Here is a 60948-nt window from a genome sequence, read left to right on the forward strand (position 1 = left end):
ATCAAGTTATTGGATTTAGTTTGTTCTTATAATTTTGCTTTGGCAGTAAATTCTCTGCCACTGACTAGCTTGTTTTGAAAAGCAAAGACCTGTAAACACAATAAATAAAAAATGTTACCTAAATTTCATTTAGGCCTTTTACAGTTTTTGCTCGTTGCTTGAACACTATAAACCCATGCTTAGACTAAAGTAACACAACTTGAAGCTGTTGTTACCATACCCCAAACACATGTACCCATACCTTAAACAAAAGTGCTGCTTTGCACTCTGGTTGCAATTATGCAACACACTTACTCCTTTATGCAACACACATGGTCCTGCATACTACACTCTATTTCATACATAAGACACTTCGTTCAAAAATGAAATTTCAGGGTGTCATTTGGAAAACACATGTATCCAAAATACAAAACACATCGGGTAATTGCAACCACTCAAATATACACCTGAAGGCACTTACTTGCAAAACTGAACACCAATTAGCCAACCACAAAAAGCCCTCAGTTTAGCCATTTCAAGAACTTTGCAAGCATGGATGGAGGGAGAGCAAGAGGAAGAGGAGGAGGAGGTCAAAGAGGCCATGCACGGACCCATATTTCTGATGATATAAGAGCAACTTTGGTGGACCATGTCATCAACCACGGCCTGACTATGAGGGAAGCTGGGCAGAGAGTCCACCCACATCTAAGCCGCTTCACAGTGGCATCTGTAATAAGAAAATTCCGACTAGAAAACAGGTATGTCTTCATCTCACTGCCTTCTACTCTACTCAGATGGTTTTATAGTACTGTTCTACAGTTACCATATCAAGTGTACAGCGTACTGCAGGGTGCTAATGCTCCTTTTGCAGCCAAAGTGGTAGTTTCTGTGAAACATACCATGATTACTTATATTGAAGTACAGTGTTGTACAGTGGATGATACAGTACATACAGTGAAGTACTGTAAGAAAAATAAGCAAACCGATGACAATATGTGGTTGTATTTCTCTAGAATGACCTGAAGACCTTCTGGGGGAGGACGCCAACGCCTGTTCACACAACGGCAGGAACTTGCTGTTGTGGACCTAGTGAGGGCAGACAATGCCATCCGTCTCCACCAGCTACGACGGAAAATACTTGCAGACAGGCGAGTGTTCAGCAACATAGACCATGTGAGCATCACCACCATCAGACGCATCTTGGGTAAACTCAGCATCACCATGAAGCAGCTCTACAGAGTCCCATTCGAGAGGAACAGTGACAGGGTCAAAGGACTTCGAGCTGAATATGTACGGGTACGTGTAACTGTCCTTTACATTTACAATAGAGTATTGGTGAAATCCAGCAGCAGCTGAATATGTACCATATCAGTACCACATGGATCTATTCTGAGAGCTACACAGGTACCTGTGTGATGGGGTGAGGGTGCTGCATGTGTAGCACTGTAGTACAGTGATATGTTCCCCTTTTTTTCAGAGGATCATGGCCATGGATGGAGCTGCACAGCCTCATGAATACATTTTCATTGATGAAGCTGGATTCGACCTGAGCAAAACAAGACGACGGGGTCGTAATGTAATTGGCCAAAGGGCAGTTGTGCACGTCCCAGGGCAGCGCGGGGGAAACATCACATTATGTGCCGCCATAAGCCTTCGAGGGCTTCTGCACCATCATGCAATACTAGGTCCATACAATAGCCAACACATACTCACATTTCTAGATGCTCTCCATGATATAGTTGTACAGAACAGACCAGATCAGCCCAGGTTTGTGGTGATATGGGATCATGTCAGTTTCCATCGGCTGCTCTGCTCCAGGCCTGGTTCTCCAACCAAAGTCAACTTGAAGTGGTATGCTTGCCCCCTTACTCACCATTTTTAAACCCTATAGAGGAATTTTTTTCGGCTTGGAGATGGCGTGTATATGACCGCCAACCACATGCCCGCATGCCTCTTCTGCAGGCAATGGAACAGGCCTGCGGCGACATTCAGGTGACAGCAATCCATGGATGGTTTTGACATGGAAGAGGATATTTTCCCCGGTGCCCAGCGGGAGAAGACATTGCTTGCGATGTTGATGAGGTCCTGTGGCCAGACCCCAACAGACGGCGGGATCCATGAGCCCACGTATGCACAATTGTCATGATTTTTTGTTTACAGTATAGTGTTTTTTCTATTACTGTATTATGGGTTGTTTTTTTGTTTTGGTTTTTTTTGCTTTATCTGAATTCATGGTACTGCAATGTACAATATTGAGTAGGTCTATTTGCTTTTTTGGTTGTTTGCAAATGTGTCTCCTGAAAATATGCCTTCTGAATGAACAATGGAAATCAAAGACTGCAGTGCTTTATATAAAGTAGACTAGTGTGTTCCCCCTGATCTGTCAGTGTTTGCATATGATGCAAGTATGTGTCATTTTGTCAACAGAGTTACATTTTGACAAAGGAATGTTAGGTTTTGATAGCAGAGTTTAGGTTTTGAGAGTAGAGTTTCAATTTGGTGCAGATGTGAATGGTATATTTCCCAGTGTTGTGTCATGTTTACTTGTGTTTAGGGTTTTGGCACAATGAGCAAAGTTTTGCAAAATGTGTTCAAGCAACGGGCAAAAACTGTAAATACAAAAGAAAAAAAAACATAATTAAGCTCCATATCTGTAACTGTAATTCTGAGCTATTTTTCAATAGACGATAAGCTGTGACACAAGAGCAGGCCAAAGGTAACTGTATACATAAAGCATAAAATGAAATTAAGACAAGTAAGTGTGCTATATTTTTGGTTTTATTCATTTTATGAGCTCTAATAAAATGGACCAAATATGTAATTCATTTGTGATTTTAATTTAACCCTTTAACAGGTTTGTGATTGTAAAATATGTTTTGGTACTCAGATGTTTCGGTTAGTTTTGTTATGCGACAGATGAATCAGAACCACAGTGTCAGTCATTTCTTGGGTTTATGCTGATGATACATCATCACATCCGCCTGACTTCTATCACCTCTCTCAACAAACACAATTACAGACCTGGAACAAAAGTCTGTTTGTAAGAGTGATCATGTCCATTACAGTCTTCCTCGTGTGTGTGTGTGTGTGTGTGTGTGTGTGTGTGTGTGTTTATGTGTGTGTGTGTGTGTGTGTGTGTGTGTGTGTGTGTGTGTGTGTGTGTGTGTTTATGTGTGTGTGTGTGTGTATGTGTGTGTGTGTGTGTGTGTGTTTATGTGTGCGTGTGTGTGTGTGTGTGTGTGTGTGTGTGTGTGTGTGTTTATGTGTGTGCGTGTGTGCGTGTGTGTGTGCGTGTGTGTGTGGATGCATGTGTGTGTGTGTGTGTTTATGTGTGTGCATGTGTGTGTGTGTGTGTGTGTGTGTGTGTGTGTGTGTTTATGTGTGTGCATGTGTGTCTGTGTGTGTGCGCATGCGTGTGTGTGTGTGTGTGTGTGTGTGTGTGTGTCTGTGATAGTAATAGAACAGCAGAAGGGGCTTAGAGAACAATGGATCTGACACCGAGAGAAGAGATTAAAAGCAGAGGGAGGAAAACAAGAGTAATATACCATTAAAATGTCACTGTGCAGACCCACTACTAATATGGTTTGGCAGAAGTGTCCTGTGCCTGTGTTGAATTACCTATGTGAAGTGGTTTTGTTGTTCTTCAAGAGGAGATTGCCTTCCACTTTTTCTCCTTATGCATCAGCATAATCAGAGATGCCCAGGGTTTCCTCCCTACAGTCTCCTCATTCAAACCAAGAAGTGCTGCAGGGGGAGAGAAACATAATGAGTGGAATAAACTGGAACAAGGACTTTTTAGATGAAAGCATGGAAAATACCATACCAAATCTTTATTTATAAAACAACCACAGATGACACAAAGTCCTGTACACTGGAACTAATTAATAAAAATGCATAAAATATAAATAAAACCTATTAAAAATGTCAAATAACTAAAAGACAGGACAGATGGTTTGAAAGAGGAGTAAAAGAAGCCATTTATGTCCACTGTGAGCGACCATCTTTGAACAGAGGCGGGGTTTATGACACCAACTGTCTGCCATCTATAATCCAGTGTTGAGATCCTCCCCAGACGCCTTAACGCCCACTCACACCCTGGGCCATCTGACCTCAGGAAATCACATGATAGGGTGGGGCCAGGTTTCACAATGAGCTCACCCGAAACCCTGGCTGATTGTGACCTACACACGTTGGCTCATGTGATTAGGTAGAGGATCATCAGGGGTCCTTTTGTCCCTCTGTGGGGGGAAACTCCCACTAGGTTTATATCTGGGACTCTTCACCATTTGACCTTAGAACTGAAGAAGCTTCTCGGGTGAGAGGTGAAACGTCTTCAAGCAACTTAAAGAAGTCCAGATGCTTTTCTTTCCAAGCTCCTTAGACTACGATGACCTGGATGACTGAGAACCTTCACAGACATATTACCGTACATTTTGGGAGGAACACCCTTCAACTGGTGCGGGAGCATGAAAGAGAATCAAGGAAACTAGCGGATTATAGGAACCATCTCCGTTTCAACCTAAGATGAAGACAAAGCAGAGTTGTTCCTAAGAGTTCGCGCCTTGGATCCACTGTCAGGGGATACAGAGCAGACTTGATTCTACAGAGAGCACAAAATCAGCTGCTAAGTGAAAGGATAAGACAGGTCCACTTCACTATATATGCCCTCCAGAGCAAGATTAGCCAGACTCTGCAGGAACTGAAAACCGTTCTACCCTCTCCAATCTTAGAAGAGGTTTACAAGTTTGTGAACAAGGCTCAGCGTGCCCAACACTCTAAAGGAAAAGAAAAACAATGCAGGAAATTCCACACCTTGCTTTCAAAAGGCAAGGCAAGTTTATTTGTATAGCACAATTCAACAACAAGGTGATTCAAAGTGCTTTACAGAGACATTAGAAACAAAAACAAATAAAAAGCATGATTTAAAATTGATTAAAACAAGCAAACAAGCAAACTAACTAATTAACAAACAAACAAACAAAACAGTATATAAAATCAAAACAGATAAAATCAGAAATAGATAAGATCAGTAGTTAGCGTAAGTTTTGAAGTTTAAGCTTAAAAGTGTGGATTTGGTGCTTTATTCAAATGCAGCTGAGAACAGGTGAGTCTTCAACCTGGATTTAAATAAACTGAGTGTTTCAGCTGATCTGAGGCTTTCTGGGAGTTTGTTCCAGATATAAGGAGCATAAAAGCTGAATGCAGCTTCTCCGTGTCTGGTTCTGACTCTGGGAACTGATAAAAGACCGGATCCAGATGACCTGAGGGATCTGGAAGGTTCATACTGGGTCAGGAGGTCACTGATGTATTTTGGTCCTAAACCATTCAGAGCTTTATAGGCCAGCATCAGAACTTTAAAGTCTATCCTCTGACGGACAGGCAGCCAGTGTAAAGACCTCAGAGCTGGACTGATGTGGTCCACTTTTTTGGTCTTAGTGAGGACTCGAGCAGCAGAGTTCTGAATGAGCTGTAGTTGTCTGACTGATTTTTTAGGTAGACCTGTAAAGATGCTGTTACAGTAATCAAGCCTACTAAAGATGAATGCATGGACTAGTTTTTCCAGGTCCTGTTGAGACATCAGATCTTTTAACCTTGAAATATTCTTGAGGTGATAGTAAGCTGACTTTGTTATTGTCTTAATGTGTTTTTCTAAGTTTAGGTCTGCATCCATCACTACACCCACATTTCTCGCCTGGTTGGTGGTTTTTAGGTGTATAGATTGAAGTTCTCTGGTGACCTGTAATCGTTTTTCTTTGGAAAACACACTCCTCATTCTGAACCTACACAACTCAGAGAAGAACACACACCTGAGGACAGTCAGGAAAAATGGGTGAAGAACTTTTCAGACCGGAATCTCACTGAACCTCAAAAGAGAGTATTAGCCAAAGGACTCAATTTTGCCATTTCTCCGCAACAGTTGCCCATAGTGGACCTCATCACAGCCACAGAATCTGCCAGACGGATTAATAAATTATCACAGACAGAACCAGAGCAAATCAAGATGAAAGTCTCAGCCACCCTCTCCAGTGCCAAAGTCCCTCCATCTAACCTCACAATACAAGAAAAGAAGGCCGTTGCTTCCCCGATCAAAGACCACAAAATCATTATACTACCAGCGGATAAGGGAAGGTGCACCGTGGTCCTAAACACAATGGATTACCACACAAAGATCACTACTCTCCTCAGTGACAACAATACCTACGAAGCCTTAAAGCAAGACCCCACAAGCAGCTACAAAAAGAAAGTTATAGTTTGCCTTCAGGACCTTGAAAGGACAAAATCATTGACCGCCTCACATATCACCGCCTTTACCCAGGGGATGCCATACCCTGCATTTACAGATTTCCTAAGATCCATAAAGAAGGTGTCCCACTCAGACCTAGTGTCAGTAGCATCAACTCAGCCACTTACAACATTTCGAAACACCCTACTACCATCCTTGCACCTCTTGTGGGGAACACCCCACATCACATCAAGAGCTCCACCGACTACACCGACAAGGTCTAGAAACTTACCCATGTTTATTATATTTCATGTTTTTAGTAGTGATTTTAGAAGACCACAAGCAAGTTGTGCAGTAAACATAGTAGTCAGCTGGAGGTATGTTAATTTAATATATTTGACATTAAAAAAAGGATATTTATGCACTGCAATCTAATTTATATTGTATTGCCTCCTGCAGGACAGGCTGCACACATGGATTTGTCACTGTCTTTTACTCCTTCTCCTTTTCGTTGCGTTTTTCTCCCAAGTTAGTTTTAGAGTAGGGCCACCTTTTAAAACTGATTTTTTTTATTCAGGGTTTGTTTTTATCTTCACTGGGCTGGTGCAATATTAGCCGGGCAATGTGCAATCCCTGAGCTGGGCTCTTACCTTAGGGAGATTAGGTCTCGCAGAGGTGCTCCGTGTGGATTTGCTGTGATTGTAGTGCTACCAATTATTGCCTGAACTAAAACACTTAGTGCATGCAATAAGTGTTCTGTTGGGCTCGTATTTATTTGGGGTGGATTTGTTTCTTTTAAAGCAACGAGCATCTGGGCCCGCCGGGGGAGAGCAGGCCATCAGGTGATAGTTGCATTGCTGGCAGGTTGCACCAGTAAGAGTATATTGTGGTCATTAGTGACCTTTTTATTGTGATGTTTTAGGCGTATTGCAAACCCTTTTTCTTTAAAATAATAAACTTTAACGTATCCTGGCTGATATTGACCCTCTTGTCCTGTTTATTCTTGGCTCGTTCCTGCAAGAAATTTGGGCCTGAAAGTTTGCACGAGTAGTATAGAGGCCCCTGGCGGTTACTCTGTAGCTTTTACTCGCTACATATATACCAACAAGATAGTGTACATCACTGTCACAACAGCATTTGTTTTTCATTCAAAGGTTTTATGCCTTTTCCTATAATACCTGGTGGGCCAGTCTCTAGTCAAAATGCCCGGGCCGATTTTTTGTCCCGGTCCAGCCCTGCCTCACCCAGGAGGACCTACACTGTCTCCTTTTGATGTGGAGGAGCAGCGGTTCTACTTTGAACCTCTCCTGGATGGCCGAACACCTCATCCTATCTCTAAAGGAGAGTCCAGCCACCCTTCAGAGGAAGCCAATTTCCACCGCTTGTATCCGCAATCTCGTCCTTTTGGTCACTGCCCACAGCTCGTGACCATAGGTGAGAGTAGGGACGTAGATCGACTGATAAATTGAGAGTTTCGCTTTTACACTCAGCTCTCTCATTACCACAACAGACCAGTACAGCGTCCACAGCACTGCAGCCACAGCACCGATCCATCTGTTGATCTCCAGCTCCCTTCTCCCGTCACTTGTGAACAAGACCTCGAGATACTTGAACTTTTCAATTCAATTCAATTCAATTTTATTTATATAGCGCCAAATCACAACAAAAGTCGCCTCAAGGCGCTTCATAGATACAGAGAAAAACCCAACAATCATATGACCCCCTATGAGCAAGCACTTTGGCGACAGTGGGAAGGAAAAACTCCCTTTTAACAGGAAGAAACCTCCGGCAGAACCAGGCTCAGGGAGGGGCGGCCATCTGCTGCGACCGGTTGGGGTGAGAGAAGGAAGACAGGATAAAGACATGCTGTGGAAGAGAGACAGAGGTTAATAACAGATATGATTCAATGCAGAGAGGTCTATTAATACATAGTGAGTGAGAAAGGTGACTGGAAAGGAAAAACTCAATGCATCATGGGAATCCCCCGGCAGCCTACATCTATTGCAGCATAACAAAGGGAGGATTCAGGGTCACCTGGTCCAGCCCTAACTATATGCTTTAGAAAAAAGGAAAGTTTTAAGCCTAATCTTAAAAGTAGAGATAGTGTCTGTCTCCCGAATCCAAACTGGAAGCTGGTTCCACAGAAGAGGGGCCTGAAAACTGAAGGCTCTCCCTCCCATTCTACTTTTAAATACTCTAGGAACAACAAGTAGGCCTGCAGAGCGAGAGCGGAGCGCTCTAATAGGGTGATATGGTACTACAAGGTCATTAAGATAAGATGGGGCCTGATTATTTAAGACCTTGTATGTGAGGAGCAGGATTTTGAATTCAATTCTGGATTTAACAGGAAGCCAATGAAGGGAAGCCAAAACAGGAGAAATATGCTCTCTCTTTCTAGTCCCTGTCAGGACTCTTGCTGCAGCATTTTGGATTAGCTGAAGGCTTTTCAGTGAGTTTTTTGGACATCCTGATAATAATGAATTACAGTAGTCCAGCCTGGAAGTAATAAATGCATGAACTAGTTTTTCAGCGTCACTCTGAGACAGGATATTTCTAATTTTAGAGATGTTGCGCAAATGGAAGAAAGCAGTCTTACATATTTGTTTAATATGTGCGTTGAAGGACATGTCCTGGTCAAAAATGACTCCAAGGTTCCTCACCGCGTTACTGGAGGCCAAGGTAATGCCATCCAGAGTAAGAATCTGATTAGATACCATATTTCTAAGATTTTCAGGGCCGAGTACAATAACCTCAGTTTTATCTGAATTAAGAAGCAGAAAGTTAGCGGCCATCCAGGTCTTTATGTCTTTAAGACATTCCTGCAGTTTAACTAATTGGTGTGTGTTATCTGGCTTCATGGACAGATAGAGCTGGGTGTCATCTGCATAGCAGTGAAAATGTATGCTATGTCTTCTAATGATACTGCCTAAGGGAAGCATGTATAATGTAAACAGAATTGGTCCTAGCACTGAACCCTGTGGAACTCCATAATTAACCTCAGTGTGTGAAGAGGACTCTCCATTTACATGCACGAATTGGAGTCTATTAGATAGATATGATACAAACCACTGCAGCGCAGTACTTGTAATACCTACAGCATGTTCTAATCGCTCTAATAGGATATTATGATCAACAGTATCGAACGCTGCACTGAGGTCTAGCAGGACAAGCACAGAGATGAGTCCACTGTCAGAGGCCATAAGAAGATCATTTGTAACCTTCACTAAAGCTGTTTCTGTGCTGTGATGAGCTCTGAAACCTGACTGAAACTCTTCAAATAAACCATTCCTCTGCAGATGATCTGTTAGCTGTTTGACAACTACTCTTTCAAGGATTTTTGATATGAAAGGAAGGTTGGAGATTGGCCTATAATTAGCTAAGACTGCTGGGTCTAGAGATGGCTTTTTGAGTAAAGGTTTAACTACAGCCAGCTTGAAGGCCTGTGGTACATAGCTGATTATTAGAGATAGGTTGATCATATTTAAGATCGAAGAATTAATTAATGGCAGGACTTCTTTGAGCAGTTTTGTAGGAATGGGGTCTAAAAGACACGTTGATGGTTTGGAGGAAGTAATTATTGAAGTTAACTCAGAAAGATCAATTGGAGAAAAACTCCTCCACTTGGGGCAATAACTCGTCCCTGACCCGGAGTGGGCACTCCACCCTTTTCCGGCTGAGGACCATGGCCTCAGATTTGGAGGTGCTGAGTCTCATTCCCACCGCTTCACACTCGGCTGCGAACAGCTCCAAAGCGAGGTGGAGGCCATCACCAAATGAATCCAACAGAACCACAAAAAGCAGAGATGAGATCCTGCGACCACCCAAGTGAAAGCCTTCCACCACTTGGCTAGACCTAGAAATTCTGTCCATAAAAATTATGAACAGAATCAGTGACAAAGGGCAGCCCTGGTGGAGCCCATCACCCATCAGGAACGAGTCTGACTTTTTTCCGGCTAAGCGGACCAAGCTCTTGCAATGGTTGTATAAGGATCAAATGGCCTGTAGCAATGGGCCAGACACCCCATACTCCCTGAGCACCCCCCACAGAACCCCCCAAGGGACACGGTCGAATGCCTTCTCCAAGTCCACAAAACACATGTAGACTGATTGGGCAAACTCCCATGCACCCTCAAGTATCCTTGAGAGGATGAAGAACTGGTCCAGTGTTCCATGACTAAGATGAAAACCACATTGTTCCTCCTGTATCTGAGGTTCAACTAACGGACGGACTCTTCTTTCCAGCACCTTGGCTTAGCCTTTCCCACGGAGGTTGGGGAGTGTGATCCCCCTATAGTTGGAATACACTATAGGGGGAACCGGGATCATCCGGTTCTCAATGGAAGGGATCGCTCCGGTGGGAACCACCACCCCTGTCTTCAAATCCAGAGGTACTGCCCCTGATCTCCACGCAACATTGCTGAGGCGTGTCAACCAAGACAGCCCTACAACATCCACAGCCTTCAGGAAGTCAGGGCGGACCTCATCCACACCAGGGGATTTGTTGAGCCGTCCCCCTAGTCCCCGCTTTATCCACGGAAGATGTGCCAATTGGATTAAGGAGGTCCTCAAAGTATTCCTTCCACCTCCTGACAATGTTCACAGTCAAAGTCAGCAGCGCTCCACCTGCACAGCACACAGGGTAGAGCACTGCTTTCCCCTCCTGAGTCACCTGACGGTTTGCTAGAATCTCTTTGAGGCAGTCTTTTTCTATGGCCTCTCCGAACTCCTCCCACACCCAAGTTTTTGCTTCAGTCACTGCCTGAGTCGCGTTCCACTTGGCCTGTCGGTACCTATCAGCTGCTTCCGGAGTCCCACAGGCTAGCCAAGCCCAACAGGACTCCTTCTTCAGCTTGGTGGCTCCCCACACCTCTGGTGAACACTATTTGGTTCAGGGGTTACCACCATGACAGGCACCTTGCGGCTGCTTTGGCAATGGAGGCGCTAAACGTGGTTCATTCAGACTCAATGTTACAGTTGATGAGGAGGACTCACAGGACTCCGAGGTCAGATGCATATCCCAGCTGTCATAGGGCAAGACCCTGGACAGGCCTCTAGTTTGTCGCAACCAATCACGCTCACATTCACACCTATGGGCAATTTGGATTAATCAGTTAACCTATCCCCACAAACACGGGGAGAACATGCAAGCTCCACACAGAAAGACCCCGGCCTGATGGTGGAATTGAACTCAGGACCTTCTTGCTGTGCGGCAACAGTGCTAACCACCGTGCCACCGTGCTGCCTCAACAGTCTAAACACGGCATTTAATCTGTTATTAGACTCAATTGGCTTCTCTCAAAATGTAAAAGAATCCACCCACCACTTTAATCACACTCTAGATCTTGTTTTAACATATGGCATAGAAACTGAACATTTAACAGTGTTTCCTGAAAACCCTCTGCTGTCTGATCATTTCCTGATAACAGTTAAATTCACAATAATTGATTACAGAGCCATAGTTAATAAATTTCATCACAATACATGTCTGTAACTACGTTTAAGGAGCATAACAATCCTTAAAATCCCTTCGATGTTGTCACGGGTAATGGGAAAATACGGACTCAGTCACGGAGCTCTGGATGTGAAGTAAACAGTACGTTTATTTACAGTACCCAAAAACAGTCTCAAAACACAAAGCGAAGTGCAAAATCCAACAGTGATCTTCTCCAAACTCCCAGTGGTGCACAGGTGAGTTTCCAAAGTGATGATCTGAGTGTGTGTTCTCCTCCGAGAGCTTAATTCCGCGGGCTCCTTCTCTCTTCTCTCCAACCTCCTGCTCCGTGTCTCTTCCTCCTATAAACGAGCGACAACAACAGGTGAGAAGGCTAGTCGGCTAAAGCTAAGTTGCAAGTGACAAACACTCTTAACTACCGAGCTTCAAGTACAATCCAGCGTCGACTGCCGTCTGGACACACAGTTAAATGCCTCAGCCCACGACAAAGGATGATTACTGACAGCTGGGTGGCAAATTAGGTGCAGGTGTGTCAGCCGCTGGGTGGAGACAACAAGGATGGGGAGGAGGAGAGAGAAACACACTCTCTCCTCCTCCCTGCAGGTCGCCGGGGAAGGACCGTCCCACCATGACAGATGTTGTCCTCTTAAATGCCATGTGTCAACACAATGCAGAGCAGCTATGTGAATTCTACTCCCACAAAGGTCGATTATCTTACATCTTCACTACATACGATTCTGGCTATTGTAACTTCTCTTAAAAAAGAAAGCCTCAAATCAGAAGAATTTGACTACCTGGTATAACTTTCAAACATGCACGTTGAAATAAACAACTCGTTAGCTGGAGAGGAAAGGGCATCTCACTAATTTACAAGGTCTTCATTTGGTGCTCTTTAAAAAAATCCCCCTGTAATGCTAGAACATCTTACTATTCATCAGTGATTTAAGAAAATAAGAACAACTCCAGGTTTCTCTTCAGCTCTGTAGCCAGGCTGACAAACAGTCAGAGCTCTTTTGAGCCAACCATCCCTTTAACGTTAACTAGTAATGACTTCATGAACTTCTTCACAAATAAAATTTTAACCATTAGAGAAAAAATGACTCATAGCCATCTCTCAGAAGTAACATTATGCACAGATACTATCAATGCCACTGATATTTATTGAGACTCATTTTCTCCGGTTGATCTTTCTGAATGTTCAACAAACTGACCCCACTGCCCATTGTTCATCCAGTGGTGCTAGTTTCAGTCATTGTGCAAATGAGTTAATACAAGTCATACCATTTTGTGTTTTCACTATTAGTGTTTTTTAAACGTGGTGCTAAATGTTAAATGTTATTATTTAGGTTACTATAAAAACATGACAAATCTGTGCATGTTGACTTTTATTGCAGTGTTCACGTTTATTGCTGTTTCTCTCTTCAGAATAACTAATCTAACTTTGTCTTCATAGTTTAGTATATGCCACTCTTCCACATTTGTCTCTTTCTTATTCTCATCTCCTTTCATATTTGTCCCGTGTCAATCCCCCCCAGCCCCCACCTCCACAGGATAATCTGCAGCTGTAATCTACCATCATCTGTCATTGTTTCTCTGGATGGAACATTTGCAGCAAGGCCAGATTAACATCCCATGCTGTGACCTGAGCAGGGAGGACAGGGCAAAATACGCCCACTCATATACAGATAGATACAAACATAGAGTCATGTTTCAGTCACTCCCAAGGACATGTTAGGCACTTTGTTACTAGCAGCCTATAAAAAAAAAGTTCCCATTTCTTTAGTTGAATCTATGAAAAGGAGCATAAACCTGGTGTAGGACCAGGAAGATGCACTGTTCACTGAAGCATCATCAGATATGGTCTCAGTGGCTGTTGAGAAGCTAGAGAATGACTTTAGTGCAGTACTACCATGACATGTGATATTACAGTCACCAGCCACTTCATTAGGTTCAACCTGCTTAAATCCCCTTATGCCTGGAAGCTCTCTTAATTCTTAATGGCACAAATAGTGCAGGAAACATCACTGAAATGACCGTCATAGATTCTAGGACTCAAGGTTATCACATTTAGGTGTGCATTTATTTACAGTGCAATCACAAAGTGCTATATACAGTGGTGCAGGTGGGGGAGCGAGACTCCAGGGATCCAGGGAGAGGTAAGAAACATCCAGTCTTCACACACTCTTCACTGGCAGCCACAGGCTCACCAAAGTCCAGGAGGGAAATCCAGGGAGCTCTGCACAAGGAGACTGGGAACATGTTAGCATTCAGAGGCAAGACAACTAGAGCAGACGATGGTCAGTAGCCACAGTAACTGGAGAGAGTTCAACGATCCAGCGAAGACTGCAGTTCAGCCGCCATCTTAAGTAATGGCTGCGATGATGAGTTCATGAGTCGCAGGTGGCTGATTGTCAGCAGGTGTGTTGGCAAAAGGCAGACCAGCGGCGGAGTATCCTGCTGTATGACGCTAGTATTACCACAATAATCACTGAAGACAGAAAGTCATCACAATATTAATCCTTAATGACCTCATAATTTCATGCAAATTGTCCCTCTCTTTTCCTGAGAACCCCAGTTTCAGGAAGTTTTTGTCTGTTTGTTTACATGCTCTCACTGGCACAGATTATAAAGAACAACAAAATAAACTATCATAGCTGTGCAGATGACACACAAATATATATCACAATTCAATTCAATTCAATTTTATTTATATAGCGCCAAATCACAACAAAAGTCGCCTCAAGGCGCTTCATAGATACAGAGAAAAACCCAACAATCAAATGACCCCCTATGAGCAAGCACAATGTCACCAGGAGACCGAGGCCCTGTACAGGCTCTTGGTAAATGCATTGAGGAAATTAATGACTGGTTGTGCCACAATTTTCTCCAGCTAAACAAAAACAAAACTGAAGTAACAGTCTTTTGCGCCAAAGAAAAACGATTACAGGTCACCAGAGAACTTCAATCTATACACCTAAAAACCACAAACCAGGCGAGAAATGTGGGTGTAGTGATGGATGCAGACCTAAACTTAGAAAAACACATTAAGACAATAACAAAGTCAGCTTACTATCACCTCAAGGATATTTCAAGGATCAAAGATCTGATGTCTCAACAGGACCTGGAAAACCTGGTCCATGCATTCATCTTTAGTAGGCTTGATTACTGTAACAGCATCTTTACAGGTCTACCTAAAAAATCAGTCAGACAACTACAGCTCATTCAGAACTCTGCTGCTCGAGTCCTCACTAAGACCAAAAAAGTGGACCACATCAGTCCAGCTCTGAGGACTTTACACTGGCTGCCTGTCCGTCAGAGGATAGACTTTAAAGTTCTGATGCTGGTCTATAAAGCTCTGAATGGTTTAGGACCAAAATACATCAATGACCTCCTGACCCAGTATGAACCTTCCAGATCCCTCAGGTCATCTGGATCCGGTCTTTTATCAGTTCCCAGAGTCAGAACCAGACACGGAGAAGCTGCATTCAGCTTTTATGCTCCTTATATCTGGAACAAACTCCCAGAAAGCCTCAGATCAGCTGAAACACTCAGTTTATTTAAATCCAGGTTGAAGACTCACCTGTTCTCAGCTGCATTTGAATAAAGCACCAAATCCACACTTTAAGCTTAAATTTCAAAACTTACTGTCACAGACCCGGCTCTGGAGGACTCGGGGGTCCGTGACCAGTTTTGACTGTTGTTATTGTTGTTAGTATTATTATTATTTGGTGATGTGTGTTTTCTCCACAATGCTGTGTTAGTCTGTGTCCCACTCGTATGTATAGGCAGGGTGTGGCTGGAGGATGGAGCACAGCCACCTGCAGGCCTGATGGGTGTGGCCCTGCGAAGGACTGGCCACACCTGAAGTTCCTGCCACACCTGTTGGTGATCAGGGCTCGTCGGGGGAGCTACTTAGGAGAGTGTTGGAGCTCCCACCGGCATAGGATCATTGAGTTATCGTACCAAGTTAGTGTGTCAGCATATGTCTGTGTTGTGCGTATATGCCCGCCGAGGGTTAGTGTTGACGGCTGCCGCTATGGTTTCCCTGCAGGAGGAAGAGTGGTCCAGAAAGGCAGCACGCACGGGGTGTGCGGAAACACAACAGCGGGGAGCACGAGCACAGACGTCGGAGGGAAGCACGCACACGGGGTTCAAGGGAGCAACGGGGAGTTATTGTGTTTACAGCCTTTGCACTGTAAATAAAGAGCACTGTTTGCATCGCAGAGTCTGCGTTTTGGGTCCTCCTTTCCCCACATCCCCACGGTCTGCCAGCCAGACCGTGACACTTACATTCTAACTACTGATTTTATCTGTTGTTCTGATTTTATCTACTTTTTTTAAATCAATTTTAAATCGTGCTTTTTATTGTTTTTGTTTTTTAATGTCTCTATAAAGCACTTTGAATGACTTTGTTGTTGAATTGTGCTATACAAATAAACTTGCCTTGCCTATGGTTGAGGAAAGATCCCAGTCCCATGAGTCGAAACTCATGTTCAAAATCCTGCTCCTCACATACAAGGTCTTAAATAATCAGGCCCCATCTTATCTTAATGACCTTGTAGTACCATATCACCCTATTAGAGCACTTCGCTCTCGCTCTGCAGGCCTACTTGTTGTTCCTAGAGTATTTAAAAGTAGAATGGGAGGCAGAGCCTTCAGTTTTCAGGCCCCTCTTCTGTGGAACCAGCTTCCAGTTTGGATTCAGGAGACAGACACTATCTCTACTTTCAAGATTAGGCTTCAAACTTTCCTTTTTGCTAAAGCATATAGTTAGGGCTGGACCAGGTGACCCTGAATCCTCCCCTAGTTATGTTCAGTGTTGGGAAGGTTACTTTCAAAATGTATTCCACTCCATTACAGATTACATGCCCCAAAATCTATTTTGTAACGTATTCCGTTACGTTACTCAATGAGAGTAAGGTATTCTGAATATTTTGGATGGATAATATATTATCATATTTTTTACAACTACATGAATGTACTGTTGCTGTGTGATTTATTACTATTACTGAAGGATACTCGTCATTCCAATACCAACTCAATTTTAAAATCTTAAAATGAAATGAGTAACAGGGTGGACATTAGGTAAGGCTGCACTTTTTGCTGCGATCTTGTATAGAAAACTATTTCTGTATCAGTCATATGTTTTCTTTCTGTCTGTTAATAATCATGTGAAACTGCACATGATTATTTGCAGCTAGCAGGTTGTTAATGCTATCCATCAAGTCTAAAACCAGCATGTTAAAACGTCAAATATTAAACACAATTAAATTATGGGGGGATGGCTACAAAAACTCCAGAGGTGCGATGTCATCATGCTCTGCGTTCTCGACACCGGACTCCGTGAATTTACGAAGTCCAGACTAGCAAAAACGCGAGTACAGATAAGATAAGATAAGATAAGATAAGATAACCTTTATTAGTCCCACACGTGGGAAATTTGTTTTGTCACAGCAGGAAGTGGACAGTGCAAAAGTTATGAGGCAAAAATTAGAATACAATAAGAATAAATACAGTACACAGCTGTACAGAATAGAATAAAATAATATACTATATACAGTAGAATAAAATAAAATAAATATACAATAAGATAAAAATAGAATACAAATACAAATACTATATACAACTGAGTAAAAATACAACGATGACAGAAAGGATTATTGCACTTAGTATTATTGCATATGTATGGATGTGTGTGCTTGATCAGTTAAAGTCTTTATTATGGAGTCTGACAGCATTGGGGAGGAGAGACCTGCGAAATCTCTCCGTCCCACACCGTGGGTGCCGCAGTCTCCCACTGAAGGAGCTGCTCAGTGCTGTCACAGTCTGCTGCATGGGGTGGGAGACGTTGTCCATCAGGGATGACAGCTTAGCCGCCGTTCTCCTGTCACTCACCACCTCCACTGGGTCCAGAGGGCATCCTAGAACAGACGGGCGTACATGAGTATTTAGAAACAGCCTAATAGTCTGCAGTCTATGAACTAACTTCAGCTAACACCAGCTAACAATGTTAGCTCGGTGGTGAGTAGTCTACATTAATAGTAACAAAAATTACACAGCAATAGTATGTCGCCCATCCCATTTCCAAGTAAGAAATGCATTCCTGCCCGTGCACTGCTGGCTCCAGGTCCATTTTGTATCTGACACCACTAACATTAACAGGTCGCTTACATTAGAACCTGGGGACAGGAAGAGACTGAACAGGGTGATCCGAAGGGCCAGCTCTGTTCTAGGATGCCCTCTGGACCCAGTGGAGGTGGTGAGTGACAGGAGAACGGCGGCTAAGCTGTCATCCCTGATGGACAACATCTCCCACCCCATGCAGCAGACTGTGACAGCACTGAGCAGCTCCTTCAGTGGGAGACTGCGGCACCCACGGTGTGGGACGGAGAGATTTCGCAGGTCTTTCCTCCCCACTGCTGTCAGACTCCATAATAAAGACTTTAACTGAACAAACACACACATCCACACATGTGCAATAACACTAAGTGCAATAATCTTTTCTGGCATCGTTGTATTTTTACTCAGTTGTATATAGTATTTGTATTCTATTTTTATCTTATTGTATATTTTTATTCTATTTTATTCTACTGTATATAGTATTTTATTTTATTCTATTCTGTACAGCTGTGTACTGTATTTATTCTTATTGTATTCTAATTTTTGCGTCATAACTTTTGCACTGTCCACTTCCTGCTGTGACAAAACAAATTTCCCACGTGTGGGACTAATAAAGGTTATCTTATCTTATCTTATCTTAACCTCTTCTTACATGTTTTGTTTGGGTTTCCAGCAATCAGAATCAGAGAAACTATATACATCCCAGATGAGCTGAACCTGCGCCCAACTGTGTTCAATCACCAAAGTTGGAGAAGGCATAGAGAGGGGATAGCCAAACAAATGAAATCGGAAATGACCGCCATGTATTCTATTTATTTCAACAAAGCAACTGTATTCTGATTACCAACGATTCAAAAGGTAACTGTAACAGAATACAGTATTTTAAATACGCAATGCCAGTACATGCCGTTACTCCCCAACACTGTTTATGCTGCAACAGGTGTAGGCTGCTGGGGGATTCCCATAATGCACTGGGTGTTTCTTCTTCCCTCACTATGTGTTAACAGACCTCTCTGCACTAAATCGTACTTGTTATTAAGCTCTGTCTCTTTTCCACAGCATCACTTTATCCTGTCTTCCTTCTCTCACCCCAACCGGTCTCAGTAGATGGCCAGCATATGACCCCCTATGAGCAAGCACTTTGGCGACAGTGGGAAGGAAAAACTGTCACGGTTCTGGGTCCGTTGGACCCAGTATTTTGAGTTTATTATGTTTTGGTTTAATTTTGCATCATGGATTGTTTTCTTGTTCTCTTGTTGTGGTTGTGATTATTATTATTAGAATTTCATGTTACTGTTATCCATGTTTTAGGAATTGTGGTTTCATGTATAGTTCAGTTCCATGTGTCATTTTCTGTCTCTGAGTTGCGATTCATGTTTCCTGTTTTATTGTGAAAGTCTTTGTCTTATGTTAGTGTGTGTGCAGCTTTGTTCCCCCTGTCTCGTTAGCCCTGATCTCTCCCAGCTGTGCCTCCCTCCTGTTGCCGATTCCCCCGTTACCACCCTGTGTATATAAGCCCTGTGTTTTCCCATGCTCGGTGTCGTGTCGTACCATCAGATTGTGCCTGTGTGTTTCTGTTCTCCGTATTCAGTGTTCACGTCATGTTTTGTTTTCGTACCAGCAATAAAGCTGAGGTTTTTGAGTTTCAAGTTAGTGTCTGAGTCCTGCGTTTGGATCCTCCTCTCCGCCTGCCCGCACTCAGAGCCCTGACAAAAACTCCCTTTAAACAGGAAGAAACCTCCAGCAGAGCCAGGCTCAGGGAGGGGCGGGGCCATCTGCTGCGACCGGTTGGGGTGAGAGGAGGACGACAGGATAGAAGATCACGGGTGTGTCCATGTCCTCCTAACAGATGTTGGAGCTGGATGTGTTGAGAAACAAGATCTTTTTGTTTCTTTGTGCAACATGGGCCAAAAGTGCATAGAGGACTTATTGTTGTATGAAGAAAGTTTAATAACTCAGTTAGTACATTATGAAATAACATTCTTCAGTAATAATATAGATAATCAAGATGAGGCAGTAACTTACCTCTATATATATACATATATGTAAGAAATAAGAAAGAAAGACACTGGGCAACAATGGCCTACATGGCAGAGTTCAAGACGAAACCCACTGCTGAGCAAAAGGAACATAAGGGCTCATCTCAGTTTTAACAGAAAACATCTTGATTATCTCCAAGACTTCTGAAAAAACACTCTGGAGTAAAAGTAACAGCATTTCAGAAAACATCATACCACAGTAACATTTGTTGGTGTCAGCGTGATGGTCTGGGGCTGTTTTGCTGCATCAGCACCTGGAAGACTTGCTGTGGTAAATGGAAGCACGACTTCTGCTGTTTACCAAAACATGATGGAGAATGTCCGCACATCTGTTCATGACCTCAAGCTGAAGATCACCTGGTTCTGCAGCAGGCCAATGATCCAAAACACACCAGAATATCTACCTCTGCATGGCTTAGGAAAAACAAGATGAAGACTTTGGAGTGGGGGGGTCAAAGATGAGCGAGCCTAAATTACATTTTTAGGATAGGGGGCAAAGACATTTCATACAGGCCCATGTAGGTTTGGATTTTTTCCCCTTACCAATAAATGCCTTCATTTAGAAACTGCATTTTATGTTTCCTTGTGTTATTGTTGTCTAATAGTTACATTTGTTTGATGATCTGCAATGTTTAAGTGTGACGAACATAAAGAAAAATAGGAAATCAAGAAGGAGGCAAACCCTTTTTCACACCACTGTGTGCTCCAGTTTGTGCGATATATAATGTTAACATGTTTACATGGTTACTGACTTCGACTGGTTATATTCCAGTTTATTGTGACAAAGCCAACACACAGCCATGGTCTTTTCCTTTTTGCTTCATCAGAGTTCTGCTGAACTGTGCCAATGAGCATGGCTGCCTTCTGTTTGCTTTCCAGCACATTTACAGTTTCCATTCACAGAAAGAGTGATGGTGTCAGAGCCAGGCTGTTTTGGCTAGCAGGGAGGACAAGGCTCTCTCTGGAGCGTTCCTACATGGTTTGAGTGATTATATGAAAGATGGATTAGTTGCTACAAACTTGCCTGTTCAACTCGTGTTGCCATTGGCTGCCACCAGGCCTGAAATGGTAATCTGACATGCCAGGTATTTGCCAGGTGGCATGAAGAGCATGTGGGGCAATGGGTCAATATAGTTTTATAGCAGGCTAGGTAGTGCTGTGCACCAAGCCTACAACCACTGACAGCAGCCCATTTGTTCATTTTCATTACTGACACTGGATTACCCAAATCTCTTAACACAACCAGCCCCTCCCTACCTCCCGTGTGCTCATGTATCTTTTCAGTTTATTGTTGAAAATGTGGTTGATACAGATAGACAAACAAAAGTGAAAAGACAGAGCGAGAGAAAGAGAAAAATAAACTATACATAGATGCAGCAAAATGCATGTGATTGGTACATGAGCTAGTACCAACACGGCTAAAGGAATGAGGTGACCTTTCCGGTCCAGTGGTGTAAAAATAACAATCAACATTAAAAACATAGAGCAGTTTCCAGCTGTACGTGCCCCCACATGCTCGGCCTGCAATCATCATCACAGTCCATGGAGCCAATCCCAGGCTCACCTGTCCCAGCCCCACATACTTGTCTTCCTGTGCAGTACCGCAGTTCATTCTGTTATAGTTTTCTCTGCATTTATGCCACATTATAAATTATGAAAAAAGAAATAATGCACAATGCATTACCATTACTGGTTGTATTACAATACTCCCAGTAGCCACAATGTATGTGGAGTTATTTTTTCTTGTTCAATATACAAATTCCTTATTGGAAGACTTTTATTCTTATAAAGCTTTTAGTTGGTATATCATTGGTTAGCTCTTTAAGACCACATGACAAAATGGCAATTAAAAAACTCTATTTAAAATCTGCAACACAAAGTGTGTAGAAATGGTGATTGTGAGGTTACAGGAGAAAGGACTCCTCTACAGTGACATCACTGAAGTTTTCATCAGTAAGAAGCTTTTGGTTCAAATCCTTTCAGTGGTAGTGGAGACATTGTGTGACACGAACAGCTCAACCCTCAGCCCTCACTTCACCACACAGGAGATGGAAAAATGAGCATAGTGAACAAGGAAGGGCTGATAGAAATGAGAAGAGAACATGAGAGAGAGTTAATGAAAGACAAGAGGGAAGACATACAGATTGCACCAGAAATAACACAAACAGGAAGCTGGTGTCAACGGCAAAGGAAACCACATCTCTGCACTCGGTAACCACCTTCATCCCTGTCTCTCCCCATTTTCTTTGTCTTTCTGTCTTCTTTAAAATCAACAAAATGTTCAAAGAAACAATCAGGTCAACTTGGTTGAATCATTTTACTTATGACAAAAAGTTGCACTTAGTATAACAAACAGTACTATATTACCATGTTACGCTCCAATTGTTCTTTTTCTGAAAATGTTTTGATGAGGAGAATATTTACAACATGTTGAAGATTGTTCCTGCAGTTCTCAGGGTCATCGTTGGTTATTCACGCACAAAGAGTTCAAGTTGTGAAACTTGTAAGCAAGCAAAGTAAAAAGTAAAGTGAAAAGGGCTGTGAAGACGCTGAGGCCACTAACTGCACTAACACTAAAGATATACTCAATCAGACACAACATTTAATAGAATAAAGCACAGAAAGAAAAACATTTATCTGCAAGTTACCATTTAAAAAGCTGGAGTGCTTGCTTAAAATAGCATTTTCTGTTTTCAATCCTTCTTCATGACTAACTTTCATATTAAACAATAAATAAAAAAACAAAAAACAACTTTAGACATTTCTAATTGCTTAGTGGATTCTTCTGAATCATTGGGTGATGTGAGCCAAACTCCACCCAGGAGTTTGTTGCTCATGAACACGTCAAAATGTGATGCAATTCAAAACTTTATTCAATTCAGTTATATTTAAACACAGAAGTTGTCTCAAGGTGCTTTACACTGTAAGGCAGAGACCCCTAATTAAAAATGTTTATGTGTGTGAGATATTAATAGATTAAGTGGATTAAACTAAAACTAAATGGACTGTGATGGAGATAAGGCTCTGCAAAACAGGACAAAGGATTTGGTTAAAGTTTGAGAGGATGAGGGCGACAACTCACATGTCAGAGATGTAGAAATGATTTAAATGGTCCTGTCTCTGTCTTATATTTATTCATGGTTAAGTTACAGGCTTTGCACAACATGTAAAACGCCATCTGTTTCAGTGTCGAGAGTAATTTGGACAAAGCTGCAGGTGGTGTAACCAAAAAGAAACCAAGAGTTACATTCAGACACACAGAAACATGGGGAGCTTTGCACTAAGGTTATAGACGACTGTTTTAGAATAGATGTGGTTTTATAGCTGTGTGATTGAGAAAAAAACTCAACTACATTAACGTAAACTTGGAAATCTAGGTGTGTGTGCTACATCCTGTATGTTTTATTGATTTAAACGTTACATGATTGGCACTTGACAACAAACTATAAACAGATGTCTGATTTGATGAAGCTCCTTTTAATGGCTTTGTTCTTTTCCAGAGTGGAATGATTGCACAGCATTCTCTGACATCACTCTCAAAACAAGAATTGGGTGAATTGATTTGGATGTTATCTACTACAAAGTTGTGTGCTGTACAGTCATTCATGAATATTGTGTGCGTGTGTGTGTGTGTGCGTGTGTGTGTGTGCATGTGCATGCGTGTGTGCGCATGTGTGTGTGTGCGTGCGCGCGCATGCATGTGCATGCGTATGTGCGTGCATGTGTGTGTGTGTATGTGTGTATGTGTGTGTGTGTGTGCGTGCATGTGTGCGTGTGTGTGTGCGTGCATGTGTGCGTGTGCATGTGTGTGTATGTGTATGTGTGTGTGTGTGTGCATGTGTGCGCGTGTGTGTGTGTGTGCGTGTGTGTGTGTGTGTGTGGTCTACAGTTTTTGGGTTGGTGTTGTAGCTGCCGGGCAGGGATGAGACCCTGTGCAACGTTTTTGTTCTCTCACAGTGGATCTCTCACAGTGGATCTCTCACAGTGGATCTCTCACTGTGGATCTCTCACAGTGGATCTCTCACAGTGGATCTCTCACAGTGGATCTCTCACAGTGGTGAGGCCACAATGAAACTCACTTTTACATAACTTTGAACCTAAATTTGTGACTTCTTGATAGACTCACAAAATAGGTGAAATATAGTTACAAATGAAAATATACTACATTTCCAGCTCACATAAGACAATGATGACAGTGATTATGACGGAGGAAGATGATGGAGGAAGATGACGGAGGAAGATGATGGAGGAAGATGACGGAGGAAGATGATGGAGGAAGATGCAAGTCAGAGGTTGTAGTCACTGTTCCTATTGGATGAAGGCTCTCTGCTGTCAGAGATTACCAAACGATCCAGAGCTGTCGGCACACGGGAGAGACATCAGATTTAGAGCAACAAAATGAACTCTTGTGTACAGACACACACACACAGGTGTGTGTGTATTTATGGCCTTGTGGGGACATCTCGTCTCCCTAGGTGCTAACCCTAACCATTAAAAATGAATGCCTAACCCTGACCCTTATCCTAAACCCCACCATAACCTAATTGTAATCCTGACACTAAAACCACATTTTGACTCTCAACAAGGCCTTCAAACTCGTGGGGACCTGGTTTATGGTCCCCACAAAGATGTTAATACCCGTCTACACACACACACACACACACACACACACACAGTCTGGATTTATATATTATATATATTTCATATACTTTTCATAACAACATGCCTGGGTCTTTGAGAATATTATTGATGTGGCTAGATGCTGAAGTCGGTGTTTTTGTTAAATCGGGGATAAAAATGTTTTCCTCCGCCACGTCGTTTACCTCCTGTGGTCTGTTCAGGTTCAGTACTCCTCTTTTACAGACTGGACCAATAACTGATTTGGACAGTCCTAAAGTTTCCTCTACCTGTGATGTTTTTCTTCTGTTTAGCCTAATTATGACCTCTTTTATGACCTTATCAGTGACTTGTCCTATTACTTTTGCACTTGTAAAAGTATGTACATGTATGTAACAATTAAATTCTAAAATTTGAAATGCATTTTTCTCAAATATTGTAAAGAATTAAAGGAGGAAATAATTATACATATTTTTTGACTTTGTGTGTGTTACCAGGGTAGGAGTGTCTCTTATCTCCATCATTATTTTTAACTGCCGTTTTCCCTCGATGATAAGACACTGAAAGAGACATAAAGAGATGGGATATCCATTACTTTTTTATATGTCTACATGTTTTTCCTTTATTTTTCTGATCATCAACAAAGCACACAAACCACCCATGTACATTAATGAGTGCAGTCCTGTGAATAAGACAATTACATAAACTTTATGAGTCAATAGCTTGTGGAACCACCTTTAGCAGCAATAACCTTAAGTAATCATATTGTGTATGACTGTCTCTTGCAGATCCTTATTCTGCCTCCATATTCTTTACAAAGTTGCTTTAGTGAAGACCTTCAGTGTGTTTGCATAAATGTTTCTCTAAGGTCCTGTCACAGAATTTAAAATTCAATTCAACTTAATTTACATAGCGCCAAAAGACAACAACAGTCACCTCAAGGTGCTTTATACTGTACAGTAGACCCTACAATAATACATACAGAGAAAAACCCAACAATCATATGACCCCCTATGAGCAGCACTTTGGCGACAGTGAGAAGGAAAAACTCCCTTTTAACAGGAAGAAACCTCCAGCAGAACCAGGCTCGGGGGGGGGGGGGCATCTGCTGTGATTGGTTGGGGTGAGAGAAGGAAGAGAGCCAGAGATTAATAACAAGTATAATTCAGTGCAGAGAGGTCTATTAACACATAGTGAGTGAAAAGGGTGACTGAAAGGAAAAACTCAATGCATCATGGGAATCCCCGGCAGAAGTGACTGCATTGGGCAATCTTAAAAGTAAGATAGTGTCTGTCTCCTGAATCAAACTGGAAGCTGGTCCCACGGAAGAGGGGCCTGAAAACTGAAGGCTCTGCCTGTCATGGTGCCTGTGCTCACCAGCTGATCCTGTATTAGGCAACATGTGTTTTTGATGTTTTTGCTCTCTCTCTCTCCTGCCGGGGCGATGCTCATTATGGGCTCCCCTCCCCCCCCCGGCCCACGCACCTGCCATCTCCACACCTGCTGCCTATCTGCATAATCGTGAGCCCTACTTAAGATAGCAGCACTGTGCTAATCGTCGCTGGATCGTTGAGCTATCAGCATCAGTCGCTCAGTAGTTTGAGAATCAGAATCTGTGAGTTGTTTCCATCTGTTCGCCTCTAACTAAAGTTTATGTGTACAGATCTTTCCCGGACCTTTCCCTGCCTGCCTGTCATCTCGTGGACGAGTGTGTGGATTTGTGTAACCCAGTTGTGGAGAGAGGAGAGTGATTCTTTGGAGCGCGTCTGATCCCCTTCCTTTCCCTCCAGCACATTGTATATAGTATCACCTGGTGTTGTCTGTATCAATAAACTGTCTTCTCTACAAGGATTTCTGGTCTGTGCATCAGTCCGTTAACTGAACGTGACACTGCCTCCCATTCTACTTTTAAATACCGCCCCCTCGGCCTGTGCTTCGAGGTTTCTGGTAGTTAGAATGACTCGGGGGTGCTGATTCATTTAAACTAACATAATCATCCTGCTGCAACCAGGTTTCTGTAAGGCAGAGTAAATCGATTTGTTGATCAATTATTGAGTCATGTACTAACAGAGACTTGGAGGAGAGAGACCTCTTCAAACGCTTTGAAGTCTGGACTTTGTACCATTGCAACACCTTGATTGTTTTCATGGTCGACCTTTCAGATTTTCTTTTTTCCTCATATTTGACCCAATTTGAGTCAAGCTTTACCTGTCATTCAGATGGCCTCACATTTGACTCTAGAGTATTATGCTATACAGAGGAGGTTGTGGCGTGGTGATGTGATTGTTTCCATTGTTGTCTCATAGCAAGAAGGCCCTAAGTTATAATTTACTTGCTGAATGGTTGTCTGTCTCTATATATTACAATCAGTCATATGCAGAGTGTTCCCATCCTCTTGCCCTGTGACCAATGGAATAAGCCCCTGATTTGGATGGATGGATAGATATGGCTTAGATAGTTCATGGTCCACTCAAGGACTGCAAGATGTCTGGGTTTGCTCAAAGAAATGTCAAAACACCCAGGAGCAACGTCTCAGTTTAATCTTCAGGCTTGTGAATGCTGATTATAGTACAATATGAAAAAGACTCCACAAGTATAGGTTCTTTGGAAGGATTTCCAGGTAAAATCTCTTTTCTTAAAAAAAGAACACGGAAGCACAACTTAAAGTTGCATTTGAACAAAACACAAGACTTCTGGAACAGTGTTTGGATCAATGAGACCAAAAATGAAATCCTTGGCCATAATGCACAATTCCATATTTGGTAAAAACCAAAGACAGCAAATGTCTGGAAACAATCCAAAGCAACATTGTTACAAACAGGAGTTCCACAAGCCATCGGATCCATTGAGTCCTGTGAAACACTTCTTACATGACCATATATCAAACAGGGTACTATTTTGAAATACAGTATGTTCATACTTCTTCCTACTCCTTTTCAGACCAAACATTGTTACATCATGTCAGACGATTTTGTTTTATTTCATTATATATTTTTTGTTTATCTGAACACATACGTGTGTGTGTGTATATCTACATATATATTCGTATCTGTAAATGAAAATATATGTAGTGTGTATATATTGTTTTTTGTTTTATATGTCTGAAACAAATAAAGATACAATACAATACAATACAATACAATACAATGTGATCAATGATATTAGAGCTGAGACTTAGAGTGCATGACTCACCGCTGTGACTCTGTGTTGGTCCTATCCAACGATTCTGCCTCCTGTCTGAAACTGGAAATCAACAGTGAACATGTGTGTCAGCACATTAGCTATGCCATACTCTGGTTTCTCTGTTGTGTGCCAATTAAAAACACTCCCAGAAAGTTGATTCTATTCATCGGTACATTTACAAAGTGACCAAATCTAGCACCACTGGCTAACAATGGGCTGTGAGGTCAGTTGCATGATCATTAATATGCAAATTGTCACATGACCACTGATCAATACCATGAGTACCATCCACACAGAGATGACTATGGTTGCAATCACATCATTGTAAGATGGTGACAGTTGTACCCTTAGGCCCCCTCCTTGATTCAGAGATGGTCTTTTCCAGAGATGGTCTCCTCGACTCCTTGATCCTCCTGGCACTTACCAGTGTACACTATATTACTCTGTTTGTGCCAATGGAGCAGATCCTTGGGGTGATTTTTTGCAAAATGATCCTATTGGTCATTGTGCAAATGTACTGTTTATAATGTTGGGGAAACCTGGAGTCAGCTGAGACTAAAGAAGTCACTTGGATTAACGAAATGGTCCCCTCATTGAAAACGCCATTTCCAGATGAGCAGAATGAACTTTCTTGGATTTCACTATCTGAATGACTGAGTGTGCATCAATTTGAATCTGAAGTCTTCCAACAGCACGTCATCTATTCTATTTTATTCTGAAAAAGACCTGTGTGTACTCACATCTCTTCTGCAGGGCTTTTACAGTAGGCCTGGTGAAGCGCATCAGGAAAAGGATGAGCAATATGCAGAAGAGCAACGCTGTCATCACTTTGTAGGTCTTCAGCTGTGCCGCGTCCTTCTCAGCTGGACACACACAAACAGGAAAACACACATATTATCTGAATAGCACATATACTGTATGTATAAAAGCTGGTATTCTGTGTAAAGTACAAATAATAGTTTAACGCAATAGTATACAGATAATTTATTTATTTGATAATAGTACAAAGGTTTGGCATCATCTTTTTGAAATAACTAACATTTTTGTGAAGAATCTGCATATGTTGCTCCTAAACCTGCCATGTAGCATTAATGTGGTTTTACACAGACTGCTCCACGTTTTTATCAGAGTACAGCATGAAGCCAGTTAGACTTTTGGGAAGTTGCTCTCATCAGTTAAGTAGCAGAGGGGGTCATTAATTAGTTTCAGCTTCTACTGTGTTCACGACATTACCAACATGTTCAGGAACAAGAATGAGACAACCTCCAAAACATGAATGGTTTTACAGGTGGAGGCCAATATTTTTCCTTCCTCATCTTTTCTGACTGTTTTTTCACTAGTTTTGCATTTGGCTAAGGTTGGTGTCACTACCGATAGCATGAGGTGATGCTTGGACCCCACAGAGGTTGTGCAGGTAGTCCAACTCCTCCAGAATGGAACATCAATAAGTGCTATTGCCAAAAGGTTTGCTGTGTCTCCCAGCACAGTCCAAGAGAAAGGCAGATAGGGCTGTAGAAGGTCCTTAATCCATCAGGAGGACCGGTATCTGCTCCTTTGTGCAAGGAGGAACAAGATGAGCATTTCCAGAGCTGCAAAAGATCCTTTGGCAGGTAACCGATTCTGATTGTTCTGACCAAACAATCAGAAACAGACTTCACGAGGGTGGCCTGAGCAGGCAACTGCCTCTAGTGGGCTCTGTGCTCACTGCCTGGCACCATGGAGTTGGACTGGTATTTGCCATAGAACACCAGAACTGGCAGGTCCACCACTGGCACAATATGCTTTTCACAGATGACAGCATGTTGACTGAGCACATGTGACAGACGTGAGAGGGTCTAGAGAAGCACGCTGCCTGTAACATTCTTCTGGATGACCGATTTGGTGCTGCATCAGTGATGGTCTAGGGACACATCTACATGATGTCACAGGCCTCTACAGGCTTGGCAACAGCACCCTGACTGCCATTAGCTTTCAGGATGAAATGCTTGCACCCTTGGACCCTACACTGGTACACATTCCTCCTCATTAGGAGCATGTCCCAATGTTGTCAGGCATGCATACAAACACATGGGGGCTTGTGTGCATGCTCTATTGCTGCAAAGAAATTTAGGTAAAATGGACTAGCCCGCAGCACCTGTCTTTGAATTCAGTCCTCTGTAGGGTGATAATTTACATTTCCATCAAACAGTGTGAGATCTTCTCACTCCCCGGGCCATGTCAGTTTAGATATCCAGCGTGGTTTGTTTCCCCACTGAGATCTGATTTCTTGTTTTCCAAGTCTTCCTGTGATTTTTTTCAGCATATTTATAGAAAACAAGTTGTCAGCTGCACTAAGGGAAACCACAGCATCATTTCCACCCTAAATGTGTTTGTGAGTGCAGTGACGACCCATGTTTACAGGTAATGTTTGCTAGTGTTTCTGAGGCCTGGCATAAATTAACAGAATCAATATAGATTCATGTATTTATTTTCCCTCAGTGCCGTCTAGACTCCAAGATCACAACTGGTTTCGGTTGTCGATCATAAATTTAAAAGAGTATCACATGTGTTGCAGTTCTTAAATGCACAACTTAAAGTCTGCAGAGAAAAAACAAGTCAAACCACACGACATGAAATTGGCACCGTTGAACATCTACAAAGACCTGCAGACAGCAGACCAGCCTTTGACCCACAGCACAGGCTGGCATGTTGTTTGCTACTCCAGGGCTCTAGAGTGCCACCAATTTGGTCGCAAATGCGACCAAATTTTTCAGTGGTGCGACTAAAAAAAAATATTTGGTTGCACCTGTGCGACCAAATGTTCAGGTAGCAAAAAAAAAAAAAAAAAAATCTGCAACCTTCCCTGTGGTCAACAACAGACACACATTTTGCCCCTATCGTGGACTAAACCAATCAGAGATAGTAAGGGGCGGGACCTCTCTGATTGGCCGTGGTCCAGTTGAAAGTGCAGGTGGAAGTGGGAGGTGAGTAGCTTGAATAAAGCGATATCGATTCATTAAATCCTGAATCGACTTTTAAATATAACTGTGTTTTGCCAGAAACGCCAGATTCTCAGATTAAAGCTCACAAAACCATTTCAACAACAACCAAACAGCAAATGAGAGCAGGTACACGGACTCCACACAAAGACGTAAACACAGACCGACGCATCAGAATCAGCTTTGTCTTTCTCAGCTTTCTCACCCGACGTAGACGGACACGCTGTCGGAGCTCAGCGATTCTGATGCGTCCGGTCCGCGCTGTGTTTACGTCTTTTTGCGCTGATTCTGAGCTGCAGGTTTTGTCTCTCCAACCAAAATTCACCGAGCCAGCAGCAAAAGAAGCAGCAAACTGCGCTTCACATTTGATCAATGTCGTCATGAATTTTTGCTGTTTCGCTTCCACGACTATTAAAATCACATCCATGCACAGCTAGCTCTCTCTCTCTCTCTCTCTGTACTTCAAGAACAGTTTCCGTCTCCAATCTCTGTTTTCTGTATTATTCAGTCGCTTATTACCCACCAGTCTACCGTTGTTTACAGGCTGTGGCTGCTGTCTTTTTCTTTTTTCACTTAAATGACCTCAGACAAGAAAGCCTATTTTTTCTGTTGTTCAGTACTGAAGAAATTTAAACTTTATATGCAGAACATTGTAGAATATTTTTAAGGTTATCTGCTATAAAAAGCCAGACCAGGAAAATCTCCTTCATGTTTTTCTGTGTTTTATTCTCAGTTACTTTCACACAAAGGCATCTGCTGTGATGTTCACAATTCTGATGAAGTCAGTGCTGATAAATGATCAGAATTATAATATTTCCGACTGTCTGAGGCTAAGTTGAATCGAATCGGGACTTTGAAAACCGGAATCGAATGGATTATAGAAATCAGTGATGATACGCAGCCCTAGTGAGCAGCCTAGGCACGACAGAAGTGGATGTAGCTGTAATAGGAAAAGAACTATTGCTAACTTTTCTGTTAAGGCCTGATGCTTCTGAAATTCATAGCCAGTGCTCTGACACGGTGCCATCAATCTTTGAATGCTGAAAAAGCACAGTGTATCCAGAAAAACACATTATATTATATCAATTATTATAAAATTTGTGTGCGCCTAACTTTTGTGCCAGTACGCCCATGGCAAAAAGTTAGTCTAGAGCCCTGTACTCTCTCAGTAACGCTGTCACCTTGATGATCTCTGCCTTCAATCCAATCCAGCTATGGCTCTCTGATCTGACACACATCTTTCAAATGATGCCTGAATTGTGTTTGTTTTTTTGTTTTTGTTTTTTGACCAAACAGGAAGCGGTGGATAGAAAATGCAGGATTACCACAACATTACCTTTACATTTGGTTGAAGAAGTGACTGCATTGGGCGCTTTATTCACAACGTTTGTAGTTTTAGAGGTGGTGGCAGTTGTCACAGGACTGCTAGTCAGGGAAATGGAGCTGACAGTGTAGTTTTCAGTTTGGGTATAGTCTGGAGTTTGGGTATTTCCTGGAGGACACATATCAGTTAGTATATATAACAAAAGTACAACAATAATGAATGTGTCCCCCTGTTGTGGACTTCAGTATGTGGACTAGAGACGCTGTGAATCAAACCTTATGAAGACGACCTGCAGGGAAGAATAAAGTTACAAGAAACATGGAACAAAATCATACATTTACAAGAGAAACAAAGATATTCTTTAAGATTATGTTTGTGAGAAAATAAAAAACAACAAACGAAAAGATTTTTCAAGGAACAGCATCCTTAAAGTTTATCTTCCATTGGACGGTCGTTGCTGTGAAGCTGACTATGACCCAGCTAAGCTCCTGCAGATTACAGCATATAAACCTTTGATCCTCATCAACTGCAGACGCACATTCAGGACCTGCTCTACACTGTTCCAAAAAATAGTAATGTCACAGCATCTTACTGTATATTTTACAGTTTTGTCTTTCTAGAATATCATTACATTTACATAAGTAGACTGTGACTTTACATGTCAAAGGTAAAATAACATCACTGTAAATATAGTAAAACACAATTTACTTGTTTTTTAAATATATTTTTTGTACATGTGCATATTTAGATTGTAAAGATACATTCAGAAATGTATCATAATCTCACAAATATTTGTCTGTTATGTGAGAGAATGATCTGTTAAATTCAAATGTAATACTATGGAAAAATATATAAAATGATCGGAAATTAATGAGAATAATCAATAATTAAAGGAGCATTTGAATTGTAAGTTTGCTGAAAAGTTCATGTCATCCAGGTCTGATTCAATAATTCAGAGGTAACAAGTGAAAATATAATTAATAGGAATAAAAACATAAAACATTGCACGGCCACGCTGTGCTAATTATATATTTTAAAAAATAAATGTAGAGGTAGGAATTGCAATTAATATAAATCTCAAAGTATTCCCAACATTCCTGAACAGAAAGAGGCCTCTGCACCTGGGGTGAGGGTGTGGCCATGAAAACAATGTGACATGCCATTGGATGTTGGGACACATAATAACATGACGCTAAGCATCGGCCAATGAATGTGAACTAACAACCACAAGGTTGCGGGTATGACTGCGCTGTAGGAAAATCCTAATATGAAAGTATTTTACTGCATTTTACAGTTTTGTTCTGTTCTTCTAGAACATCATTAAAGTTACGTAAATAGACTGATTTCACATTTCAAATGTAAATTAACGTTAAATCACTGTAATGTAATAAAACATAATTGTCATGATTGTTAAATATGCATATGTCTGTACATATGCATATTTAGATACAGATTCACAAATGTATCAGGATCTCACAAATATCTGTCCGTTATTTGAAAGATTGAACTGCTATGGAAAAGTATATAACATGATCCCTATAAGCTTGTGTTACATCACATAAGTATTATTATCATTGCTGTTTCTTCACCTACCGCCTACTGGTGATGGCCAGAGGGGCTGATAGTGCGATATGGCAGCCTCGCCTCTGTCGGTCTGTCCCAGGGCATGCAATCCATTATTATTTACGTTAACTGTATATTTCTGTACATTTACGTATTATGATTCATATTGCCACATTCAGTGACCTTGTTTACAGGTAATTTCATTGTTTGATCACATTAAAATGTTCCTAATTTAATGTCTAAAAGCACTTGGAAAAGGCAGAATCCCATGTGAAGTGAGCCCTATTTACATTACTGGAAATAACCGTATTTTCATGAGGAAGTTATTTTACGGTGGTATTTTGGCGCCCCAGCTGCTGGACTATTACCGTTTTTTTAAGATGTTTTTTTAACAGTGTACTCAAAGCACTTTGGAAATTGGTGAAACCAGAAGAAAAGACTTGATGCTACAAATTTATAGTTTTGTGAATTTTGTCCCGCATGTTGGAAATGTTATTTTTTAGAGCCGTAACAAACTGTAAAAAATGACATCAAAGTTCATTGATGGATATTTAGTTTTTAATCAGCGATGACTTTCTTAGTAAACTAGTAGCAGGTACGTGAGCTCTGATGTGTTTTTAGATATCACCTTCTTATTCTTGAAACACCAGAAACCATCTTCTATTTGGTGCCGCTGAGCTGTAGTGGTGACACAAGTTTCAGCGGCATGGATTTCAAAGCCTCTGCAAACAGAAGTGAAACTATGTGCACGACTAAACCGCTGTAGGGAAACATGTACAGATAAGACCTTTTTATATAAAGATGAACAGTACATTTCAAACTTATCTTACTAATAAAATATGCTAATTTTATCTGGAATACATACAAAACATTTCATATGTATGCATGTTATTTTTAATTTATTTTTACTGGTATTTTTTTCTTATTTATTTTATCATTTGGCTTGTGTCACAGTCGAGGTTTGTGTGGATCAGAATGAACAGGAAAGCTTTAAAAAGCAATCGTTTTTAGGGACAACTAAAACAACAAACAACAAAGTGTAAATGTACAGTAGTACTACCATTAAAATGTACCCGACGTATCAAACCAGTAAAATTACCCTTTGAGTATATCATGAACAGTATCAGGTCATTGGGTGCTACTCCTAAAGCATAATTCAGTGCCCGTTCGAATGTGAACTCTATTGTATGGTCATTTTTGGCTGACGATAACAACGACTGTTTGCACTACGACAAGCAGATCAAAATGGCCAAAGAGGCTGACGGCCCCTCTGAAGCATTTTCTCTGTTTTCTGCAACAGTGTCGGGCAGCGATCATCCGAGGACCCTGAAAGCACCACAGGTGACCTTTGTAGACGGTCTAAACCAGGGGTGTCAAACTCAAATACACAGTGGGCCAAAATTCAAAACTGGAACAAAGTCGCGGGCTAACGTTAATATTTATTGAAAAAAAAAATCTTCCTCCAGATATAAGAATGAATCTCTTCTTATGGACTCAATTTTTGCTGGAAAACTGAATATGGAACAAGCAAAGCTTAATACTAAACAATATATATATTAGCTGTATGATAGCAGTAGGCCAGCTCTAATAGTAATTTGGTATGGCTTCGCGGGCCAAATGTAATTAGGCTGCGGGCCAAATTTGGTCCGCGGGCCAGAGTTTGACACCTGTGGTCTAAACTAACATCACATCTTGCATTCACCTTGATTTTATTCCCTCTTCCTGCTCAAAATGAGTCTTTGTTAGTATCTCGAACTCATTGTCTCATGTTATCGATCCACCGCTCAGGATCATTGTGCTGCTGAAGTAACGCGCCGATACTGAAGTATCTGTGGGGGGTATTTTAAGTACGCTATATTTTTCCAGCACTTGCTTTTACACTACAAGCCACAATCACACATTTATACAGTGCTTCTTCTTCTGTTATCTTTACTACACACACTCGCACCAACAGATAATCAACAGTTCAGTAACTTGCTCAAAGATATGAAGGAACTCTGCAGAAACCGGGAGCGATACTCAGATTAGTGGACGAACGCGGTGCTAAATCGTATCTGCCAGTAAAACTAGTGTTTAATAAGAGTGCGCTTTTCTCTGTCAGTTAAAGCAGGTTTCAGACTCACTGATGTCATTTCTAGCTTTTGTCTCATTCCAGGTAAATTATTACCTGTAAAAATGACTCACAGCACATCGTTATCTCTCCATATATTTACTTTAGTAACTAAACTCATGAAGATTTGTAGATTAAATAAGATCAAAAGTCCAGCTGACGGTTGTTTCTGCAGTGCATCATTGATGCCTGAAAGAGGGCAGCTACAACACATCGCACAGGCTGTAACTGCGCTGTGGTGTGAGCGCTGGTGATACTCTGTTGTAATAAAAATGAGTTCATGACCGTTTTACAGTTCACAGCAGTTTACCATTGATTTGTTGCATTGGTGTTATGACAGCATTTTTTATTTTGGTTAGAAAAATAGCTTTTTCTCATCACTATCCATTCCAGACTAGCGATCGACACAATAGTACGCAGCACCCTGAATACGCAGTCAGCGGTGGACAAACTCGGCCCAGCTGCTGGGATATCACAATATCAGCATGTTGGTGAAGACAAGAGTCATACGAGCAGCACACATTAATGACGAGTTGGCACCAGAAATGTTTTTCCTGTGCTCAGATTAAAATCAGTCCAAAATAAAAGAAAGATGAAGACAAAGGATGATTTGGGCGATACTTTGCTAACAGCTTCCTAGTTCACTAAGATAACGACGAAGGTTTTGACGCTGAGTAAAACCAGCAGGATTGTAAATGCAGGGAGGATTTGTGCTTGCGTCGGTGGCCTTTAGCTGTGCTCTGTATTGTTTGCATCATCACGTACTGCATGAAATAATGTGCAGCAGACAACATTTAACCTTTGAAATCTCTTATTTTAATGGATGTGAATAATCTGCATCTGGTCTCTTTATTCTCACGTTATTTGTAACCATCTTCTGTCTGTTATTTTATTCTGTTTTTTACTTCTTTCCCCGTTTAAAACAAGTTTAAAACCATGTTGCAGTCACGCGTGCTTGGTGCAAACACACAAAATAAAACAGTGTAAAAACGATGCTTGAAAACTTCCTGCATGCAGTGTGGGTGTCTCCTGTAATTTATATTCAGCATTGTTGTTGCATGATGTTCACAGAACCTGAACGACCTTAAAGCAAATCAGATTTAAACATCCCACATCGATAGTTTTCAACATTTTCCAATCGTGTGAGCAATGATGATGCGAAACAGACAAGAATTAAATGTTTAATAAGAGGCTAAAATATATATTTAAATGTATTTTAATGTTCGAGTGTTTAACAGTAATTTTCTTATTGTCCTGGTGTTATCGAGCTCACGGCTTTATAAGAAAAATAATGCATTTCTCAGGTTTACGACAAACTTTGCGATGCTTGAATTCAAATTGACGCTTCTGTCAGCAGTTTAAGGTCAGTAACAGCTTTTCATTAAAAACAAGATTTTAGGTGATGGAAGGATGAAAGGCCGATCAGACCTGCCAGGCTGTGGCGACGGTCGGCACAAAATCACCTGGATAAAAAGGTGAAGTGGAAGAAATGAATTAGAGGTCTCAGAGAGCGGGTCAGACGCCAGCGCCTTCAATGGAACGGCGCTCTGCATTCGCAGCAGCAAACGGACTGACACTGGAAGGACGACCCACTGACACCATGCTGGTGTGTCTCTTGTCTGTGTTTTATTTCCCAGAAGCTGTTTTTGTTGGAGTGCATTGTGAGGCTGACTGGGCCACACCGATCTTTGACGCTCCTGCAGGTTTTCACTACTGATGGCAAATGACATGACGGACAGCGTTCCTCTCCAACGCCTGACGTGTGATATGTTAAAATGACTTTGTTGTTGAAAAGAGTAAACATGCTCAGTGCTAGTTTCCTGCTGCTCCTTTTGTTTCCATGTCTAAAGTATTTGTGAGTGTTTAGGGTCCGTGGACCACAGCTTTGTGCTGCTGGGAGACACTGGAGCCCACGGCGTCAGTGCACATGTTAAACTCGGTGAACAAATAGGAGGCCAGTATTCACATTATCTTTACTATACTTACTGTACTATCTTTAGTATTTTAAGTTTGTGGGGTGAAAATAAGTGTTTGCTTCACTTTTTGAGGAAGCACCTGTTAGCTAAGTTCAGCTCCACAAAGAGGCCTTCAGCAGAGGAGCAGGACGCTGCTGCTCAAAGCTTTGAGTTCTTAGTGACGCTGACAGTATTTAGCTCATTGTTGGTGGTGTGGTAGAGGAGACGCTGCCAGTTAGGTGAAACCAATACGATGAGATACAGCAGACTCTCCGGACTGTAAAATATCCAAGTTAATTATTGGTGACACGGACGTGTTCCCGTGAGTTAGTAACACAGTGACCGCTACCTTTATAGTCGTTACTATAAAGGTTACAATGCAGGTCACTGAATGTTTTCAGCAGTGACACACGCACAACAACAGGGCTGACACTGTAAGATGGTCGTGTTGTTGTAGTGTGATGCAGTGATCACAGAGTCCTCCACACGCTCACTCTTTACCTGATGTTTGTTAGCATAAAATCAGCTCCGAGCGTTCATTCATCCTCATGGTGAATATATGACAACATGTCAAACCACGAGCTCCACATTACAGCTCTAAGCTCTCGATTATTGCTCGCTCATCAAGGTTTGTCTGATGAAAGCAAAGTTAAATGAAAGGACGGACTTTACTGACCTCTCGCAACAAAGTGAGGAGTTTATCTCGTGCCCCTAAGCACTGCGTCTACAATGCATCCACAGTTACAGCGAAATGAGACAAACCGGTCTGACTGAGAGGCCTGCTTTGCTTTTAGTATTCAGTTTGCCCCAAAATAAAGCAGACTTACCATTAGTCACAAGTAAGAGCGCAGAGATGATCACAAGAGCCCTCAGATCCATCACAGTATCAACGTGCCACCAGAAGGTAAGTGAGAAGGCAGACAGACGACACAAATCAGATCAAGGCAGCAACAACAGTAAACCTGATGTGAAAGGAAATGATGCAGAAGTGTCAAACTCCTCTGCCCTGCCCTCCCTCCCCCTTCTCCAGGCTGTGAATCACTTCATCCCCAGCCTGCTGCTGCTGCTCGTGCTTGTGCAAAAGTGCAAATTTCCTCCCTTCAAAGCGAGCTGAGTGAAGAAAGGCAGAAAGGGGTGGGGAAAGTAGCACGATAAGAAGCGAGGAAGAAGGAAGGGGTAGGAGGAAGAGGTGAAGGGAAGACTTACGTGCATGTGTGTATTCATTTTCACTTCAGCAGTTCTGACTCACAAGTCTCTGTCGCCCGCCGAGTCCGACTGCAGCAACATAAACCTGTTTTCAGGTGACGTCGCTCTCGGTTAGCTTTAGTTCTGAGGCTGAAATCTTACACTAGTGTGTCCCTCTGCTTTTCATAAAGACACCAACACACACACGCTGTGGAAGCTTCCTCGGACACCTGACTTTAGGGGTAACGAGCCCACACGTGTTAACATCTATACGTAAACACACATAACGTACATATTTACAGTCGTGGTCAGATGTTTACATCCACTCATCACGTGGTCGAATGTCATGTTAGTTTAGGGCTTTTCTTTTTCCAGGGTGGAACAGCTGTTCAGCTTTACAAAGAAGAGTTTATTTTGGATCATCCAAAATACATGAACTGTTTCTAAAGTATGTATTTATAAACCCCACTAACGTTTGGTTAAGTGTCTCTGTTGTAACTTGACTGGACATTTTTGTAGTCATCAACAACCCGCCTGACATTCAACCTCTCGAGCAGAGTTCTTTTAAAGTGGCTGGCTTCCCGGCACACAGCCGGCTTTGGGAAGGCCATTCCACAAACAGATTTGTGGTGAGCTTTGACTGTAATGAAACTGTGTTGTTCCTGTGGCTGACTAACTGATTCAAATATGAACAACACAGTTTATAAAACAATGTCTGCATCTTTATTCTCCCCCTTGAAAAAAATCCGTGCACACAGCACACTCGTAGAAGTAAAATTTACACAACACATTACTCCTGAATAAAGTGGGATTAGCGTGAGGACACAAACTCTGTGCGGCCAGGATGGCTGCGTTTCTGCACCTCCCACATTAAACAATGCTCAAAATAAAATCAATATCGTATTATACACGATACTGCACATTGTAGATAATCGAATGTATAACAGGCTTACAGCAGTTTTAAGATAAGTTTAAATTCTTATAACACAGCATAAAGTCACATGACCTCTAAAATTCACACAGCATATTTATTCATTTTTTATTTTTTCTTCTCTGCATCTTTGTTGTGCATTTATTTGTTGTAGTGGTATTTCACATTGTAAAGCGATTTGTGCAGCCTGTTGGTAATGTGCTATATAAATAAATTTCAGTTCAGCTCATTTTTACTTCAAACATTTCAAACAGGTGCCTTCACAATCATTACAAAATATCATTCCATTATTTGTTTGAAAAGGAGTAGGCTGAAGTATTTACTTATTTGTCCCTACCCCCTCAAGTTTTACCTCTCATTCATTTAAATTTTTTTTTTGTCTTAAATTAAACAAACAATAATAAAAATATATATTCGAGTAAAATCAAGTGTTGGCTTTTTTAAAATTCTCTATTTTTAACATGTTTGATTTTATTTTCTGTTTATGTTATTTGTCTATGTTTAGCACGTTTGATTTTAAAGTGCTTAATAAATAAAGTTGGTGCTGAGAGTCGTTCATCGTCACCCTTCAAAGGGACGCTGCAGCATGAAGAAGAATAAAAGCAGTGCAGCCATGTTATTAGCAAAACGTAAAGACAAGAAAACAAACTTAATACAAAGTTGTAACACAAAATACGGCACACTCAGACAGTATGTGTCAGCACACACTCAGTTTGCCGTGCTGTGTGCAGACAGACTGGGGGGGAATACAGTTTGGCTGCTGGAGCAGAGCCGAGCATCGAGTTGGCTGTTTGGGTTCATGAATGTAAACGTTTTCAGACATGACAAATTAAGATGTTTATATATATATATATATAAAAATAACAGTGAGCTCTCAGGTAACACGCTGTAATCTGATGCACTGGGGAAACACAAGAACTGTGCTGCTTACAGCGAGCTACAGCTGCAGAGCGTAAATATCAAGCACATTGTCAGAGATCTTTTCAGTACAAGACATGAAGCAGTTACAATGTTCCAAAGTAAGAATTCATATAACATAAACAGTACAGGGAGGGACGGGTGGCTGTAGCTCAGGAGCTCGAGCTACTCATTTGCTGACGGGACGGTTGGTGGTTTGATCCTATGCTAAAATGATTTCATCAGAGTGTGAATGTTAGATTCACATAGTAGAAAGTGAGACGTGGTGTGTAACGTGCTATAATCACTGCGGCTTTTTAAACAATGATGTGTTGTATACATGTACATTTGATCCCACAGCAGGATCTGGAGGCCCTGTGTGCGTGCTGTCATGTTAGCAGCAGATTAGCGTTTCCTTAGACTTCACCATGTGCAAAGATCCGAGCATAAATTACGACACCACAAGTTTGTGCAGGAACTGTGACTAAGTGAACTCATACATCATCCTCTGGGTCTGTGACAAACAAAAATATCTTGTGTTGTTGATTCATCTCGGCGTGGACTTTGCACACTACTTTACTCCGTCACCTTCGTCACTCTCGTTTTCTCTCATTCTCCACCTCTGGTTTACGGCGCCGTAGATACGACAAAACCCCCACAACTTTCAACTCCTACTCCTCTCTGCACTGAATTTCCCAAATGTCTGAGCGTTTTCCCCTCACAGGAGCTGGCGTCATGAGCTTCACAAACCATCAACCACAGCACATCCACGAGCTCGTATCAGTCTCTCAGGCAAGAACGTGATGTTTGGGAATAGTGTTTGCAGCGTATACAACAAAACTCACTGACCCATCTAAAAGGAATTGTAAATGAAAAAGTCTTTGAAAAACCGTAATGTCTCAAATCAATATCATGGTATATCACAACACACTGTAACAAGTGCAGCACGTGGACTACTGAAGTGAAAGATGTGACATTTATTGACATATTAGTTCCTCAGACATGATCAGAAGAATGATTTTTTGCACATTGACACTGATCTATGAATCATTCAAGCATGAAAACTGCACCATGTACCATTTTTAAATCTTAAATCTTTAGTAACTTTGTCAAAAAACACACCATGTGCTCCCATTTCTGTACTCGAGTCTGTGAGAAATGAAAGAAAACACTTTGACAGCCATAAAATAATAATTTTACACCAACAAGGTGAATCCCAAAGTGCTAAAAAGGGAAACTTGTGAAGTACATCCTTAAAATACCTGAGGAGGCTCTGGCGTCCTGAGTCCAGCCGCTGTCTGTGAGTGGTGCATGCTGTGGAGTCTTACGTCCTTCCACGATGCCTCCTCTCCTTCGTTCCCAGTTTCCTGCTGTAAGTAAGCACGCTACCATTGGACGCCATCGTCCTGCGTTTGTGTTTCCATCCCGGATGCTCTCCAGTCCTCGGCCTCCTTCCTTCCATGTAGCGTGCAGTCTCATGGTCCTGGTGTGAAGCCCTCCACTCATGTAAGGAGCTTCCTTGTGTTGATATCAGTGGCTCCTCATTGATCCAGTTAAAACCGGGTTTTCTTGGTATTAGAGAACTTTACACACCTAACTTTGATGAGTGAAGGTTTTGGTAACATTTAAGATTCATTTTCATGACTCGATGCACCTCACACAAATCATTTTTATAGCAGTATGACTCCATGAATCCTAACGTAATAAAGACTCTGAGCATTTTACTTCAAATCAACTTGTTTAATTATTCACAACCAAAACAAGAAAGAAAACATTTTCTCTTTTTCCATCTACATCATCAGTAATAGAATCCCTCCAGATCAGAACCATTAAATCAATCTGATATTTCCCTCCAGAATATTAATGCTAACTATATTAAGACATCTGCCTTGTGCTTGTTCTAAAACACTGTAAAACTATTATTATTGTTGTCGTCATTTTTCCTAACAACACTGAAGTCCTCAGGACAAATCCACCACCGTCATGTCTTTATCGTATGTGAAAGCTCGTCATGCTCGGGTTATTGCAGCATCTCTATGTGAAGTCGTCACCTACTCGTGTTCACGTAAAACCAACTGAAGCCAGCGAGACATCTGCTGTGTGTGTGTGCAGTAAGACTCCACAGGTAACACCAGAGGGCGACGTTAGCACCAAGAGAGGTGCAGCGTCAGCTCTCATCCAATCAGACGGCGCCAGTCTGTCAGCTGGTGCCACTGTGTGGACATCTGAGGTACTGAGAGCTGGATTCAGGTGAGCCATCACATGCACTCTGTCAGCTACAGCCCACATTTACCTGTGAGGAGTAAGGCACCCTTTATAAAAGACTAATTCACCTAATGCTGAAATATTTGTTTATATGTTAGTTTCTATCAAGCATTAATCAATTCAGAGTTGGCAGTAATCGTAAACCAGGAAAAGCAAACAGTGAACTGCCAATTACATCGACTACTGCCATGAAAGGTCTAAAGTACATTTGCAGTCACTGCCCTCGGGGTACCTGGTTCCTGCAGAGGAGCTAATGCTGGTCTCTTTCCTTCAGTGTCTTTGCTCTGTGACAGACATCAGCACGGTGAGCGAGCGGTTTATAAAGAGAACCTTACTGCCGTGGCTTAGCGCTCTGTGGCTAGTAACAGACAGGTCAGTTACACGCAACAGCTGACTGTACCTGTGCCTCTAAGTGTTTTCTATGTGCAGACGGTACACGAGTGAGTTTCATCAGACTCCCTCCCTGTTCAGAAGAGCGAACCTTCCATCTTTGTTTCCAGCAGACCTTACAGCGAGTCTGATGCTCGTGTCTGTGGTGGAGCATGTGCTCCTTCACCACAGCGAGCCACTTTACACTTCTGCTTTCTTTCTGACAGCCAGCCGTCCATCACAGGCGCTTTCAGACAGGCAGAGGAACAGAGGATGGTTATACTAACCTGGTTAAATAAAAAATAAATGACCTCTCCAAACACCACAGAAACCTCTGTGTGACTGAGTGTACAGTGACTGTTTGCTGACTGACTGAACACCTGCTACTGCCACTGTGAAAGCCTTTGTGCTAGCAGTCTTAGCGACAGCTCTTAAAGCAGGAAGAGGTGATCTTTGACCTTGGCAGGGAAGTCAGCTGATATCCAACTTCTTCTAAATCATGTAACATCTGAAGAAGCGTGGCTCACACTGGCTACTACGATAATGACTGAATGTATCCGCACAGTGCTCGCCCTAGCATTAGCCAGCTCTCAGCTGAAGCCTGCACAGCCCGTCTTCAGGTACAGATTTACCGTGTTTTGATTAACAGCAGGTTCAACTTTGCTCTTTGCGTGTCTGACATGCACTGAAACAAAAAGGATTTCTGCACACCGCTCTCCGCTGCACAACCACACCGGGATTCCTCCCCCTCTTTAACATCATCATCATCATTCAGTCGCCTGAACTCTGAGCTCGCTTCACTAATGCAGCTTTCTGGAGCTTTCTAGCGGTGCAGTATTTCTGAGTGCCAGATCACTTTAGATTCAGTTCAGTCACTTGGAGGGATGTAAGGTACAGCTCGTCACCAAAGAAATGTGAGATTTACGCGTTTGCCTGTCACAATGTTGGCACTTCAGTTTAAAAATACACACATACTAAATTCCCTTCAACACCTCCACCTCACCTACGATGGTCTGCAGTGCCAAAGTGTTTGAAGCCAACACAAAGCTTGACTTTGGAGAGCCTCCGTGGACCAATCAGAGAGGTGCAGGGAGCACACAGCAACATGAGTGACACCAACTAATCCCTTTGTGTCAGCTTCTCCACGATAAAACATGCTTATAAGGAAATCAAGAGTGTGACCGTTCTGACAAGCGACCCTTCCTGGGTTTCCCTTTGAATTACTTATTGGAAAAATACAAAACAAAAGATCGTGAAGATGTGTGGAGAAAACCAGAAACCTGCCTACAGTGTCGGTTCTCCAGCTAGGCTTCCACTCACAGAAACAGACATGTTTGTTGACTTTACAGAAAAGTAGGAAAGGACATCACAGTCGGGATCAGGAATCTGAAGAATTTTCCAAGTCTGCCTGTTTCCTCTTCGAGTGCTTTAAGCAGGGCTGAGAGGAGAAGCTGCTGACACAGCTGCAGCTGGGGACGTCGCAGCACCAATGCTTACAGTAGCTTCCAAATGCTGTACATGTACTGTGACCTGGAAATACATGTGGTATTTTCTGTGTAGTGTACTGTAGGTTACACACGGTGGGCTCTTGTTTTAAAGGGGCAGTGCGCACACTGCTGCTGCTGTTGAGATAGTCACCGGCTGTTTCTACTCTGGTATCTGCTACTGGCATTGGTGTGCACTACTACAAACGTAGTACTGTGACATCTCTTGCTGCAGTTTGCTTCCTCTGTCCAACACTAATGAAAGGAAGAGGAATGAAAGCAGTGTCATCAGCAGAAGTTTCTTTGGTTAAAGGAAACAAAGTGGCCGCGTTCACATTCGCTTGCAACTGGAAGAGCTGAATATCCGGGCAGCTACAGATAAGAATATGGGAACTTCAAACCCTGCACTTCAACTTCATGTAAGAATCGTACTGTGTACCGGCCTTCTCCTTTTTAATGGCATCATTTACGCCCAGAGGTCATCAAAGCAGAACATAAAGCTTCCATATCTCGTCGGTGCTCACAGAAAACAATGTGAACCACACAGACTATGGCAGGGGATGGGGACACTGTCACAGAGTGTGATTCTTGCCATGTATTTGTCATAAGGGGGAGTGCACTTGTGTCTATAAGGACTTTCTGATTGCCAAACAGCAACACACACACACACACACACACACACACACAAATGACATGGAAGAGGAGGGAGGAGACAACGATGTGCAGAAGGAAGAAGGTGAGTGAGCCAGAGACAGTGTTTGAACGCTTAAACACAAACGCAACAACCTGAGACCAGAGTAGGGGGAGTCGGTGGGTCGACAAAGGAAGGGCAAAGAAATAAACAGAGACAGACTGATATTAGAGAAATAGTGCAACAAAGTAAAGCGAGAGACCTCTTGAGTCTGGGAGCATCGGAGAAAGGACAGGGCGAGGAGAGCAGGAGTGAGGGAAGAGAAAATGGTGAGACAGCAAAGGAGGAAAGATTTAAGAAGAAGAGAGACAGCGGAGCAGCAGTGCTTTCAGGAGTACGGCTGTGGAACTCCATATCCCGGTCTGTACATGGGTCTCCCTGTTGCTGACTGAGAATTGGAATAGGCTGGCCCAGATGGGTAGCTGTAGCCCCCGTAGCTGTAGGAGGCCGGGTAGGGCGCAGGGCCACTCTGAGCGTGGCTCGGGGTGTACTGGCCAAATGCTGAGCCCGGATGTGGCGAAGGAAAGGAGGGCTGGGCCGGGTAAGGGCAGCTGGCCGAAGCTGGAGGCCCAAAAGGGGGGCTAGGGCCAGAGTAGCTCCCTGCCGGAGGGAAAGCTGAAGTGGGACCTGGGTAAGGAGGGAACTGTGACGGGGCATTGGCTGGAACAGAACCTGCTGCTGCCACTACAGCAGGAGGAGTAGGGCCCGACACGGGGTACGGACTGTAGGGGAGCCCAGATGAGCCCCCTGCAGACGAGGACACGGGCTGAGAGGCGTTCTGAGGTTTGGAACTCGGCTGCTGTTGATTCGTCGTCGTTGCTGTTGTTGTCTGTTGATCCCACGGTGACAGCGGGGTGGCAGAGTCCTCTTTCAGGCATGCTGACGACGTCATGGCGGTGGCATTGCCCTCGCTCCTCTGTCGCAGGATTTCTTGGAGTTTCTCTATCCGTACGCGTCTTTTGTGAGCGAGTGAGCGCAGGGAGAGGAATCGGTCGAGGAAGGAGTCCAGCGGAAGAGATCCCTCCAGAAACTCATCTGCTAGAGCCTGCGGGACGAGACAGGTAAGACAAATGAGCGGTGCTTACTGCTGAGCAGGTATCAAACTACCTCTAAGGTCAAATTACTTGTAGTAGCCACAGACTAATGATGTGCTGCGGGGTGGGACCCACTGCTTCACAACCTGCACAATGTGACGGCACCCTGAAAACAAGCCCACAGCCTGCCACAGCCCAGATAAACAGCAGCCGCTGTTAAAGGAAGTGCAAAATCCTTCAAAGTAAAAGCATTTCTAGTTCGGATAGGTCTGCACTGCTGAGCTGCCCAACTAGATAACACAGTGTGCCCAGGGGCGCACTTAGTCCAGCTAGTCTTTAGTTGAATTTCCTGATGAATGAAGCAACTAATCCAAAACACAGCACGGAGACACGAGCTGTTCGGGCGACTGGACGAATATACTGACTATCGCCGATAGACTGAGCCCATGAGTAGGTTTGCTAATAATAATGTAGCTAATAGAAGCAGTCAACAGAAATACAAATAATAGCGCTGTTTTAACAACACCCTCTTTCATCTGCGATGCCCCTCCTCACAGGGCACTCAGATGCTTGTTGGAGCTGCAGAAGCTGGTGACAGCCTAACACACTCAGCTGGATGGTGGACGCGTGCATGCTCCTCTAAGTTAGTCGTGTTTGAGGACTTTGCTCACACTATACGTCTGCACGAGTGACACACCGCTGTGGTTACATCCTTAGGTTTACCTTTTTCATCCCAAATTGGTGATTGGCGAGTCAATGAGGGGTCATCACGACAAACACGATTGCATGACAGACAGTCAAAATCTCTGAAATGTCTCTGTCAGCGTATTTTGGGCAGTTTGTCCAAAGTTCGTTCGTTCTGCGCTCCAGATTTTAATGGCGTTAATCACGTTAATGCAGCGTTAACGCTGACAGCCATAATTGTTTTTGGAAATGAGTTCGTCCATGTTTGGACTTCTGTGTTGTAAACACGCAAATCAGTCCGTGCATAATTACATTGCTCCGCCCATCACAAAGCCTGCGCATGCGTAAATATATCGCCCAACCCTAGTGTCCACCATGCTGTCACAAACAGGTGGGTCGCATATTTACAGGCATCAGTGAGTGTGGCTGAGTAAAGAGGAGGAGCAGAGTCATCAGGAGGTCACGTGGACCCTCACGCTCGCTGCCTGATGGTGACGTTTACGTCAGTCACATCTGACTGGAGCATAGTGAGCTCGTGGGAAGTAGAATCCCAGCTCACCCATCCATCGCTGCTTTTCAGGGGGTGGGTACCATAGGCAGCAGCTCAGACGCTCTTCCACGGGGACAACAAAGCGTTCCCAGCTTTTGTCTGATCACTTCAGTGAAAGCTGACCACATCCTGACACCTGTGGCTGCAGCTCAGCTGGCAGAGCAGGTCACCTACTAACCAGATGGTTGGTGGTTTGATCCCAGTCTGCATGCCAAATATCCTCGGGCAAGAAACTAACTCCACGTTGCTTTCTGATGCATCCATCGGCGTGTGAATGTGTCCATAAATTTTTATGAAGAGAAACTAACTTTACACTGGCGTAGACGTTCACAGGCTGAGACCTTCTGAACCAAAGACATCATCTGATGGTGATTTGTGTGATTCCAAAACCTGCATTGATGTGTCAGCATTAATGGGCTCTTCACTCAGGAGCAAATTCACCGTACCATGTGCACTAACGCACAGCCAATCATGGCTACAGAATGCATCGTGTAATGATATCATACCAGGTTGTCTGTCTGCTCCATCTCAGAGATGGCGGCATCAAAAATAATTTTGATTGGTCAGACCACAGAACAGTCCAGTTAATCTGAAACAGCCTCAAAAATCCAACTTAAAACTCATCAGTGTTTCATCGAATGGTACATGCATTAGTGGGTGAAGCAGGAAACGCTGCTCCTGAGCCCACACACTGACTTCCACCACGCTGTCATGTCTGCATGCATGCAGAGACTCATAGGAAACAACACATCCCATCTTCAGGAAACTCTTTAATCTATTCGTGATCGTCGGAGTTTAGAACCCAACTTTAAACTGTTGCCTTTCGCTCATATTACCTGAACATGCTGAGCCCACGTTAAAAACATTGACGCGTCTGCCTTTACGTTAAACGATGCACCTGCAACATGTTTGACAGTCGAACACTGACCTCTGACTCTTCTTCTGTTTTGCTGCCCTCTGTCTGTAGTCTTGAGAACAGCGCTTCTGGAGACACCTGACCTGCCATGCCATCTGAGGGGAGCAAGAGTTAGAAAGAGACCGAGTATGAGCCTGGGCGTGTCTGATGATGGAAACATTAAACTCTCAGACTGATGAGAGCTGTGGACTCACATTATTATAATGGATTAAAAACACAGGCAAACTGAGAGGCATGCTGGGAAATTCCCACCTGTGTGTCCCACAAATAGACTTTACCTGGGTGGGCTGCACAGGTACAAGTCCAGCTGCTAAGGACAGAGATTCTGCAGACTGTTTCCAAACGAACGTTCAATAACGGTGCTGAAGTGCACACTTTCAGCTTTGACTCAAGAGGGTTTATACACATTCTGAACGAACCATTTTACACACAGTGCCTCGCTCACTCTGGCTCGGTGGCTGTACACAGACTCAATACTGCCATGGTCCCCTCATGTATCGATCCATCTATCTGGCAGCTCCACCTGCACAGCGGTGGAGGAAGAACTACGACTCACTGCAACACTGCACATTCATCTGGTGCCAGTTTATTAGGATTTGTATGTATTGGGCACATAAAGACTCAGCTCTCTGAAGCTGGCGCTCCCTCTGTTTTTAAACACAGACACAGATAACCATGTACTGTCGCACAATGAGCCACTGTCAAATCACCAGCTAACCTGCCAAGCAGGTTTTTCAACAGGTTCGAACTGGGAACCTTCCTTCACTGAGGTGACTGTTTATTACCGACTCACTCTTGAAACTCCGTCTGACTATCAGGTCCATGAGGTTCGTCCCACCCAGTCTTAGTTTGGCCCATGGTACATGGCTGGCGTTTATATGGTGTTTTTCACTCTCACCTAACACTTCAAGGACATTTGAACTTTGAGCTGCATCCATGAACACATTTAACAGCCTCACATGCAAACCTAGATGGATGCATGAAAGAGTACCTGGGGTATCTTCTCCAAAGGCACTTCAAACATACAGATGCAGAAGAGAAATAATAAAATCCTGAGTCACATAAAGCAAGGCTTTCAGGGGCCACGGTGAGGGATGGGTCCAGTGCCCACACTGTGTGTACTACTACCACACCCAGGGCACTGGCACTGCCAGCCTCATACTAGGAGCACCTGTGGTATAAATGTGAAACTCTTTTCAGAAAGGCTGACCTCTCATTTTGAGGTCAAGGTCACCGGGATTCAGAGTCATCTGAGACTTTAATTTTAGTAGATGTCAAACTCACTTTACATCATCGCCTGACCCCGACCAGTGACACTCCCCTTTGTGCGTTTAACTACACATTAAATGATAAAGAAACGCTGCTGTAGTAAATGATGCACGGCTCTGACATTTTCAGAAATAAATGTGTAAAATGACACCAAGTGTACCTATGTAAAAAAAGAAAGTCCTATAACAGACGGAAAAATAGGAGCAGTTTGACAACAACACCCCATCAGGTGAAAAACAAAGAAACGCTTCTGAGTGACACTTCAGGTCACTTACTAACCAGAAGGTCGGTAGTTCGATCGCTGCCTCCTGCAGTCTGCACGCCAAGATACTCAACCAGGTTCAAGTTCATCCATCAGAGTGTGAGTGTGTGTGAATGTTGTAGTAAGAGCTCAGAGAGAGTAGAAGAGTGCTGTACGTGAATCAGTCCAGTTCCCATTTCAGACATTTATAGTCAACGTCCAAAAAGACAAATCTACTTTAACCTTTTTTGACAATCAGTGGCTTTTATGTGATCATCGCACGTGATGAAAACTCACTCAGTGACACAGTGAGTCAGGTGCAGTGTTCATCCCTCCCCCTACCTTTCAGGGAGCAGTGCTGTCTATAGGTTTCTCTGACTGCCTCTAGTTGAGAATATCTCTCCACCAGCAGCTCCTTCTGCGACTCCAAGCGAGGCTTCATGTCCAGGTTTTGCTCAGCCAGGCTGCGATTTGATGCCAAAGCCATTTCTCTCTCCAGCTGGATGTTCTGGATCTGAAACAAAAGCATGTGATGCAATGGGAATTAGAACTTTAAGTGTCGGCATCAAACACGTGTCTGTGTAGATCCTTCAATGTGTCTGCATCACCACATATACAAGTACTGAAATGTGGCGTTTAGTAAGCCTCAGCAGTCTTCTCTAAAAGACCGAACGATGGACTGACTTGGTGGAAGGATGTCAGCAGATTCTCCTCGTGTAGAACATCGAGTCATATCAAAAGCACTACTGCAACCACAGCGACTAACACAGGAGCCTCGTGTGTGCTGCAAACGAGCCGGATTCTCCATCTTGTTCTTGGCGTGTAAAATAACTGCAGTTAATAAGTTTGTTAGGCTGACATAAGTGTGTGCGTGTCCTGTTCCTGTACTGTGAGTACGCGTCACAGCTGAGGCATATCTTTACAGTTTTAACACGAGCCTGTGTCTTTGTGTGTACAGCCCTGCGATGTGAAACAGCTGAACAACGTTCCTAACGCTGCGTTCAGTCAAGTCAAGACCAGGATCCGGCCCTGGACTGGACTTTGGTGGCATCAGTGGGACAGCTCTGCTGTCTGTCCGCTCTCTGCACAGCTCATCAGTTTTATCTGACTGCTGTTTTTCATGCGTGAGTACATAATGTTTATTATTTTGTGACGCACATATACAGCTATGGGGACATTTTTTCCACGATTACGACCCCAAAAACATCACACGACTTTCACAACAGTCTTAATATGAGACGACTAGAACTCAAAGGAAACTGTGTCGCAGCGTCATTATTTACTGACTGAATATTACACATTCGTCAGTGGAAAACGTCTGTTGGCCTCTGGGATTAGCAGCATGTTTGAAAGTGTCACTGCGGTCAGGCTGGCATAAAGAGTTGCCCAAAAAGCCTTCACCTCATTTCTTTCCATTTTGCTTCCACGCAGTCAGACGCGTCATTTTCAAAGTGAGCAACAGTTCTCAGGCTTTTCTTTGGACACTGGCTGTTTTCAGTACTTGTACCTGATCATGTTCAGGGCAATGTTATTTGGTTTGTTAAGCCACCTAACTCTGACCTATAAATCACTCAAGCAGAAAAATCGGCTCACTCAAGGGATGAACCAGTATTGTGTCTGCACACAACAGGCAGCTTAGCAAAGTTAGAAATGTCATCTTCAGGCACTTTGTTGCTAGCAGCATGCCACAAAGCACGTCATTTCTTCCCATTCCTCCCAGTTGAAGTTATGAAAACTTAACACAGCGTGACAACCGACAAAGTGACTCTCTACAAGCTTTAACCTGAAACCCTGCTCTGTCTTGGCGTGCACTCAGTCCTTAAAAATCGGATTAAACTGGATGACAAATGAAGAAATGGCAGATAAACCACTGAGACTCCTCTCACAGGTGACTGTGTTGTCTCTGTTCACCTTGAGTAGCTCAGGTTTCTGCAAGCTTGTGTCAAATCAGCAGTTCAATGTCAGTATCTAACCTAATGATTTCAGGAGATCTGCCAACATTTGAAATCATCAGAACACTTTCACAAAACAAAACACCTGAAGTATTCTGGACTCAGTTTGAACCAGCTCAGAGATAAGGGGACATGAGTCAGTCATTTGAAATAGGAGGTGATGAAGGACACGAAGTTCCTCGGAACAACTCAACAATTTTGCATGACTGCAAACAAAGCAAAGGTTACAGGGACAAAGGCAAATCCCTATTTGCTCACTTCTAGGACAATTATAATAACTCCTAACTTTATTATTTTGAAGAAGAAAAGTACCACACAACTACTGAACATTTAAAACTAAAATGCTTCCCACTGACCGCCTCGTCTTTGTCACTTTTCACTGAGCTGATGTAACCTTGGCAGAAAGACTTTATAGACCGTTTGAGATTTAAATTAGAAACCGGTTGTAGGGTCACTGCAATGCCACATAATCAAACTCCTGACTTCTCATTAAGGGAATTTAATCGGCGTTTCGACAAAGGGGAAGAAGAATGAAGCACCAGTTTCACCTCATCGGACTCCAGAGCCATCGATTCCACCCTCTCCGGACTGTCCAGGAGCTCCTGTAGCTCTGATTGGCTGAGGTCCTGAAGCTTCTCCATTTGATTTGCCAGGATGGCTGTCCAACATAAACAAATCAGGAAAGAGACATTAGAAACGCTCGTTAGAGACAGAAAGTTGACATTTACAATCTCCGAGCAGCCATGAGCCGCTCTGAGGCAGCCCGGAAAATCAAGAAAACACCAACCACGTCCCTCGCTGCTGTTCCCTAAAGAAAGTCACCACGATGTAGGCGATATATGAAAACTGCACTTAGTTATTTTCCCGCAATATGCCATTAGACAAATTATAATACAACAAATTAGCCAATGACGGCTAACAGCTAGCTAGCATAATAAAAGCGCAGTACAAACATATGGAGGCAAGTGACTGTAGGCCCCAAAACACAACAAGCTGTCTGGGCGCACAGTGAAGCGAGAACACGGGTGAAAATGAGCCGGTACTTACACGACGCTAGCAAACCAAATTCAGTGCGGCACAGAGTGGCGGTGACATCCAACAGCACCTATTTATTCCAACTGACAGGTGACGTGACACGTCCTCGGGATCTGTAATCTGCCCCGGCTCGATCCACACACACAAACACCAACCGCTTTGTTTCCGACGCCCTTTGGCCGCAAAGCTATCTACTGCTAATCGACCGACGTCCAATCTCACCTGACGGCTCGGCGCTAAGCGATACGATGACAACAGTCGCTATGATCGCAATGTCAGGCACTCAGCTACCGTCAACTTCGAAGGAAGCTCAGCGATTTGGTGCTCAAAACCGGAGCTTAGAGTCACCCCCTCAGTCCTGACGACGACTGTCAAACGCCGGTGTCTTCCGAAGATGCCTACTTTAATAAACACTCGACTACAGTCGACAAAATGCTAGAATGGAGGAAGAATTTCGCTGAAAATAGGAAAGTTTCACTCCACACTGACAGAAACCGCCGCCATTTTTGGAAGCCTACACGAATTGCGGGTGGTATTCGGACAAATCCCGAACATTCTGAATACAGCGCTCGTGAACTTTAATTACATCGAAGTTTGTATGTATAAATGCTTCCCGATAATTATTATTTCTGGGCACACTTGGATGTAATTATTTTAACTGTGTCCGTTTTCCCTAGTGTGTCCCCCATAAGGCAGGGTAATGGTACAGTCCGGTGCTCAGCTGATATAAGGGAAACCCCTGCGTGACTGTAATGTTCCGTCCTCTGCTGTGATGTCCACTTTCCACAGCGGCAAAAACACCACTGAATCCATAAAAGCGAGCTCTCACGTATTTGGCTCGTATTGCAGGCGGGTTTGTGAGCAGTAATAGCTATTAATACTAATAATAACGTATTGTAGTACTTTTTCGAGACTTGTCTTCAAATGTTATGTTTTCCTAACTCAGTGGTTCCCAAACTTTTTTGCCAGGCCCCCCTTTGTTTTACAAGAAAAATGTTCACGCCACCCCCGCGCGCGCACATGCACGCGCAAACACATCCTTTAACCACACACGCCCATATTTTGCTCCATTGCGGTTTATTTCACACCTCAAACATTTAGGAAACAATTAACTAAATACAGGTAATCTGCAGGTAGTAATAAAATAAACTACTAACTCTTTTACGCTGCGTCCGCACCTACACGGGTGATTTTGAAAACGTAAACGGCGTTTCGAATCACCGAAAACGGAGATTTTTTTAAAACTCCTTTTTTGTGTTTACGTGTGGACGAGGAATACAGAGTTCGTCATGCAACTGCAAGACTCAGCAGTCCATCTGCATCTTAAGGATAAAGGTCACTCTTTCGAGGATGCCAATGTTCACATTTTGGACAGAGAGGACAGATGGTTTGAAAGAGGAGTGAAAGAAGCATCTATGTCCACTGTGCGCGACCATCTTTGAACAGAGGCGGGGTTTACGACACCAACTGTCTGCCATCTATAATCCAGTTTTGAGATCCCTCCCCAGACGCCTTAACGCCCACTCACATCCTGGGCCATCTGACCTCAGGAAATCACATGATAGGGTGGGGCCAGGTTTCACAATGAACACACCCGAAACTCTGGCTGATTGGGACCCACACCCAGTTTCACACCTTGGCTCAGGCGATTAGAGGATCATCAGGGGTCCTTTTGTCCCTCTGTTGGGGGGAAACTCCCACTAGGTTTATATCTGGGACTCTCTACCATTTGACCTTAGAACTGAAGAAGCTTCTCGGATGAGAGGTGAAACGTCTTCAAGCAACATCTTCATTTGCATTTCTGAAACTATTTGTTGAACACTGAACTTGCCAAAAGAAAAAAAACAGACTGAACATACCTTCTTAAATAAAACCAAATAAAACCTAATTAGAATGACTAATTGAACTCAATGCCACTTTTGTCCTTCTTTGTTAGGCACAAGCCAAAATGTCCCATCCCACCACATCCCAAACACATGCTCTGTTACTGGTTGACAGCTGATATTTTGCTGTGTGGTTAGCTTTACAGAAACCCTCCCTTCTACAGATTGGTGAGTGAAACTGTAGGTTTCTATGTTACTCGGCAGTAATTAGCACGATTCTGTGTCCACACAGTTTAATGATATTCAACTTAAATGAATTATGTTGAACTGAGAAAGCACTGGGTGACAATGGGAAGGGAAAAGTTTGTTTTAACAGGAAGAATAACTTTGGACACATTAAATAAAATGTAAAGAGGAAAACTGCAAAACCATCCCCTTAAGTAACAGCAGTGACACAGTGCACACGTTATTTCCTCTGGAATCAGAGATAAGCTTGTTGAAAGTGTCAGTGTTATTAATGTTACAACACTAATGCTGAAGTATTGCGCATTCTTGATTTTGCAGGGATATAATAACCTGAGCTCTTTCCCTGTGGATGATGAGAGTTTTTGTAACCATGGTTACTCATTGTCACGCACACCCGTGTACAGCACTCTGAGCAGCTGCATGATTTCAGGTTTACACCATCACAGATGTGTTCGCCTGTCCCTCTGACCTTCTGTCGTACTTCATTAGGAATGAATAAACAACTTCGAAGCACTGAGAGCCTCTGATTCACTTACACAAGTTTGCATTAGAGCCAGAGGCAGCTCCGTCTCACCTCACGTTTGTCTTTCTCGTTTACTTTTTTAAATAATTCTTATAACCACTGTTGAAGTCTTTTAGCTACCTAATCACCACCAAATCAGCCGGCTTTGCAGCACAGCTGCTGGAGTCCTGCACAGTGTTGAACCCTGTTTGTCACCACTCACAGTTTACAACAGTAAACATATAACATAAAGCTCACAGTTATACTCAGCTGGTATTGATTTCTTTGATTAGGGTAGTTTGGTGAGACAGAGATGGAAGTGTTTCAAATGTGACTTTGCTCATGATAACCAGAGATAAATGGATTCTGTCCTTTGATAAAGACCTGGGGCTATTCAGAAAGTTTCCTGTGGCTAAAGACGTGCTGATTCAAAGGATAACCTTCACTCACTGGTAACACTGGAGTGTAAAAACTTAATCCTGTCTGTAAAACCAGTTTTGCAACGTTCTACCACAAAACTGTACAGGTTACTCTACACACAGCTGGCAGATGTAAAGGAAAAGAGCATCAGTGCTTGTGCAGCCTAACTGCTAATCCCTGGGTAACTTCAGAAGATCAAGCCACTTCCAACATAATGGATTAAAGTAGAAATACATCCATCTTTTAACAGCCTATCCAGTACGTGCTTATGAAATTGCAGACACGGTTTCACATAAAGCTGCAGAAGTAAAATATAAATTAGTAACAATACACTAAATGTTTACTCTACAGGAATACATGCAGGGAAATTCTAGTTCAAAGTAAAGTGTAAATATGAAGGATTTTTCTGTATTATTTTATGTGTACTTTCCTGCAGTGAAAGCTACTGCGACATCATCTATTAGTCCTGTTTTAAGGGAAGGATATGACGAAGAGGGCGGGTCTGACTGAAACTGTTTGCCCATTTCCTGATGACCTGTCAATCATAAATCGTCAGTCTAGATTAGATTAGATGAAACTTTATTCATCCCTCGGGTGGGTTCCTCCGGGAAATTCAGTTTGTGTAATATAATGTAATATAAGCTTCCATTGTGAAACATAGTATCAGTACAGAATGCAGGTTTAGGCGCTTTGCATTTTTGCACCGCGAAGCTATCGCAATGTTTCTGTTTAATGTGATTTTTTTGTTTGTTTCCTTTGGTGTTTGGTATAGAAGTCATATCCTTTAATCCTTAAACACAGCTCTAACCATCTCTGTTTTATTTGTTTATTTTACTTTATTATTCACATTATTATCTGTGCCCTGTGACTGTCCAGGCAAAGAAGAAGGCCAAGCCACCTCGGCTCGGACCACAACCCCCAGGAGAGCAGGCCAGCAACCATCCAAAACGAGCAACGCCGAGTGGGGAACGGTAGGAGGTGAATCCCCACCCCCACTCTCAATGACAGTTTCTCACAGGGACCGAGGCTCAGTGAGCCTCCAACCCAGATCTAGCTACAGACACACAGAAGCTGCACAAAGACATCCACCACACCCTGTGATCTGAGGATGGACAGGTGCTCCAACCAACCCTGGGGTTGAAAAATGGGAAATGGAGACAGATGGACACACAGCGCGGCCATCAAATCCATGTGCATCGCCCTACGTAGCTTGTGCTCCTCCCGCTCATACCTTGTGTGTGAGTGATGTGTTTTCAGAGGAAGTGGGGAAAGGAAAGGGTTCAGGATGTTTAAGACTCCCAGAAGGAGAGAGCCAGCACAAAGAGTCATATTTCCTATATACCACCCACTGAGAGAGAACCCAGAGCCCGTGTCAGCAGCATCCCAGGCCATCGCTGCACCCAAGAACCCACAAGAAACCTAGAAGGTGGGAAAACTGACAGAACGAATGAGATGACAAAGAGAGCAGAAATGAGCTTTGTCTAAAGGGTGGCAGATCTCACCCAAAGAGGACTAGCCACCCTTCAGTCATCCAAGAGGTGCTCAGAGTAGAGCCCAAAAAACAGCTGAGGTAGTTTGGGAATCAGGGGGAGGTGTTCGGGTGCCTGGGTTTTCAGTTTTGTGTTATTTATGAACTTTGATATCATTTCTAGTCTTTGGTTTCTTTATTAGAGCTCTGTCTTCTGGTTTCTGTGTTCCATAGTTACTCCCCTGGCTGCTGTGTCCCCTTGTCAAGTCCGCGTCTCTGTGTTATGTTTCCTGTTTCACTTTGAAGTCCGTGTCTCAGGTTATTGTTTCAGGTTTTGCTTCCCCTGTCTCGTTAGCTCTGATTTGCCCCAGCTGTGTTTCCCTTCTGTCTCTCATTCACTGGCTGTGTCCGAATTCAGGGGAAGGAAGCAAGGTCCCGCGGTTTTCCATGTATTGCCGCTTACATACAGCTAATTTAGATTTTTTCGAATTGGTGATATGTTGTGGGGAACAAAGACCAAATGCTTAATTTATGAAAATGAGGAGAAAACGTTCACCTCTTCACTAGGGTGAAGAACTGGGCCGCTACGGCGTGGATGTACAAGAATAAATCACTTTACACATCATATTCATATGAGTACGGTCCCATTAACCCTCATGCTGCACAGCAGCAGTCCCCCAACCTTTGGTGCGCCACAGACCGGTTTATGTCAGACACGGAGCCTTTAAGGTGTCGCGGATAAATACAACCACATAAAATGATCCGACCAAGACGAAAACTGTTGTATTTTGTAAATATAATAATAAACGTGAATGTACTGTGTAATTGTGTAACTTTATTAGCAGCGTCCTCCTGAAATGCGCCAACATTGACAGTAACATCCTCCTCTCTGCCGCTTAATGCTCTCTGGTCGCTATGGTAACGTGTAAATATGTCTTTCAAAATAAGACGCACAACTACAACAAGGGGAAAGACCCAGGGAAACCGAGTTAACGATACAAACCCTGAAAACCATAAATTTCACAGTGGAGCCTCAACTCTCGTGGCCTGGTACCAAACGACCCACGGACCGCTGCTGTGCAGAACCTGTGATGTCCAGACGGTGTTCCTCTGCTGTGAAAACCTTTGGGTTTAGGGATTAACATAGTTGCCATGGTTTCCTTTCTTCTCTTATTTGTTGTGTGTGATCAGGACAATTCTGGAGAAGATGGGCCTGCAGGGGAAAGTCACCCGCTTGCAGGCCAGAAGACATGAGATAAGTTCAAAAAATACAAAGTACGTCTGTGTGTTATCAAGAAGATGATTCTTAAGAACACAAGTTAATAAATGTGCAACTACTAAGAGTTGTTGTGGTGTTTTTATTTGCCTGCTGTCATCTTTGATTTCCTCTGCCTTTAGGATTGCAAGTATCCAGGCTCAGGAGAGGGGTCAGTGGGAAGCCCACTGCTGTGCTTGGCCCTGGTTTGCCCTCATGGATGAGGTGATAGGGCAGATGCCTTCCACTAAGCCTCCTGTCCTAATGTCCTCTCTCCCTGAGGACACTCCAGGGCCAAGCACAGCAGTGTGTGACCAAAACGACAGCGATGACGAAGCGGCTCAGCCACCTACGACAGGGAGGAAGAGGAGAAGAGATGATGAGCTGCTAGACCTCATCAGAGAGGACATGAGGCAGCAAAGAGAGGCTGAGGACAGGAGAGCAGGGAGAGGATGGACCGACTGTTTCACTTCTAGAAAGATCAGTTCCCAAATTACTTATGTATTGAGAAATGCATTTATTTGAATATATTTGTTACATTGTTATATGTGTTGCATTAGTTTAAAGGTTTTATGTTATTAATAAACTGATTCAAACAAACAGTAATTGTCACTGAACTCAGTTTGATTTACAGGCATTTTTAACATGTATGAACATGACCCTAACTTTGAACAGTATTACTTGGATATTAAACAAGAATATTTCAAATACACAGTATGTAAAGATGAAAAACAATATTTACAGTTGTTCACACAGGATTAAGCTGAGTGACCTGATCAACTCCAGGCAGGTCAGGTGGCAGCTGTTTTTTAGCCGGTTTAATTTTACTATCTCTTTCCGACCGGGTTCCCACAACTCTAAGCCTGACGCCTTGTCCCGTCAATTCTCTCCCAAATCTGAGTCTACAGGGGCGGCCACTATCATCCCCTCGTCCTGCGTGGTGGGGGCCGTGACGTGGGAAATCGAGAGCCTGGTGCGGCGTGCGCAGCTACAGGAACCGGACCCCGGTTCGGGCCCGCCTGGCAAGCTGTTTGTCCCGTCGGCCGTGCGCGCACGCGTCCTGCACTGGGTGCACGCTTCTCGATTCGCCTGTCACCCCGGCGTGCGTCATACGGTTTCCCTGTTAAGGTGCTCCTTTTGGTGGCCCGCTTTGGCGAGTGATGCCTGCAAATATGTACTGGCCTGCAACACCTGTGCATGCAATAAGAGCCATCACCTGGCCCCCCCGGGCTGCTACACCCCCTGCCTGTCCTGGGTCGGCCCTGGTCGCATATTGTGGTGGACCGGGTTGCCGCGTTCCTCTAACCACTCGGTTATCTTCACCATTGTCGACAGGTTCTCCAAGGCGGCGCATTTTGTCCCTCTATCTAAGCTCCCTTCTGCCCTCGAAACTGCTCACTTGCTCGTTGATCACGTTTTTCGTTTACATGGGATTCCTTTGGACATTGTGTCTGACAGGGGACTTTTTGTGCTGCTTTGGGGGTGGGGGTGAGCCTTTCCTCGGACTATCACCCGCAGTCTAATGGACAGACTGAAAGGGCTAATCAGCAGCTGGAGTCCACTCTGCGCTGTGTGGCCTCCTCTGACCCCGCTTCCTGGAGTAGTCATCTTGCCTGGATCGAATATGCTTATAACTCCCTCACCTCGGCTGCCACTGGTTTTTCTCCGTTTGAGATATGTCTTGGATATCAGCCGCCGCTGTTTCCTCTCAGGAGGCGGAGGTTGCAGTCCCAGCGGTGCTGACCATTTACGTCGCAGTCGGCGGATCTGGCGCCAGGCTAAGGCAGCGCTGCTCCGGACTGCAACTCGGACCCGCCATGCTGCTGATCGGAGGAGGACGCCTGCACCTCGATACACGGTGGGCCAACAGGTTTGGCTGTCCTCTGCAAATATTCCTCTGAAGTGCATGTCCAGGAAGCTCGCTCCTCGCTTCCTGGGTCCTTTCACGAGCCAACGCATCATCAACCCTGTTTCTGTGAGGCTGCAGCTGCCGGCCTCCATGAGGGTTCATCCCACATTTCATGTTTCTCAACTCAAGCCTGTCTCTCACAGCCCGCTGTGCCCACCCTCTGGGGGACTGGGAGGGATATGGCCCGGAGGAGCACTCCTGGATCCCTGGGGCCTTTATTGTGGACCAGGGTCTTATTACGGATTTTTACAGGGGTCCGGTTCCTGCAGCTGCGCACGC

The 60948-nt window shown here is 43.3% G+C and overlaps 2 protein-coding genes across 3 annotated transcripts; both read right to left on the reverse strand.

Moving 5' to 3' along the window:
• Nucleotides 1–22111: 22111 nt before the first annotated feature.
• cd5 (CD5 molecule) lies at nt 22112–38490 on the reverse strand. The gene is made up of 6 exons (XM_085460835.1): nt 38371–38490; nt 31928–32083; nt 28354–28476; nt 27623–27673; nt 24925–24990; nt 22112–24170 (listed from the first exon to the last, which is right to left on the reverse strand). The coding sequence occupies exons 1-6, from the start codon at nt 38420–38422 to the stop codon at nt 24100–24102; spliced, it is 519 nt and encodes a 172-aa protein (XP_085316961.1). The 5' UTR covers nt 38423–38490; the 3' UTR covers nt 22112–24099.
• Nucleotides 38491–42275: 3785 nt separating this feature from the next.
• vps37c (VPS37C subunit of ESCRT-I) lies at nt 42276–53609 on the reverse strand. Of its 2 annotated transcripts, none has more exons than XM_085458397.1 (5): nt 53269–53609; nt 52560–52669; nt 50402–50573; nt 48562–48644; nt 42276–46410 (listed from the first exon to the last, which is right to left on the reverse strand). In XM_085458397.1, exons 2-5 carry the CDS (start codon nt 52650–52652, stop codon nt 45694–45696), a joined length of 1065 nt encoding a protein of 354 aa, XP_085314523.1. In that variant the 5' UTR covers nt 52653–52669; nt 53269–53609; the 3' UTR covers nt 42276–45693. The 2 variants fall into 2 exon arrangements, with proteins under 2 accessions (XP_085314523.1, XP_085314522.1); XM_085458396.1 differs by having other exon boundaries at nt 53059–53608.
• Nucleotides 53610–60948: the final 7339 nt, after the last annotated feature.

The sequence above is a fragment of the Copadichromis virginalis genome, linkage group LG6, assembly GCF_057382275.1.
Source record: "Copadichromis virginalis isolate Kocher_CV1m ecotype Utaka linkage group LG6, C_Virginalis_male_GT1.1, whole genome shotgun sequence".
NCBI lineage: Eukaryota > Metazoa > Chordata > Actinopteri > Cichliformes > Cichlidae > Copadichromis > Copadichromis virginalis.

Excerpts from the sequence above, each read along its gene's own strand:
- cd5 (XM_085460835.1), bottom strand. The coding sequence starts at position 38,422 with ATGGATCTGAGGGCTCTTGTGATCATCTCTGCGCTCTTACTTGTGACT. Across the intron at positions 27,674-28,353 it reads AAAAGCCCTGCAGAAGAGAT|TTTCAGACAGGAGGCAGAAT; the intron begins GTGAGTACACAC and ends GTTGATTTCCAG. Across the intron at positions 24,171-24,924 it reads TAAGAGACACTCCTACCCTG|CTCTGGATCGTTTGGTAATC; the intron begins GTAACACACACA and ends GTGTGCCGACAG.
- vps37c (XM_085458397.1), bottom strand. The coding sequence starts at position 52,652 with ATGGAGAAGCTTCAGGACCTCAGCCAATCAGAGCTACAGGAGCTCCTG. Across the intron at positions 50,574-52,559 it reads TGGCTCTGGAGTCCGATGAG|ATCCAGAACATCCAGCTGGA; the intron begins GTGAAACTGGTG and ends CTTTTGTTTCAG. Across the intron at positions 48,645-50,401 it reads ACAGCACTGCTCCCTGAAAG|ATGGCATGGCAGGTCAGGTG; the intron begins GTAGGGGGAGGG and ends TGCTCCCCTCAG.